At 42.6% G+C, this 72,089-nt stretch overlaps 2 protein-coding genes across 20 annotated transcripts; one reads left to right on the top strand and one right to left on the bottom strand.

Annotated features, from left to right (window-relative positions):
* Nucleotides 1-17,415: 17,415 nt before the first annotated feature.
* On the bottom strand, nucleotides 17,416-22,555 carry LOC127913933 (EF-hand calcium-binding domain-containing protein 9-like). Its single transcript, XM_052487849.1, has 3 exons — nucleotides 21,325-22,555; nucleotides 20,544-20,720; nucleotides 17,416-18,590 (listed from the first exon to the last, which is right to left on the bottom strand). Exons 1-3 carry the CDS (start codon nucleotides 21,409-21,411, stop codon nucleotides 18,570-18,572), a joined length of 285 nt encoding a protein of 94 aa, XP_052343809.1. The 5' UTR covers nucleotides 21,412-22,555; the 3' UTR covers nucleotides 17,416-18,569.
* Nucleotides 22,556-32,956: 10,401 nt separating this feature from the next.
* Nucleotides 32,957-49,044, top strand: LOC118380892 (interleukin-12 subunit beta-like). 19 transcript variants are annotated; one of them, XM_052487833.1, is made up of 10 exons: nucleotides 32,957-33,060; nucleotides 33,263-33,377; nucleotides 35,032-35,349; nucleotides 37,637-37,739; nucleotides 44,849-45,096; nucleotides 46,790-46,959; nucleotides 47,244-47,353; nucleotides 47,767-48,001; nucleotides 48,082-48,321; nucleotides 48,362-49,044. In XM_052487833.1, exons 1-8 carry the CDS (start codon nucleotides 33,040-33,042, stop codon nucleotides 47,864-47,866), a joined length of 1,185 nt encoding a protein of 394 aa, XP_052343793.1. In that variant the 5' UTR covers nucleotides 32,957-33,039; the 3' UTR covers nucleotides 47,867-48,001; nucleotides 48,082-48,321; nucleotides 48,362-49,044. The 19 variants fall into 19 exon arrangements, with proteins under 19 accessions (XP_052343793.1, XP_052343803.1, XP_052343796.1 ...); XM_052487843.1 differs by having other exon boundaries at nucleotides 47,767-48,201; nucleotides 48,362-48,441; nucleotides 48,482-49,044; XM_052487836.1 differs by having other exon boundaries at nucleotides 47,767-48,201; nucleotides 48,282-48,321.
* Nucleotides 49,045-72,089: the final 23,045 nt, after the last annotated feature.

Here is a 72,089-nt window from a genome sequence, read left to right as displayed (position 1 = left end):
AATACAAATGGGAATAACATGTGTAATCTCCATCTCTCCCAGGGTTATAGGGGTGTTATTGGTCATATAGAGAATACAAATGAGAATGACATGTGTAATCTCCATCTCTCCCAGGGTTATAGGGGTGTTATTGGTCATATAGAGAATACAAATGGGAATAACATGTGTAATCTCCATCTCTCCTAGGGTTATAGGGGTGTTATTGGTCATATAGAGAATACAAATGGGAATAACATGTGTAATCTCTATCTCTCCCAGGGTTATAGGGGTGTTATTGGTCATATAGAGAATACAAATGGGAATAACATGTGTAATCTCCATCTCTCCCAGGGTTATAGGGTGTTATTGGTCATATAGAGAATACAAATGGGAATAACATGTGTAATCTCCATCTCTCCCAGGGTTATAGGGGTGTTATTGGTCATATAGAGAATACAAATGGGAATAACATGTGTAATCTCCATCTCTCCCAGGGTTATAGGGGTGTTATTGGTCATATAGAGAATACAAATGGGAATAACATGTGTAATCTCCATCTCTCCCAGGGTTATAGGGGTGTTATTGGTCATATAAATCAGTAGATCACAGACAGTTGCCATTTAAAAATGGAGACAGACTGATTATCTTCGATGAAGACCACAGATCAAATGTTGACTTTAAGAAACCTTTACACTTCAGTCAACATTAATGCTTGATTTACACAAAAGTTTTACAAGTATAAAACAATTGAAGAGACAGGTTTCTCAAGCCTCTGGGGATTTGCCTGATGTTTCGTCAGACAGATTATATGAAAGTAGAGACAGTGTTCCTTAGCCCTTTTCCTCAGGTCACATTGACCTGACAGTATGTTGAGTCAAGCAATCAAAAATCAATCAACCAATCAAAAAATCTATAAATCAATCAACCAACAATCAAACTTGATCATGATCTCAAAACCATCTCATCCAAAGCATTGCAAAATCTGAGCACATGTTTTTGCTCAGATGACCACATACACACACACAGTAGTACAGCCAGCCGCCTTCTTCCATCTGTGGCAACATGAGAGAAGAGACTCATGAGATTTCCAGGTGTAATTCATTGAGTTTGACCCCAACGTGCCTGTGGTAATAAACCATCAGATCTATCTTGTACCTACCTCAGATCCATTCATTATAGTCTGGGGGCCTGTTGGTGTAGACTTACACTGTAAAGTATTAGCATCGCAGAATAGACTGGCATATCAGGGTCTTTCTATAAACGAGGGGTACCTGTGAGGATTTCCTACACTGGACAATTTGCTACAGCTGTTGATAAAACATTGATAATAATCTGCAATTTTTTTCAGGTCATTAGATTAAGATATAAGGAGGGATGGGAACATATCTATATTCAATACAATTCGCAAGTTAACCTTGATTTATAACCATTTATCAGTACTGTCATTTCGTATTCATTTTTTAAATTCACCTTTATTTAACCAGGTAGGCCAGTTGAGAACAAGATCTCATTTACAACTGCAAGGCAGTGCAACACTGTCACGATCGTCGTAAGGAGCGGACCAAAATGCAGTGTGGTATATGTTCATGATGATTTGTTTTTATTAAAGAAAGCACTGAACAATGAATACAAACTATACTAAACAATAAACTAATAATGACCGTGAAGCTATAATGAGAACTGTGCTGACACAAGCAATGTACATAAACAATCACCCACAAACAAACAGTGAAACCCAGGCTACCTAAGTATGATTCTCAATCAGAGACAACTAATGATACCTGCCTCTGATTGAGAACCATACTAGGCCGAAACATACAAATCCCAAAATCATAGAAAAACAAACATAGACTGCCCACCCCAACTCACGCCCTGACCATACTAAATAACGACAAAACAAAGGAAATAAAGGTCAGAACGTGACAAACACAAACAACAACACAGAGTTACACATGGGATAAACAAACGTACAGTCAATACCACAATAGAAAAATCTGTATACAGTGTGTGCAAATGAAGTAAGGAGGTAAGGCAATAAATAGACCAATAGTGGCGAAGCATTTACAGTTTAGCAATTTACACTGGAGTGATATACAGTGGGGCAAAAAAGTATTTAGTCAACCACCAATTGTGCAAGTTCTCCGACTTAAAAGATGAGAGAGGCCTGTAATTTTCATCATAGGTACACTTCAACTATGAGAGACAAAATGAGGAAAATAAATCCAGAAAATCACAATGTAGGATTTTTAATGAATTTATTTGCAAATTATGGTGGAAAATAAGTATTTACAGATGGGCTGTGTACAGCTCCAGCGATCAGTAAGCTGCTCAGATAGCTGACGCTTAAAGTTAGTGAGGGAGATATAAGCCTCCAACTTCAGTGATTTTTGCAATTCGTTCCAGTCATTGACAGCAGAGAACTGGAAGGAAAGGCGGCCAAAGTATGTGTTGGCTTTGGGGATGACCAGTGAAATACACCTGCTGGAGCACGTGCTACGGGTGGGTGTTGCTATCATAATCAGTGAGCTGAGATAAGGCGGGGCTTTACCAAGCAAAGACTTATAGATGACCTGGAGCCAGTGGGTTTGGCGACGAATATGTAGCGAGTACCAGCAAACGAGAGCATACAGGTCACAGTGGTGGGTAGTATATGGTTAGACTGCATCCAATTTGCTGAGTAGAGTGTTGGAGGCTATTTTGTAAATGACATCGCCGAAGTAAAGGATCGGTAGGATAGTCAGTTTTACGGGGGTATGTTTGGCAGCATGAGTGAAGGAGAGTTTGTTGCGAAATAGGAAGCCGATTCTAGAATTAACTTTGGAGATGCTCAATGTGAGTCGAAGGAGAGTTTAGGTATTTATAGTTGTCCACATCATTGATGTATACAGTATAAAGAACCCTGTGGCACCCCCATAGAGACTGCCAGAGGTCAGGACAACAGGCCCTCTGATTTGACACACTGAAGTCTATCTGAAAAGTAGTTAGTGAACCAGGCAAGGCAGTCATTAGAGAAACCAAGGCTGTTGAGTCTGCCGATAACAATACCGTGATTGACAGGTCGATGAAGACGGCTGCACAGTGCTGTCTTTTATCGATGGCGGTTATGATATGGTTTAGGACCTTGAGCTTTAACTAGCTGACAGTTAGCTAAATGTAGGTAGCTAACATGAGCTGCTGGCTTACTTACACTGAGGTAACGTTAGTCTACACACCAAGCCATATCCTTGCATTTTTATTGGAATCGGTGAGTTCAATGTTAAACAAGCACCAGACAACTGAGACAGCCAGCTGAGTAACGTTACCTGTTATATAGCTAGCTAGCTAACCTTAGCTACAATAAATACAGAAGTGGTTTGGCTTGAATGTTTATCCTATCTAAGATTTTGGTCGTTAACTTCCTATGGCTGCAGGGGCAGTATTGAGTAGCTTGGATGAAAAGGTGCCCATTGTAAACGGCCAGCTCCTCCGTCTCAGTTGCTAATATATGCATATTAGTAGTAGTATTGGATAGAAAACACTCTACATTTTCCATAACTGTCAAAATATTCTCTATGAGTATAACAGAACTGGTATTGCAGGCGAAACCCTGAGGAAATTGAAAACAGGAAGTGGTTTCTATTTTGAGAACTCCATGTTCCATAGCCTCCCTTTGCTGGATTTAAAGAGATATGAATCAGATTCCTTTTCCTATCGCTTCCTCAAGGTGTCAACAGTCTTCAGACATAGTTTCAGGCTTTTTATTTTTTTAAATTAGCCAGAACGATAACATTGCGTCAAGTGGTCACATGAGTTTTGCTCGTGCAATAGAATTTGGATAGGTATTCCTTTTCCCTCTACCACAGGGAAAGATGTTTGTGGTTGATATATTATCGATTATAAATTTTAAAAACATGTTTCTGTGGACATTATGGAAACTATTTGGAACTTCTGTCTGCGTTGTGGCGCTATGCTATTCAGCGGTTGTTGATGACACTTATCCCGATAGGGGAATGCAGGCATAACAAGTTAATGTTAGATAATACAGTAATCTACTAACTTCTTAATTAGGAAATCCATTACCCTGTTGTGTTTACGCTTATTTCCCTCCAGGGACCTAGCTAGCTAGATCATTATTTTCTTCAATCAAAACCTAGTCAATCGCACTGCAGTGTGGGATTGGGTCAGTCAGAGGCAAATCTGTTGCTAACACGTCACTAGCCTGTTCGGCCAGCCTTTTCCTGTAGTCAATGATCTGTCTTGCTCAAATCAGTATGTTGTTGAAGCACCTTCGGCAGCGATTACAGCCTTGAGTCTTTTTCAGTATGACGCTATAAGCTTGGCACAACAGTATTTGGGGAGTTTCTCCAATATTTCTTTGCAGATCCTCTCAAGCTCTGTCAGGTTGGATGGGAAGCGTCACTGCACAGCTATTTTCAGGTCTCTTCAGAGATGTTAGATTGGGTTCATGTCCGGGCTCTGGCTGGGCCACTCAAGGACATTCAGAGACTTCTGCATCATCTTGGCTGTGTGTTTAGAGTCATCGTTGTATTGTTGGAAGGTGAACCTTCACCCCAGTCTGAGTTTCTGAGCACTCTGGAGTAGGTTTTCATCAAGGATCTCTGCTTTGCTCCATTCATCTTTCCCTCGATCCTGACTAGACTCCCAGTCCCTACTACTAAATAACATACCTACTGTAATGAATTTCCTCCTCTTCTTCCGAAGAGGAGAGGCGAAACGGATCAGAGGACCAATACGCGGCGTGGTAATTGTCCAAGGTACTTTTTAATACATTAAGGTACGCATGAACCAACTAACAAAAACAAGAAATGTGAAAACTCAAAAACAGTCCTATCTGGTGCACACACAGAGACAGGAACAATCACCCACAAACACACAGTGAAACCCAGGCCACCTAAGTATGATTCTCAATCAGAGACAACTAATGACACCTGCCTCTGATTGAGAACCATACTCGGCCGAAACATAGAAATAACCAAAACATAGAAAAACAAACATAGACTGCCCACCCAACTCACACCCTGACCATACTAACTAAATACAAAAACACAGGAAATAAAGGTCAGAACGTGACAGTACCCCCAAAGGTGCGGACTCCGGCCGCAAAACCTTGACCTATAGGGGAGGGTCTGGGTGGCGTCTGTCCGTGGTGGCGGTTCTGGCGCGGGACGCGGACCCCACTTCACCATTGTCTTAGTCCGCTTTATTGTCCGCCTCCGTGGCTTTCTCACCATGGCAACCCCTCTCAATGACCCCACTGGACAGAGGGGCAGCTCGGGACAGAGGGACAGAAGCTCTGGACAGAGGGGCAGGGGCTCTGGCGCCTCTGGGCTGAGGGGCTCTGGCGCCTCTGGGCTGAGGGGCTCTGGCGCCTCTGGGCTGAGGGGCTCTGGCGCCTCTGGGCTGAGGGGCTCTGGCGCCTCTGGGCTGAGGGGCTCCGGCAGTGGCGCCGGACAGGCGGGACGCTCCGGCAGCGGCGCCGGACAGGCGGGAGGCTCCGGCAGCGGCGCCGGACAGGCGGGACGCTCCGGCAGCGGCGCAGGACAGGCGGGACGCTCCGGCAGCGGCGCCGGACAGGCGGGACGCTCCGGCAGCGGCGCCGGACAGGCGGGAGCACCTGCAGGGAGGAGACTGAGAGACAGCCTGGTGCGTGGGGCTGCCACAGGAACCACCAGGCTGGGGAGACTTTCAGGAGGCTTGGTGTTAGGAGGAGCCTGAAAGACCGGGCTGTGGGGAGCACTGGAGCTCTGGTGCGCAACCTTGGCACCACTTCCCCAGGCTGGACAACTACTCGAGCCCGGACTCTCCAGAGTGCAGGCACAGGTTGAACCGGGCTGTGGGTAAGCACGGGAGATCTAGTGCTTACTACACGCACCTCTCCCCTAGGCTCCACTCCCACAGTTGCCCGGTACGAGCGGAGCGCAGGCAGAGGACGCACTGCACCCTCCCAGCGCCCGGAGACACAGCACGCAGAGCCGGCGCAGGATAACCTGGACCAAGACTGCGTACCGGCGACCAGACCCGCTGAGCAGGCACCATTCGCCCTGGCTCAATGCCCAGACTCGCATGGCACTCTCGGGGCTGCCCTATAGCGCACCGGGCTATGGACACGCACTGGCGACACCGTGCGCTCAACCGCATAACACGGTGCCTGACCAGTAATGCGCTGCTTATCATAAGCACGAGGAGTGAGCTCAGGTCTGCTACCTGGCTTAGTACCACACCTCGTGTGCCCCCCCCCAAAAAATTTTGGGGCTGCCTCTCGTACCTGTCGCACTGCCGTGCTGGCTTCGCCAACCTCATTCTCCTGTAACCTTCCTTGCATTGCTCCATCGAATCCCAGGCGGGCTCCGGCACTCTCCCTGGGTCGACCGCCCACCTATCTATCTCCTCCCAAGTTGTGTAGTCCAGATTCTGCTCTGATGCTGGCCGCTGTTGTTGCTGCTGCTGCTGCTGCTGCTGTCGTCTCTGTCCTTTACCACGCCGCTTGGTCCGATTTTGGTGGGTGATTCTGTAATGAATTTCCTCCTCTTCTTCCGAAGAGGAGAGGCGAAACGGATCAGAGGACCAATACGCGGCGTGGTAATTGTCCATGGTACTTTTTAATACATTAAGGTACGCATGAACCAACTAACAAAAACAAGAAATGTGAAAACTCAAAAACAGTCCTATCTGGTGCACACACAGAGACAGGAACAATCACCCACAAACACACAGTGAAACCCAGGCCACCTAAGTATGATTCTCAATCAGAGACAACTAATGACACCTGCCTCTGATTGAGAACCATACTAGGCCGAAACATAGAAATAACCAAAACATAGAAAAACAAACATAGACTGCCCACCCAACTCACGCCCTGACCATACTAACTAAATACAAAAACACAGGAAATAAAGGTCAGAACGTGACACCTACAGCATGATGCTGCCAGCGCCATTCTTCACCGTAGGGATGGTGCTAGGTTTCCTCCAGACGTGACGCTTGGCATTCAGGCTAAAGAGTTCAATCTTGGTTTCATCATACCAGAAAAGCTTGTTTCTTATGGTCTGGGAGTCCTTTAGGTGCCTTTTAGCAAACTCCAATCGAGCTGTCATGTGACTTTTACTGAGGAGTGGCGTCCATCTAGATGCTTGATTGGTGGAATGTTGCAGAGATGGGATAACATTTCAGAAGGACAACCATCTCCACAGAGGAACTCTGGACCTCAGTCAGAGTGACCATCGGGTTCTTGGTCACCTCCCTAACCAAGGCCCTTCTCACTTGATTGCTCAGTTCGGACAGGCGGCCAGCTCTAGGAAGAGTCTTGGTGGTTCCAAACTTCTTCCATTTAACTTTGGGCTAGGCGTGCCTCAAGCGACCCACCTCAACAACATCCGGTGAATTTGTAGAGCGCCAAATTCAAATGACAGAAATCGTAATATTAAACTTTCATGAAAATACAAGTGTCATACATCATTTAAAAGATAAACTTCTTGTTAATCCAGCTGTGTTGTCAGATTTCAAAAAGGCTCTACAGTGAAAGCACACCATGCAATCATCTGAGGACAGCGCCCCGTATACAAAAGCATTAAAAACATTTTCCAACCAAGCAGATGCATCACAAAAGTCAAAAATCCGGATAAAATAAATCCCTTACCTTTGAATATCTTCATCTGGTTGCAATCACAGGCGTCTCTGTTTCATAACAAATTATCCTTTTGTTCAAATAAAGTTTATATCCCAAAAAAGTATGTTTATTTGGCACGCTTCATTCAATAATCAAACGGTTTCCCCTCATTCAAAATGCATACAAAATTAATCCCAAATGTTACCAATAAACTTGGTCCAAATATGTCAAACAACGTTCCTAATCAATCCTCAGGTACCCTAATATGTAAATAAACTATCAAATTTAAGAAAATAGTATATTCAATAACGGAGATAAATAACCAAGTGTGCGCCCTCACCGGAGCACATCACAATCATTTTCCAACCAAGCAGATGCATCACGAAAGTCAGAAATAGCGATAAAATATATTGATTACCTTTGAAGGTCTTCATCTTTTTGTAATCCCAAATGTTCCAGTTACACAATGAATGGTTGTTTTGTTCGATAAAGTCCTTCTTTATATCCCAAAAATGTCAGTTTATTTGGCACGTTTGATTCAGAAATACACCTGTTCCAACTCGCCCAACATGCCTACAAAGTAATGTAAAAAGTAACCTGTAAACTTGGTCCAAACATTTCAAACAACGTTTGTAATCCAACCTCAGGTACCCTAAAATGTAAATAATCGATCAAATTTAAGACGGAATAAACTGTTTCCAATACCGAAGAAAAACAAAGAGGGGAGCGCTCATTCACACGCACCAAAATACTAGAGTCCTTCTGAATGACACTTAGAAAGAATATGAATTCTTCTTCATTTTTCAAAAATAAAACATTGAACAATTTCTAAAGACTGTTGACATCTAGTGGAAGCCATAGGAACTCCAATCTGGGTCCTAATAATTCGGCTTTCCCATAGAAGTCGAATGACCCCCCCAAAAAACACCTGGATGGATTGTCCTCGGGGTTTCGCCTGCCAAATCAGTTCTGTTATACTCTCAGACATTATTGTAACTGTTTTAGAAACTTTAAAGTGTTTTGTATCCAATACTACCATACATATGCATATCCTAGCTTCCCGGACCGAGTAACAGGCAGTTTACTTTGGCCACCTCAGTCATCCAAACTTCCGAATTCTGCCCCCTATCCCTACATTTTTTAAAGAATGATGGAGGCCACTGTGTTGTTGGGGACCTTCAATGCTGCAGAAATGTTTTGGTACCCTTCCCCAGACATAATCCTGTCTCGGAGCTCTATGGACAATTCCTTCAACCTCGTGGCTTGGTTTTTGCTCTGACATGCACTGTCAACCGTGGAACCTTATATAGACAGGTGTGTACCTTTCCAAATCATGTCCAATCAATAGAATTTACCACAGGTGGACTCCAATCAAGTTGTTGAAACAGCTCAAGGATGATCAATGGAAACAGGATGCACCTTTGCTCAATTTTGAGTCTTTTAGCAAAGGGTCTGAAAACATATGTAAATAAGGTATTTCTGTTTTTTCTTTGTCATAAATTTGCAAACTTCTAAAAACCTGTTTTTGCTTTGTCATTATGGGGTATTGTATGTACATTGATGAGGATTTATTTTTGATTAATCCATTTAGAATAAGGTTGTGTGGAAATGTGGAAAAGTCAAGGGGTCGGAATACTTTCTGAATGCATAGTATGTTTACATTTACATTTACATTTAAGTCATTTAGCAGACGCTCTTATCCAGAGCGACTTACAAATTGGTTTACATTGCCAAATCAAGTGAAAAAGATCATCTCTCGCTCTCTCTGTCTCATTCAAGGCTTGGTGTTACCTTGCTGTTATCTGGAGGGCAGTGCTGTGTTGCGTGGTCTGTCTCTCTCTAGATCGCCCCCCCCCCTCTCTCTCAAGGCTGCTGTGATGTCATTGTTCAGTCAGTCAGGCTCAATAATAATTTTTCCGATGCCAGCTGAGTACACAATAGAGCCAATCAATGTCAGACTCATTCAGACTCATTGCCTGGCACACCTGACTGCACATGTGAATACTTCCAATCAATCCCTACCGACATAACCCTCTTCTTTCACTTCTTTCCCTCTATTAAAACAATCTGTTCGTTTTGTTAAAGCATAATCTTCTGTGCCAAAAATCACAAAACGTTTGTGTGCTTTGTGGCAAATTCAATGCATATTATATAGCAGGTTTGTTAGATGGAACAAAAGTCCAAAGACACTGTGGCCCTCCAGAGTTGACAACCACTGTCCTAGTTGAACCTTCTAAGATATCATGTGCAACCCTGTGTGCTATTCCCTCCAGAGTTGACAACCACTGTCCTAGTTGAACCTTCTAAGATATCATGTGCAACCCTGTGTGCTATTCCCTACAAAGCACACTACTTTTGACCTGTAGGCCCTGGTGATAAGTATTCCACTGTTACATCCATTGCATGTTTGCCGAAAGGCTGATGCCACGGAGGTTCTTGTACGTTCTTGTGCACACATGTGCACACACATGGACACACACACATACACTCAAGAAAATAGTGCCATACATGCCCTAAAACTTATTCAGTTGGCCTTCCTGTTATGATTTTTGTTGTCCTTAATATCTTTTGTTTTCTGTTTTCCTTCGTCTTTGTCTTTGTCTTTTTTCTCTTTTCTCTTTTGTTTTTTTTGTTGGTTGTTGGCACATTGAGGGAGATTACATGTTTTAAGATTACATTTTTTAAAAAGCGCAAACAACTCGCCAACAACCAACAAAAAGAACAAAAGGGACAACAAAAATCTTTATATATACAGTGGGGCAAAAAACGTATTTAGTCAACCAATTGTGCAAGTTCTTCCACTTAAAAAGATGAGAGAGGCCTGTAATTTTCATCATAGGTACACTTCAACTATGACAGACAAAATTAGCATTTTGTTTTACAGAAAATCACATTGTAGGATTTTTAATTAATTTATTTGCAAATTATGGTGGAAAATAAGTATTACACAGGTCAGAAACCTTTGATGATCTTCATATGTTTGCACTCAGAACACATTCATTTACTCAATATATTTTCCTTTTGTTCGATAAAGTCTCTTTATATCCAAAAACCTCAGTTTAGTTAATGCGTTTTCTTCAGTAATCCACAGGCTCAAACGCAGTCAAAGCAGGCAGACAAAAAATCCAAATTGTATCCATAAAGTTCATAGAAACATGTCAAATGATGTTTATATTCAATCCTCAGATTGTTTTTAGCCTAAATTATCTATAATATTTAAACCGGACAATAACGTTGTCAATATAAAAGGTAAACAAGAAAGACACTCTCTCGGGATTGTACATGAAAAAGCTCTGTGACACGTCAGGGTCCACTCATTCAGACTGCTCTTACTCCCTCATTTATCAGAATACATGGCTGAAACCATTTCTAAAGACTGTTGATATCTAGTGGAAGGCATAGGAACTGCAGTTTGAGTCCTAAGTCAATGGATACTGTAATAGCATTGAAAACTACAAAACTACAAAACCACCAAAAAAAACGATTTCCTGAATGGATTTTTCTCAGGTTTTCGCCTACCAAATCAGTTATGTTATACTCACAGACACTATTTTAACAGTTTTGGAAACTTTAGAGTTTTCAAATGTTTTCTATCCAAATCTGCCAGTTATATGCATATCATATCTTCTGGGCCCGAGTAGCAGGCCGTTTAATTTGGGCATGCTTTTCATCCAAAATTCTGAATGCTGCCCCCTACCCTAGAGAAGTTAACAAGAAATTTGTGGAGTTGTTGAAAAACGAGTTTTAGTGACTACAACCTAAGTGCATGTAAACTTCCGACTTCAACTGTATTTGCAATAGAGAGCTTATCGCACTATATTCCATATGGCATTGGTTATGGTCCCAAATGGCACCCTATTCCCTTTAGAGTGCACTACTTTTGACCAGGGCTCATTATAGTGACTAGGGAACATTATAGTGCACTACTTTTGACTAGGACACATTATATTGGTCTACTTTTGACTAGGGCTCATTAGGCTCTGGTCAAAAGTAGTGCACTATGTAATCAATAGTGTGCCATTTGGGATGCAGGCATTGTGCTACATTTTCACTTTGTCAACCACTTTGAAAAGAATGTTGACGACATCTGCTCCTCATTCCCTGAGCCTATTGAGTCCATTGGTTCCACTCACACAGAACTAGCCTACGCCTTGACCTCTTTCTCCCCTCTCTCTCCAGATGAAATCTTGCAACTGGTGAGGTCCAGCTTCTCGACAACCTGCTCACTCAACCACATTCCCTCCTCCCTTGTCCAGACCATCTCTGGAGACCTTCTCCCATTCCTCACTCACCTCATAAAATCATCCCTGACCACTGGTTGAGTTCCCCCTGACTTCAAAATGGCTAGAGTCGCTCCCCTCCTCAAGAAACCAACACTCAACCCATCTGACATCAAAAACTACAGATCCCTTCTATCTTTTATTTTCAAAACACTTCAGCGTGTTGTCTCTGACCAACTCTCTCCCTACCTCTCTTCAAACAATCTTCTTGAACCTAACCAGTCAGGCTTCAAGACGGGTCACTCAAATGAGACTCCTCTTCTCTGTGTCACGGATGCTCTCTGCACTGCCAAAGCCGACCCTCTGTTCTCATCATCCTGCCTCCGTGAACCAGCAGATCCTCCTCTCCACCCTCTCAGGGCTGGGAGTCTCAGGCTCTGCCTCCTCTCCACCCTCTCAGGGCTGGGCGTCTCAGGCTCTGCCTCCTCACCACCCCCTCAGGGCTGGGCGTCTCAGGCTCTGCCTCCTCTCCACCCTCTCAGGGCTGGGAGTCTCAGGCTCTGCCTCCTCTCCACCCCCTCAGGGCTGGGCGTCTCAGGCTCTGCCTCCTCTCCACCCTCTCAGGGCTGGGCGTCTCAGGCTCTGCCTCCTCACCACCCTCTCAGGGCTGGGAGTCTCAGGCTCTGCCTCCTCACCACCCTCTCAGGGCTGGGCGTCTCAGGCTCTGCCTCCTCTCCACCCTCTCAGGGCTGGGAGTCTCAGGCTCTGCCTCCTCTCCACCCTCTCAGGGCTGGGCGTCTCAGGCTCTGCCTCCTCACCACCCTCTCAGGGCTGGGAGTCTCAGGCTCTGCCTCCTCACCACCCTCTCAGGGCTGGGCGTCTCAGGCTCTGCCTCCTCTCCACCCTCTCAGGGCTGGGAGTCTCAGGCTCTGCCTCCTCTCCACCCTCTCAGGGCTGGGCGTCTCAGGCTCTGCCTCCTCACCACCCTCTCAGGGCTGGGAGTCTCAGGCTCTGCCTCCTCACCACCCTCTCAGGGCTGGGAGTCTCAGGCTCTGCCTCCTCTCCACCCTCTCAGGGCTGGGAGTCTCAGGCTCTGCCTCCTCACCACCCTCTCAGGGCTGGGAGTCTCAGGCTCTGCCTCCTCTCCACCCTCTCAGGGCTGGGAGTCTCAGGCTCTGCCTCCTCTCCACCCTCTCAGGGCTGGGAGTCTCAGGCTCTGCCTCCTCTCCACCCTCTCAGGGCTGGGAGTCTCAGGCTCTGCCTCCTCTCCACCCTCTCAGGGCTGGGAGTCTCAGGCTCTGCCTCCTCTCCACCCTCTCAGGGCTGGGAGTCTCAGGCTCTGCCTCCTCTCCACCCTCTCAGGGCTGGGAGTCTCAGGCTCTGCCTCCTCTCCACCCTCTCAGGGCTGGGCGTCTCAGGCTCTGCCTCCTCACCACCCCCTCAGGGCTGGGCGTCTCAGGCTCTGCCTCCTCTCCACCCTCTCAGGGCTGGGAGTCTCAGGCTCTGCCTCCTCTCCACCCTCTCAGGGCTGGGAGTCTCAGGCTCTGCCTCCTCTCCACCCTCTCAGGGCTGGGCGTCTCAGGCTCTGCCTCCTCACCACCCCCTCAGGGCTGGGCGTCTCAGGCTCTGCCTCCTCTCCACCCTCTCAGGGCTGGGCGTCTCAGGCTCTGCCTCCTCTCCACCCTCTCAGGGCTGGGCGTCTCAGGCTCTGCCTCCTCTCCACCCTCTCAGGGCTGGGCGTCTCAGGCTCTGCCTCCTCTCCACCCTCTCAGGGCTGGGAGTCTCAGGCTCTGCCTCCTCTCCACCCTCTCAGGGCTGGGAGTCTCAGGCTCTGCCTCCTCTCCACCCCCTCAGGGCTGGGCGTCTCAGGCTCTGCCTCCTCTCCACCCTCTCAGGGCTGAATGTCACATGGTCTCTCCTATTATTGCTATGCGGATGACACTCAACTACTTTTCTCTTCTGACACCCATGTGGCAGATATCTCAGCTTGGATGTCGGCCCACCACTTTAAGCTCAAACTTGACAAGATGGAGCCTCTCTGCCTCCCAGGGAAGGCCTGCCTGCTGCAAGACCTCTCCATCACAGTTGAAGACTCCATGGTGTCCCCCTCCCAGAGTGCAAAGAACCTTGTCGTAACCCTGGACAATACCCTGTCGTTCTCTGCAAACATTAAAGCAGTGCATCTCTCCTGCAGGTTCATGCTCTGCAACATTCGTAGAGTACGACCCTACCTCACACAGGAAGCGGCGCAGGTCCTAATCCGGGCACTTGTCATCTCCCGTATGGACTAGTGCAATTTGCTGTGGGCTGGGCTCCCCAATTGTGCCATCAAACCCCAGCAATTTATCTAGAATGCTACAACCTGCCTGGGGTTCAACCTTCCCAGCTTCTCCCATGTCACCACGCTCCTCCACACACTCCACTGGCTTCCAGTCAAAAATCACTACAAGACCATGGTGCTTGCCCACAGAACAGCACGAGGAACTGTACCTCCCTACTTTCAGACTATGCTGAAACCCTACACCCCATCCCGAGCACTCCATTCTGCCACCTCTGGTCTCTTTGCCTCCACACCCCAATGGGAAAGCAGCTCCCAGTCCAAGCTCTTCTCTGGCCTGGCACCCCAATGGTGGAACCGGCTTCCCGCTGAAGCTAGGACAGCATCTTCAGAAAACATCTTCAGAAAACATCTGAAACCCTACCTCTTCAATAGTATCTTAAATAATCCCACAGCTACCCCCCGCGCAACCTCTCCTCACGACGACCCCTTCTCACACCCATTGTCCCACTTAGGTATCTTAAGATGAATGCACTAACTGCAAGTCTCTCTGGATAAGTGTCTAGTAAATATACCCCCAACTGCATCTGGAATACAGAGCCCGCTTCACAATCTGGTCACTGGAGTACAGAACTAATTCAACAATCATGAGCTTCGGCCTCTCAGAAGGACCACAAGACCACACACTAAAAGCTTTTCAACTCCACATAACTTCACATCCACAACTCACAAGATAATGAAACAACACAAGCCTTATTTGAACATGTTTACTAAGAATCCTAAATCAAGCCAGGTCTAAATAAGGACACTGAAATGTCTCATACCCGAATAGCTTGAAGTTTGTTTGATACCTTCACATACTCAGACTGTAAAGTGAAGAATATTTGCTCAAACATCCCTAAGCTACTGCCACCATCTAGTGGTGAAATATAAGTGTTGCAGGTGCTCTATCTCACAACTGCTGGCAGCAGTCTTGGGGAACCTATGTCAGAGACGGAAGCGAAAGAGAGGCATTTAATTGGTTCCTTTTGTCTGGAAGATATATAGTCAATAAACTAAGAAGACCAGACCCAGTTTCTATCGCATTGGTGCCTATGTTAAGTCAGTGGTGGACAACTCCAGTCCTCGTAGGCCTGATTGGTGTCACACCGTTTCTCCATCCCTAGCAAACACAGCTGATTAATCACATTGCGTTCTGAACTGAACATCATGATTAGGTGATTATTGGAGTCAGGTGTGTTAGATTGGGCTGGGGCAAAAATGTGGCACTTATCATGCCCTCGAGGGCTGGAATTGCCCACTCCTGCCTAAAGTGGACAGTAACTGTGATGCATTTAATGGTAAACAGCCTTTACTGGATATCTTAATTTATCCACCATCTTTGGATTGTGTGATCTGGGGCCACGGTGACATAAAATACACACAATCACAGGTCTGTAGTTTTATTAGCTGTTAAGGGGAAGTGGAATTAGAAGATGTGGGCCTCTTCTTTTTTTTAACACAATAGTTACTTCCTGTCAGACAGGGATTAGACTGACTGGCACGGGAGTAATAGTTTCACTGTTGCACATGTTTATCCCCAAGACTTTCACTCCTACTCTCATTTCCACTTTTTTTACTCACACAGATAGTGAACCATTCATGTAAGCTGGTGAGATCAGGGTGGCTGGCGAGGCTAGGTAGATAGATACAGTCTGCATGTTTTCTCTGGCCTGCAAAAACGACCATATGACACATTTTAATCTTTAGATTGTGTTGGGTTCTGATTTCAAACATGAGCAGGTGTGTTCTTCAGATACACTCCATGACCAGCATTATGTGAACATCTACTCGTCCAACATCTCATTCAAAAATCATGGGCATTAATATGGAGTTGATCCCCCCCTTGCTTCTGTAACAGCCTCCACTCTTCTGGGAAGGCTTTTCACTAGATGTTGGAACATTGCTGCGGGGATCTGCTTACATCTAGCCACATGAGCATTAGTAAAGTCGGGCACTGATGTTGGGAAATTAGGCATAGCTCGCAGTTGGCGTTCCAAGTTATCCCAAAGGTGCTCGATGGGGTTGAGGTTAGAGCTATGCGCATGTCAGTCAAGTTCTTCTACACCGATCTCGACAAACCATTTCTGTATGGACTTCGCTTTGTGCAAGGGGGCATAGTCATTCTGAAACAGGAAGGGGCCTTCACCAAACTGTTGCCACAAAGTTGGAAATATAGAATCATCAAGAATGTAATTGTATGCTGTAGCGTTAAGATTTCTCTTCGCTGGAACTAAGGGGCCAACCCCGAACGATAAAAAATAGCCCTAGACCATTATTCCTCCTCCACCAAAATGTACAGCTGAGACTATGCAATGGGGCAGGTAGCGTTCTCCTGGCTTCTGTCAACCCCAGATTAGTCTACTACTCCAGCCGACGCTTGGCATTGCGCATGATGATCTTAGGCTTGTGTGCAACTGCTCAGCCATGGAAACCCACTTCTTGAAGCTTCCGGCGAACATTTCTTGTCGTTGCTTCCAGAGGCAGTTTGGAACTCGGTAGTGAGTGTTGCAACTGAAGACAGAAGATTTTTACGTGCTACGCGCTTCAGCACTCAGTGGTGCCATTCTGTGAACTTGTGTGGTCTACCACATACAGTTGAGCTGAGCAGTTCTAGCAGGGCAGAAATTTGACGAAGTGACTTGTTGGAAGGTGGAGCTAATGTGATGGTGCCACATTGAAAGTAATTGAGCTCTTCAGTAAGACCATTCTACTGCCAATGTTTGTCCATGGAGATTACATGGCTGTGTGCTCTATTTTATACACCTGTCTGCAATGGGTGTGGCTGAAATAGACAAATCTATTAATTTGAAGGGGTGTCCACATACTTTTGTATATATAGTGTGTCTTTCCAGCTGATCCTGAACTGTGTGTCACAGCTGTGCAGATGGTCAAACCTGGAACGCCTGAATACAGAGAGGAAGGAGCCTCAGCCTTGCAACGCTGCCGCACGCAAAGGACAGACAGAGGACAGACACACACACAGGGATGCAAATGACACAGTGACAAAGCTGTGCAATGGGCCTCTATTGTCCTCCTATTGCCTCATGACTACAATCTGAGAATGAGGCAGTGTTCAACTAATGAGCAGGTTACGTGGAGGAAGGCTTTGTTGGCTAAGTGGTACGGTATACACAGGTAGGTAGGGAGGTCACCAGGATGAACTCTGGGCGATCTATAGGGCCCAAGGATCATGAACTGGCCATGGCATTTAAACTCAATAGGGAGGAAGGGAGAGAGAGATGGAGGTGTGAAAGACTGAGACAGACAACAGTGACATTCTGGGGAAAACCTGTGATGAAACATTTTATCTCGGGAAGAGACAGCTTTGAAAATGTTAATCTTGTTTTAGTGTCATAAATAATCTTTGGTTCCTGCCTGTGCTTGGTAAAGACATGAGGGGGTGCAACATGACCCCCTCCTTAGGACCTGTCAGAACGCCCAGAATATGTCCTATAAGTTTAGACAGGAGACGATGCCAGACACATATCAGAACCAATCCTATGAACCTATGTAACGTTTCTGGAGCCAGTTGACACTGCATTTGGGAAGTATTCAGAGCCCTGGACTTTTTCCATGTTTTGTTACATTACAGCCTTTTTCTAAAATGGATTCATTTGTTTTTTTCCCCTCATCAATCTACACACAATACCCCATAATGACAAAGCAAAAGCAGGTTTTTATAAATGTTTGCTAATTTTTATTTTTCATACATTTGCAAACATTTCTTAAAACTTGTTTTCACTTTGTCATTATGGGTTATTGTGTATAGATTGCTGGGGATTTTTTTTATATGGACATTTTAGAATAAGGCTGTAATGTCACAAAATGTGGAAAAAGTTAAGGGGACTGAATACTTTCCGAATGCACTCTATAAGAGATATAACAGGACTGCCCCTTGAAAGCTCCTGACAGACGTTCACTATGGCGCATCAAACTGTCGATCCTCCAATGGGCAGAGATATATACTTGCATTACATCATAATATTTGTTATTTTCGCTCTCTCTGATGAAAGTGTGGATGATGTCATACCTCTGTGTCAGGCAGCACACTTCATTCTGAGTGGGTGTGTATGTGAAGGACCAGAGAGTCTGACAAGAGTGGTATCGGAGTGAAAGGTTAGTGAGACTACAGCTTCTTAGAAGCTACTTTGTTTTTGTCTGCCCAGAGTCATCCAGAAATACCTGGCCACAACATAGTCAGAGGCACAGAGGAGTTATAGGAACCTGAAAGAGACTCATGGTAGCAATAAACCTCATAGGATCACCCAATGAGAGTCCTGGAACTGAAAGGGAAATATTTTGAGGATTAGGAGTAGATTCAGCTGCATAGCATGGTACTGTAACCTAAAAGGGAGATAGACTTCTCAGACTAAATCCTTACTTCTGCATCTTCTTGGGCTCCTCTCCTGCATGTCCATACAGGCGATCGGTGGCAGCCTGTCATTCAGGGCAGGTGGGGCCGCACCTGTTTTGAGCACCATACTTTTTTTGTTATTTTGGCATTAATACGTGTCACAGATCAGTTTGCAAACAATGTAAAAACAAGAAATGTTTAAAAAAAAGAAAGTAATTGAGTTAAATACAAACATGGTCTCCTTTTTGCTTTTTTTGAGTAAGGTAGCTCCAAAATGCAGGTGTTTTCTGTGGTGGGGCTAGCCATTGGCTCAGTTTTCTGTCAGGATTGGCTCAGTTTTCCGTCACTCATGGGACAGTACGTCATCCCCAATTCCAAGGTCAAAGCTCGAAAATGTTTGACCCTTGGGTTCTGCCATAGAGTTATATTAGAAGTGCCCATCCAAGAAGGCTCAAGGTCATTGGCCACGGATTGAGTGACACCAAATCACCTCATATCTACAGTAGCTTTGATTGGACTGATCATGTCAACGTCTTACTTTCAAAGTCTTAGCTAGCAGTCATCATCAGTTGACATCAAGTCAACAATCTACTGGCAAATCCTTTTCAGTCCCTGTCATATGAAGAGAAATAATGAAGAGAAATTATAGATAAAACATATTGGTGCTCATTGGTCCATTGCACATAGAGATTACACAACAAGTTGTAAATTCCACAATGAGTGGTTTGGAAGGAATCAGTAGCTAACTGCAAGCATTGCAAAGAAACCAATGATGTTGGCCTGCTATGCAATGGAGTGGCTGTGTTTTTTAAAATCCAGAGATTACCAGACTTTGATGACAAGGTCTGATGACCAAATGTTCCAACTCAGTACCGCTGCGCCACCTTCACAAGGTGAGTCCAAGAATGTCTTGTATGCTGCTGCATAAATGATGTGATATGTAGCTAATATAGTAATGCTAAGTGTATGTTGTTTAGTAAGCTGCTAGTAGCCGATGTGCCTCACCCCAATAATTTGGTCTCTTTTCACCAACGTGGTATTGTAAATACATTGTTCATGGTCTGTTGTGTGCTTGTTGGACTACTTTTTGTACAGCTTTGACAGTGCTACTGATAGTGGTGGCGCTTGGCTTGCACGTGCAAATTCAGAACACACAACATTCTATAATATAATTGTGTTATTTGACGTGTCAAATTAAAAGCTTATTTAATGAGTCAAATAGTGTTATATGACGTGTATTTATTTTTATACGCAAAGATCCAAACGTCGTTCTATGTGCCTCACCCTAATAATTTGGTCTATTTTCACCTCTTAATTTCATCTACTGTTCTAACTTGGTGGTGCACAAATAGTCTACCTGTTTTAGAGAAAATGTCATCATTGAATATTGTAAGAGCTTTCATTATCTGTTTATATGCCCCCTTTGTTTATCCTATGGTTCTGACTTGGTATACAGGGAGAACACTGTAATAAGGGCCCATGTTCTGAATTCTGTCGCTGCACATTTCAAAAGTACTGAACAAATAGTTATATTGACTACGTCCGTCATCGCTTGTTCATTAACGATTTAATCGAAATTATGGATTGCCTGTTATCCACTTGTCATCCCCTTATGCCATAGTTTGCCATCCCCTTATGCTATAGTCAACCTCTTATGCCAGCAATTGCCAGAAGAAACCCCATTTATTGAAGCAAGTCTGCCATATCAACTATGTTTTTATGTGTATTGGCTTTGCTGGCATGCATCCCACTTTTTATTTTTTGCCCCACCAAGATTGACATGCAAAAATCCCCAATGGAGGCGATAGTGAACATCTTCAACTCTTTGTAGCTCAGGTGCTAAGGTAGACAGAGGTGTAGAGTACACTATGTAGAAACACATAGATGACAGCCTTAAGCTGGACAGGAGAGACAGTGCTGTCTCTGGAGACGTCTCTAACAAGAGACATCAAACTAGAAGATCTTGTTGGCAAAAAGATCCCTGGGCCCTTGTCAAAGGTAGTGCACTATACACTATATTAAATAGGGTGCCATTTCAAACCCCGGGAGAGAGAGTCAGTGTACCTCGTCTCTGGAGACATTGAGCTCGTAGAAGATCTTATCGAGGGCATGTCGCTTGAGGTTGAACAGGAAGCCAGAGGCCTGGAACTCGGCGGGGCTGATGGTGCGACCTCCATCAATGTCCAGCAACTCAAACACCAGCCTGGAGTGACGGAAGAGGATGTTCTTCTCCATGTGGTGCTGGAAGAGGTTGAAAACACACACACACACACAACACACACACACACACACACACACACGATGCATTCACACACATGAAGATAAGATACACTGTGTCAGAAGGTTCTGTAACGTACGTTACCCTGTGCGTGTCTCATTACTGTTCCAGCTATGATTTATTACATTTCTATGAAACCTCTGTTTTCTGGTCAACTTTGAATCATGGCAGTGAAAAGCCTTTTGTTGTCTCTGTAAACATGACAGCAATGTTTTCATGAGATGAAAAATGAATTAGGAAGTGGGTTGTGTTCAAGGGGTTTTCATCTCTTTGTCAAACAGCCAGATATGAGAAGTGGTTTTCTCATGATACACAAGATTAACAGATAATGGCCTTCAGTTTGACCGAACGGTACTGATATATAAGCTCTATTCTCCAGACCTCATGGTTCTGATATACAAGCTCTATTCTCCAGACCTCATGGTTCTGATATACAAGCTCTATTCTCCAGACCGAAAGGTTCTGACATACAAGCACTCACACACACACACACACACACACACACACACACACACACACACACACACACACACACACACAGAGAGAGGGAGAGAGAGGAACACTAACTCGCTGCAGAGCAGGATGCAGACCAGCATGTAGAACTGAGCCGATCTCTCCACTGGTGTTCCAGTCTAGCAGGTCAAAGGTCATCATGATCTCCTGTCACATGGTGTCACATGGTGCATGAAGTGGTAGAACTGGATGTCTGCAAGAAGAAGAGACATGGGAAAATAGACTACTGTTTGCTGCTTCCGACACTGATCTTTAAGGAAGTTTGCGGGAAAATGTTTTAAAAACCAACATGAGCTACACCCAGACACGTACAGGAGGACACAAATGGCCTGGATGTCTATGACTACACTGACAAACCTATCTACCTTTTCACCAATGCTGTTCTGTCAGGTTACTGCCTCCACATTACCCACACACTTCTAAGTACACGAATGAACTTGGGAATACTTAGACATAAATCCACAATCTACCATTCAAAGTGTTCCTGTTGAGGACATCCAGTAGTCTGAAGTAATCTGACGGTGTTTAGGCGTTGCGCAGGGAGAGACGATGGTAGACACTGTCAAAGTCCAGATCATTTACAGTTGTTTCCAATTGCTAACATGCGTTGGTCAAAACTGAAGTCACGTTGTCAAAACTCTTCACACAGTCAGCGAAACAGAAGTGTATGTGAACCAAACTGGGAATCATTTTTCATTGCTTTCACACAAAATGCATCAATGACCACATTCTCCAAAATCCATCAACTCTTTTCTCATTCATACTCCACCACCTGCTAAATTATATTTTTGCAGCACGTTTTCAAACGCTAACACACTGTTTATAAAATTGTTAAACACATTCAAAACAGAATGATGGCAAATGTTGTGCATTTCTGCAGTAACCAGATTGAAATAAAAAGAAAATCAGCAGAATATTGAATCATTCTAAACACAGGTGAATGCAATTTCAGCTGAAAGACGACCCAAGTGTCCTGTTTTTAGTCTCGTTACCAAACAGACAAAAAAGGACAGCTTCGGGAATGATTTAGTTTGGAAACTTGGATCAAGGAAGACAGGTTGGTGGGGAAAAAAGAGTGGCAGGGTTGGATTAGACATCCCAGAAGATACATCACCAGAGAAGACATGAGATGTGATGTTGATGGGAATGTGTGAATAAATGCAGGAGAGAGAGAGAACGAGAACCCTCACAGTACTGCACAGTATGAATGATTATACTATACATGTTGATGAGAACTAGAACCCTCACAGTTCTGTACAGTATGAGTGATTATACTATACATGTTGATGAGAACGAGAACCCTCACAGTACTGCACAGTATGAGTGATTATACTATACATGTTGATGAGAACGAGAACCCTCACAGTACTGCACAGTATGAATGATTATACATGTTGATGAGAACTAGAATCCTCACAGTTCTGTACAGTATGAGTGATTATACTATACATGTTGATGAGAACTAGAACCCTCACAGTACTGCACAGTATGAATGATTATACATGTTGATGAGAACTAGAATCCTCACAGTACTGTACAGTATGAATGATTATACTATACATGTTGATGAGAACGAGAACCCTCACAGTACTGCACAGTATGAATGATTATACTATACATGTTGATGAGAACTAGAACCCTCACAGTTCTGTACAGTATGAGTGATTATACTATACATGTTGATGAGAACGAGAACCCTCACAGTACTGCACAGTATGAGTGTTATACTATACATGTTGATGAGAACTAGATTCCTCACAGTTCTGTACAGTATGAGTGATTATACTATACATGTTGATGAGAACGAGAACCCTCACAGTACTGCACAGTATGAATGATTATACTATACATGTTGATGAGAACTAGAACCCTCACAGTACTGTACAGTATGAGTGTTATACTATACATGTTGATGAGAACTAGAACCCTCACAGTACTGTACAGTATGAGTGTTATACTATACATGTTGATGAGAACTAGAACCCTCACAGTACTGTACAGTATGAGTGTTATACTATACATGTTGATGAGAACTAGAACCCTCACAGTACTGTACAGTATGAGTGTTATACTATACATGTTGATGAGAACTAGAACCCTCACAGTACTGTACAGTATGAGTGTTATACTATACATGTTGATGAGAACTAGAACCCTCACAGTACTGTACAGTATGAGTGTTATACTATACATGTTGATGAGAACTAGAACCCTCACAGTACTGCACAGTATGAGTGATTATACTATACATGTTGATGAGAACTAGAACCCTCACAGTACTGTACAGTATGAGTGTTATACTATACATGTTGATGAGAACTAGAACCCTCACAGTACTGCACAGTATGAGTGTTATACTATACCTGTTGATGAGAACTAGAACCCTCAAAGTACTGTACAGTATGAGTGTTATACTATACATGTTGATGAGAACTAGAACCCTCACAGTACTGTACAGTATGAGTGTTATACTATACATGTTGATGAGAACTAGAACCCTCACAGTACTGTACAGTATGAGTGTTATACTATACATGTTGATGAGAACTAGAACCCTCACAGTACTGCACAGTATGAGTGATTATACTATACATGTTGATGAGAACTAGAACCCTCACAGTACTGCACAGTATGAGTGATTATACTATACATGTTGATGAGAACTAGAACCCTCATAGTACTGCACAGTATGAGTGATTATACTATACATGTTGATGAGAACTAGAACCCTCACAGTACTGTACAGTGTGAGTGTTATACTATACATGTTGATGAGAACTAGAACCCTCACAGTTCTGTACAGTATGAGGGTTATACTATACATGTTGCTGAGAACTAGAACCCTCACAGTACTGTACAGTATGAGTGTTATACTATACATGTTGATGAGTACTAGAACCCTCACAGTACTGTACAGTATGAGTGTTATACTATACATGATGAGAACTAGAACCCTCACAGTACTGTACAGTATGAGTGTTATACTATACATGTTGATGAGAACTAGAACCCTCACAGTACTGTACAGTATGAGTGTTATACTATACATGTTGATGAGAACTAGAACCCTCACAGTACTGTACAGTATGAGTGTTATACTATACATGTTGATGAGAACTAGAACCCTCACAGTACTGGACAGTATGAGTGTTATACTATACATGTTGATGAGAACTAGAACCCTCACAGTACTGTACAGTATGAGTGTTATACTACACATGTTGATGAGAACTAGAACCCTCACAGTACTGTACAGTATGAGTGATAATACTATACATGTTGATGAGAACTAGAACCCTCACAGTACTGTACTGTATGAGTGTTATACTATACATGTTGATGAGAACTAGAACCCTCACAGTACTGTACAGTATGAGTGTTATACTATACATGTTGATGAGAACTAGAACCCTCACAGTACTGTACAGTATGAGTGTTATACTATACATGTTGATGAGAACTAGAACCCTCACAGTACTGTACAGTATCAGTGTTATACTATACATGTTGATGAGAACTAGAACCCTCACAGTACTGTACAGTATGAGTGTTATACTATACATGTTGATGAGAACTAGAACCCTCACAGTACTGTACAGTATGAGTGTTATACTATACATGTTGATGAGAACTAGAACCCTCACAGTACTGTACAGTATGAGTGTTATACTATACATGTTGATGAGAACTAGAACCCTCACAGTACTGGACAGTATGAGTGTTATACTATACATGTTGATGAGAACTAGAACCCTCACAGTACTGTACAGTATCAGTGTTATACTATACATGTTGATGAGAACTAGAACCCTCACAGTACTGTACAGTATCAGTGTTATACTACACATGTTGATGAGAACTAGAACCCTCACAGTACTGTACAGTATCAGTGTTATACTATACATGTTGATGAGAACTAGAACCCTCACAGTACTGTACAGTATCAGTGTTATACTATACATGTTGATGAGAACTAGAACCCTCACAGTACTGTACAGTATCAGTGTTATACTACACATGTTGATGAGAACTAGAACCCTCACAGTACTGTACAGTATCAGTGTTATACTATACATGTTGATGAGAACTAGAACCCTCACAGTACTGTACAGTATGAGTGTTATACTATACATGTTGATGAGAACTAGAACCCTCACAGTACTGGACAGTATGAGTGTTATACTATACATGTTGATGAGAACTAGAACCCTCACAGTACTGTACAGTATCAGTGTTATACTATACATGTTGATGAGAACTAGAACCCTCACAGTACTGGACAGTATGAGTGTTATACTACACATGTTGATGAGAACTAGAACCCTCACAGTACTGGACAGTATGAGTGTTATACTATACATGTTGATGAGAACTAGAACCCTCACAGTACTGGACAGTATGAGTGTTATACTACACATGTTGTCGATGTTTTTTTTGTCATTTTTATTGCAGCCCTGGAATTATCTTTTTGTTGCAACTTTTATTTTTCACAAGTAAATTACTATATGCAAAGTAAAGAAAAAAAAGCGTATTGAAGCAAATTGCTGCAGTTCTGGTTCATTCTTGTTCCATATACTTTAGTACAGTCAATAAAGTGAAAAGGTGTTATTATTTTTCTATAATGAAATACTGATTTGTGAAAAGTTAATAATTTATGTAATGTTCCCTATAGGTCAGTGTGTTATGAGAGACAATGTATGCTTTCTGAGTGAGAATTGTTGCCAGTGTTATGGTCAAACAAGCTTACTTTGAAACATGTATGAATTGTTTTGGTGGTTTGAGTGAGTTTTTGGAGGTGAGATTAACTGTTTGGCCAAGATGCATGTTGGTAATGCAGACTGTGTGAAGGGTTTTGAAAAAAGTGACTTCAGTTGACCAATGCTTTGTAGCAATTGAAAAAAAACTGTAAAACAGCTCCTTTCTTTAGCTTCATCTTGGCTCACTCACTGACCACTGCAGAACTGCTGTCCTACTCAGCTCTACCTGACACTCACTGACCACTGCAGAACTGCTGTCCTACTCAGCTGTACCTGACACTCACTGACCACTGCAGAACTGCTGTCCTACTCAGCTCTACCTGACACTGACTGACCACTGCAGAACTGCTGTCCTACTCAGCTCTACCTGACACTGACTGACCACTGCAGAACTGCTGTCCTACTCAGCTCTACCTGACACTGACTGACCACTGCAGAACTGCTGTCCTACTCAGCTGTACCTGACACTGACTGACCACTGCAGAACTGCTGTCCTACTCAGCTCTACCTGACACTGACTGACCACTGCAGAACTGCTGTCCTACTCAGCTGTACCTGACACTGACTGACCACTGCAGAACTGCTGTCCTACTCAGCTCTACCTGACACTGACTGACCACTGCAGAACTGCTGTCCTTCTCAGCTGTACCTGACACTGACTGACCACTGCAGAACGGCTGTCCTTCTCAGCTGTACCTGACACTGACTGACCACTGCAGAACTGCTGTCCTTCTCAGCTGTACCTGACACTCACTGACCACTGCAGAACTGCTGTCCTACTCAGCTCTACCTGACACTGACTGACCACTGCAGAACTGCTGTCCTTCTCAGCTGTACCTGACACTGACTGACCACTGCAGAACTGCTGTCCTACTCAGCTCTACCTGACACTGACTGTCCACTGCAGAACTGCTGTCCTTCTCAGCTCTACCTGACACTGACTGTCCACTGCAGAACTGCTGTCCTACTCAGCTCTACCTGACACTGACTGTCCACTGCAGAACTGCTGTCCTACTCAGCTGTACCTGACACTGACTGACCACTGCAGAACTGCTGTCCTACTCAGCTGTACCTGACACTGACTGACCACTGCAGAACTACTGTCCTACTCAGCTCTACCTGACACTGACTGACCACTGCAGAACTGCTGTCCTACTCAGCTGTACCTGACACTGACCACTGCAGAACTGCTGTCCTACTCAGCTCTACCTGACACTGACTGACCACTGCAGAACTGCTGTCCTACTCAGCTCTACCTGACACTGACTGACCACTGCAGAACTGCTGTCCTTCTCAGCTGTACCTGACACTGACTGACCACTGCAGAACTGCTGTCCTACTCAGCTCTACCTGACACTGACTGACCACTGCAGAACTGCTGTCCTACTCAGCTCTACCTGACACTGACTGACCACTGCAGAACTACTGTCCTACTCAGCTCTACCTGACACTGACTGACCACTGCAGAACTGCTGTCCTACTCAGCTCTACCTGACACTGACTGACCACTGCAGAACTGCTGTCCTACTCAGCTGTACCTGACACTGACTGACCACTGCAGAACTGCTGTCCTACTCAGCTCTACCTGACACTGACTGACCACTGCAGAACTGCTGTCCTACTCAGCTGTACCTGACACTGACTACTGCAGAACTGCTGTCCTTCTCAGCTGTACCTGACACTGACTGACCACTGCAGAACTGCTGTCCTTCTCAGCTGTACCTGACACTGACTGACCACTGCAGAACTGCTGTCCTACTCAGCTCTACCTGACACTGACTGTCCACTGCAGAACTGCTGTCCTTCTCAGCTGTACCTGACACTGACTGACCACTGCAGAACTGCTGTCCTACTCAGCTGTACCTGACACTGACTGACCACTGCAGAACTACTGTCCTACCTGACACTGACTGACCACTGCAGAACTACTGTCCTACTCAGCTCTACCTGACACTGACTGACCACTGCAGAACTGCTGTCCTTCTCAGCTCTACCTGACACTGACTGACCACTGCAGAACTGCTGTCCTTCTCAGCTGTACCTGACACTGACTGACCACTGCAGAACTGCTGTCCTACTCAGCTGTACCTGACACTGACTGACCACTGCAGAACTGCTGTCCTTCTCAGCTGTACCTGACACTGACTGACCACTGCAGAACTGCTGTCCTTCTCAGCTGTACCTAACACTGACTGACCACTGCAGAACTGCTGTCCTTCTCAGCTTTACCTGACACTGACTGACCACTGCAGAACTACTGTCCTTCTCAGCTGTACCTGACACTGACTGACCACTGCAGAACTGCTGTCCTTCTCAGCTGTACCTGACACTGACTGTCCACTGCAGAACTGCTGTCCTACTCAGCTGTACCTGACACTGACTGACCACTGCAGAACTGCTGTCCTACTCAGCTCTACCTGACACTGACTGTCCACTGCAGAACTGCTGTCCTACTCAGCTCTACCTGACACTGACTGTCCACTGCAGAACTGCTGTCCTACTCAGCTGTACCTGACACTGACTGACCACTGCAGAACTGCTGTCCTACTCAGCTCTACCTGACACTGACTGTCCACTGCAGAACTGCTGTCCTACTCAGCTGTACCTGACACTGACTGACCACTGCAGAACTGCTGTCCTACTCAGCTCTACCTGACACTGACTGTCCACTGCAGAACTGCTGTCCTACTCAGCTCTACCTGACACTGACTGTCCACTGCAGAACTGCTGTCCTACTCAGCTGTACCTGACACTGACTGACCACTGCAGAACTGCTGTCCTACTCAGCTGTACCTGACACTGACTGACCACTGCAGAACTGCTGTCCTACTCAGCTCTACCTGACACTGACTGTCCACTGCAGAACTGCTGTCCTACTCAGCTGTACCTGACACTGACTGACCACTGCAGAACTGCTGTCCTTCTCAGCTGTACCTGACACTGACTGACCACTGCAGAACTGCTGTCCTTCTCAGCTGTACCTGACACTGACTGACCACTGCAGAACTGCTGTCCTACTCAGCTCTACCTGACACTGACTGACCACTGCAGAACTGCTGTCCTTCTCAGCTGTACCTGACACTGACTGACCACTGCAGAACTGCTGTCCTACTCAGCTCTACCTGACACTGACTGTCCACTGCAGAACTGCTGTCCTACTCAGCTCTACCTGACACTGACTGTCCACTGCAGAACTGCTGTCCTACTCAGCTGTACCTGACACTGACTGACCACTGCAGAACTGCTGTCCTACTCAGCTGTACCTGACACTGACTGACCACTGCAGAACTGCTGTCCTACTCAGCTCTACCTGACACTGACTGACCACTGCAGAACTGCTGTCCTACTCAGCTGTACCTGACACTGACTGACCACTGCAGAACTGCTGTCCTACTCAGCTCTACCTGACACTGACTGACCACTGCAGAACTGCTGTCCTACTCAGCTGTACCTGACACTGACCACTGCAGAACGGCTGTCCTTCTCAGCTGTACCTGACACTCACTGACCACTGCAGAACTGCTGTCCTACTCAGCTCTACCTGACACTGACTGACCACTGCAGAACTGCTGTCCTACTCAGCTGTACCTGACACTGACTGACCACTGCAGAACTGCTGTCCTACTCAGCTCTACCTGACACTGACTGACCACAGCAGAACTGCTGTCCTACTCAGCTCTACCTGACACTGACTGACCACTGCAGAACTACTGTCCTACTCAGCTCTACCTGACACTGACTGACCACTGCAGAACTGCTGTCCTTCTCAGCTCTACCTGACACTGACTGACCACTGCAGAACGGCTGTCCTTCTCAGCTGTACCTGACACTGACTGACCACTGCAGAACGGCTGTCCTTCTCAGCTGTACCTGACACTGACTGACCACTGCAGAACTGCTGTCCTTCTCAGCTGTACCTGACACTGACTGACCACTGCAGAACTGCTGTCCTTCTCAGCTCTACCTGACACTGACTGACCACTGCAGAACTGCTGTCCTACTCAGCTCTACCTGACACTGACTGTCCACTGCAGAACTACTGTCCTTCTCAGCTGTACCTGACACTGACTGACCGCTGCAGAACTGCTGTCCTACTCAGCTGTACCTGACACTGACTGACCACTGCAGAACTGCTGTCCTACTCAGCTCTACCTGACACTGACTGTCCACTGCAGAACTGCTGTCCTACTCAGCTGTACCTGACACTGACTGACCACTGCAGAACTGCTGTCCTACTCAGCTCTACCTGACACTGACTGTCCACTGCAGAACTGCTGTCCTACTCAGCTGTACCTGACACTGACTGTCCACTGCAGAACTGCTGTCCTACTCAGCTGTACCTGACACTGACTACTGCAGAACTGCTGTCCTTCTCAGCTCTACCTGACACTGACTACTGCAGAACTGCTGTCCTTCTCAGCTCTACCTGACACTGACTGACCACTGCAGAACTGCTGTCCTACTCAGCTCTACCTGACACTGACTGACCACTGCAGAACTGCTGTCCTACTCAGCTCTACCTGACACTGACTGTCCACTGCAGAACTGCTGTCCTACTCAGCTGTACCTGACACTGTCTGACTACTGCAGAACTGCTGTCCTTCTCAGCTCTACCTGACACTGACATCACAATGGTTCACCATGCGTGTTCCTTTACAGTTTCTACATTCTAACTAATTTAGTAGCGTTTTAATTGAGTGATCATAACATACTATGTTGACAGTATATGACAACTAACCAGTCTTTTCCATAAAACCTGTGCATTTATGTCACTACACTGAAAAGACAGCAATTCACTTGACTAATTCATAGGTCTAAAACTGTTCTGCACACTGTCGGGGAATTCCAATATTAGCTACATTACCTCATTACCTCACTACCTTTCACATACCTGCAAAGGTCCATCATCACAGACAAACACGTCTGAAAGGAGGTGAAAGTGAAAGACGTGTTTCTGCGTTACATCACTTCATTTCCTCAGTCCCTACTCGATCACATCATCTGTAGCCCATTGCCCAAGTATTGCAGAATAGTAACATAAAACTGGTAAAGACTTATATGAAACCATTTTAATTTCACTGCTGTTTACTGTGCAATTACATACCATGTTTACATGAATAACTTTATGGATAAGAAGGATAATAATGCTATCAAAGTGAAGAGATTGATTTTGAAAGGGGATGATTGAGGCTACAAGATCCAGATTACATTAAGAAATACTGTTGGCAACTAATAAAAACCTTTCAAAGAATACATGAAAGTCTTGGGATGTGTACACAACATATGGAAGTAAGAAAAATAAAGCTAGGCCATGCCTGAACAGTCCTCTATGGCCATGCCTGAACAGTCCTCTATGGCCATGCCTGAACAGTCCTCTATGACCATGCCTGAACAGTCCTCTATGGCCATGCCTGAACAGTCCTCTATGGCCATGCCTGAACAGTCCTCTATGGCCATGCCTGAACAGTCCTCTATGGCCATGCCTGAACAGTCCTCTATGGCCATGCCTGAACAGTCCTCTATGGCCATGCCTGAACAGTCCTCTATGGCCATGCCTGAAGAGTCCTCTATGGCCATGCCTGAACAGTCCTCTATGGCCATGCCTGAACAGTCCCCTATGGCCATGCCTGAACAGTCCTCTATGACCATGCCTGAAGAGTCCTCTATGACCATGCCTGAAGAGTCCCCTATGGCCATGCCTGAAGAGTCCCCTATGACCATGCCTGAACAGTCCCCTATGGCCATGCCTGAACAGTCCTCTATGACCATGCCTGAACAGTCCACCATGACCATGCCTGAACAGTCCTCTATGACCATGCCTGAACAGTCCTCTATGACCATGCCTGAACAGTCCTCTATGGCCATGCCTGAACAGTCCTCTATGGCCATGCCTGAACAGTCCTCTATGGCCATGCCTGAACAGTCCTCTATGGCCATGCCTGAACAGTCCTCTATGGCCATGCCTGAACAGTCCTCTATGGCCATGCCTGAACAGTCCTCTATGGCCATGCCTGAACAGTCCTCTATGGCCATGCCTGAACAGTCCTCTATGGCCATGCCTGAACAGTCCTCTATGGCCATGCCTGAACAGTCCTCTATGGCCATGCCTGAACAGTCCTCTATGGCCATGCCTGAACAGTCCTCTATGACCATGCCTGAACAGTCCTCTATGGCCATGCCTGAACAGTCCTCTATGACCATGCCTGAACAGTCCTCTATGGCCATGCCTGAACAGTCCTCTATGGCCATGCCTGAACAGTCCTCTATGGCCATGCCTGAACAGTCCTCTATGGCCATGCCTGAACAGTCCTCTATGACCATGCCTGAACAGACCACCATGACCATGCCTGAACAGTCCTCTATGCCCATGCCTGAACAGTCCTCTATGCCCATGCCTGAACAGTCCTCTATGGCCATGCCTGAACAGTCCTCTATGGCCATGCCTGTACAGTCCTCTATGACCATGCCTGAACAGTCCTCTATGGCCATGCCTGAACAGTCCTCTATGGCCATGCCTGAACAGTCCTCTATGGCCATGCCTGAACAGTCCTCTATGGCCATGCCTGAACAGTCCTCTATGGCCATGCCTGAACAGTCCTCTATGGCCATGCCTGAACAGTCCTCTATGGCCATGCCTGAACAGTCCTCTATGGCCATGCCTGTACAGTCCTCTATGGCCATGCCTAAACAGTCCTCTATGACCATGCCTGAACAGACCACCATGACCATGCCTGAACAGTCCTCTATGCCCATGCCTGAACAGTCCTCTATGCCCATGCCTGAACAGTCCTCTATGGCCATGCCTGAACAGTCCTCTATGGCCATGCCTGTACAGTCCTCTATGACCATGCCTTATTTAGGTTAGATTAGAAAGTGGTTGAGTTCCTCGTTCTGTCTGTCTGTACTTTTCTCAACGGGGGAATTCTATTGGATGCTAAATGTCATTGTCATTGACACATATTAAAAAGCCACTGTTGAGACTTCAGCGTTATTCAGAGGACGTGTTGATCAGATGTTTGATTGCTGTCTAAAGGTATGAACAATTTACGTTTAAATTAACTTGTTGGCCTATGAATGTATTATGCAGATCAATTATTCATTGTGTACATCATATTCTATTCATCATGAACACTTTTATGGGTAGAATCTTAGATTTGTATATTTAAATTGATTTGACTATACGTGATTCTCTCTCTCACTCTCTCTCCCTGCCTCATACTCTGTCTCCCACGTAGATGAGGTTTACTTTACTAAGCATCCTGCCTACTTTACTAGGCATTCTATTCCTACACTGGGCAAAAAGCCAAAGCCCCAAGTTCACTCAGAGCAGCTGGAATCTTCTACCCAATGGTAGGAAATCATCATCTCTGATCAGTACATGTATATTACTGTCATCTGTTAGATCAGTACAGTGTCACAATAATGTCAGCCTGTACACTTGTCCTTATGTTGTCATCTCATTATTAAGCGACGTATATGCGTTTCCACTCTGGTATAGTGCTTTCAGAAAGTATTCATACCCCTTGACTGATTCCACACACACAATACCACATATTATACAGAAGTATTCACACCTTGAGTCAATACTTGTTATAATCACCTTTGGAAAGGATTACCTTTGGTAAGTCTAAGAGTTTTACACACCTGGATTGTACAATATTTGCACATTATTAAGCTCTGTCAAGTTGGTTGTTGATCACTGTTAGACAGCCATTTTCAAGTCTTTCCATAGATTTTCAAGCCGATTTAATTCAAAACTGTAACTAGGCCACTCAGGAACATTCAATATAATCTTGGTAGGCAACTCCTGCTGAAAGGTCAATTTGTCACCCAGTGTCCTTTGAAAAGCAGAATGAATCAGGTTTTCCGCTAGTATTTTGCTTAGCTCACTTCCGTTTCTTTATTTAGGCTTGCCATAACAAAGGGATTGAATACTTATTGACCCAAGACATTTCAGCTTTTCAATTTTAATTCAGTTGTAAAATGTTCTAAAAACAAAATTCTAGTTTTATATTATAGGGTATTGTGTGTAGGCCAGTTACACAAAATCTCAATTTAATCCGTTTTAAATTCAGACTAACACAAGAAAATGTGTAAAATGTCAAGGGGTGTTCATACTTCTGAAGGCACTGTCTATAAAGATCACTTACTGTAGTTATATTTTGGTTTTCCCAGTCCGGAGTGTAAAGCTGTGTATGTCAGTTCATTATAAGGCTATATACAGTTGAGGTACTTTATATGTTTGTGTTGATGAGCTACAGTCAGATCCAAAATTATCGGCACCCTTGAAAAAGATGAGCAAAAAATAATGTATAAAATACATAATACAAATGCTGAACTACTGTATCTTATACGCTCAAACAGATGGAGTAATTATATTATTTTATACCAATACAATTAGTCAGAGAAAGAGAATTTGTTCAACAAATGTTCTCTAAAAGCTATTGATCAAAATTATTGGCACCCGTGTTAACAGGATAACTAACGGGCACTGAGCTTTTTTCTAAAATGTTTTGAGATTGGAAAACACATTGGAAAGGATACTAGACCTTTCCATTCCTCCATACAGAAACTGTCCAGATCCTTGATAACCTTTGTCTGCTCTTATGGGCTGGCCTCTTCAATTCAAACCACAGGTTTCTGATGGGGTTCAAGTCAGAAGAATGAGAAGCCCATTGCAAAGTCTTGATTTTGTGGTCAATTTAGAAAGAGGCTCAGTGCCATTATCCTTGAAAGGGGAGGTATTGAAAGGTATTGACAACAGGGTTCCCAATCATTTTAACAATCTTAAAAAAAATAAAATTATGCTTGTTACACAAGATCTCTGAGCAATTGTATTAGTTTAAAATAATATGATTCTCAAAAGAATTTGAGCATACAATATAGTTCAGTAATTTTATGATATATTTTAAACAGTATTTTTTGCTCATATTTATCAAGTGTGGCAATACTGTTTGACCTGACTCTATATGTTGGTGTTGATTGAAATGTGTGTTGTCACCAGTTGTTGTGGTGAATGTAGACGGCTCACTGGTTCAGCATCCTCTAACCTGCCTGGGTTCCTTCAACCGAGAGGAGGAGGGTTGGAGGAGAGACAATGACTGGGTGTGGCGGAGAGATGGAGAGGAGGATGAGGAGATCATATGGATGATGGATGAAGAGGAGAAGAAGGGGAACAGCTTCCTTGTCAACCTGGAAGAGAGAACTGGAGGGGGGATCTTTACATGTCACAGCCTGGATAAAACCCTCCTGAAGAATACTACGGTGCTGGTCAAACACTTGGACGAAGAGAAACGCATTCTAGAAGGATCCACCAGAACAGGTATACAGGATGTCTGTCTGTGTAATGGTTTTCTTCATCTGAACGAGAGGCGGACCAAAGCGCAGCGTGGTTGTTTTGATTCATGCTTTAATAAATCACTTCACATGAACAAACTAACAAAAAACAAGAAATGTGAAAACTCAAAACAGTCCTATCTGGTGCAAACACAGAGACAAGAACAATCACCCACAAACACACAGTGAAACCCAGGCTACCTAAGTATGATTCTCAATCAGAGACAACTAATGACACCTGCCTCTGATTGAGGACCATACTAGGCCGAAACATAGAAATACCCAAAACCTAGAAAAACAAACAGACTGCCCATCCAACTCACGCCCTGACCATACTAACTAAATACAAAACACAGGAAATAAAGGTCAGAACGTGACAGTACCCCCCCCCCCCAAAGGTGCGGACTCCGGCCGCAAAACCTTGACCTATAGGGGAGGGTCTGGGTGGGCGTCTGTCCGCGGTGGCGGCTCTGGCGCGGGACACGGACCCCACTTCACAATTGTCTTAGTCTGCCTTATAGTCCGCCTCCGTGGCTCTCTAACCATGGCGACCCCTCTCAATGACCCCACTGGACAGAGGGGCAGCTCGGGACAGAGGGGCGGAAGCTCTGGCGCCTCTGGGCTGATGGGCTCCGGCGCCTCTGGGCTGATGGGCTCCGGCGCCTCTGGGCTGATGGGCTCCGGCGCCTCTGGGCTGATGGGCTCCGGCGCCTGGGCTGGGGCTGATGGGCTGGGCCCGGCGCCTCTGGGCTGATGGGCGCGCCTCTGGGCTGATGGGCTCCGGCGCCTCTGGCTGATGGGCTCTGGGCTGATGGGCGCCTCTGATGGGCGCGCTCTGGGCTGATGGGCTCCGGCGCCGGGCTGAGGCGGGAGACTCCGGCAGCAGCGCCGGACAGGCGGGACCACCTGCAGGGAGGAGACAGAGAGACAGCCTGGTGCGTGGGGCTGCCACAGGAACCACCAGGCTGGGGAGACCTTCAGGAGGCTTGGTGTTAGGAGGAGCCTGAAGGACCGGGCTGTGGGGGAGCACTGGAGCGCAACCTTGGCACCACTTCCCCAGGCTGGACAACTACTCTAGCCCGGACCCTCCAGAGTGCAGGCACAGGTTGAACCGGGCTGTGGGTAAGCACGGGAGATCTAGTGCTTACTACACGCACCTCTCCCTTATGCTCCACACCCACATTTGCCCGGCACGAGTGGAGCGCAAGCAGAGGACACACTGCACCCTCCCAGCACCCCGGAGACACAGCACGCAGAGCCGGCGCAGGATAACCTGGACCAAAACTGCGTACCGGCCACCAGACCCGCTGAGCAGGCACCATACGCCCTGGCTCAATGCCCACACTCGCATGGCACTTTCGGGGGGCTGCCCTATAGCGCACCGGGCTATGGGCACGCACTGGCGACACCGTGCGCTTAACCGCATAACACGGTGCCTGACCAGTAATGCGCTGCTTATAATAAGCACGAGGCGTGAGCTCAGGTCTGCTACCTGGCTTAGTACCACACCTCGTCTGCCCCCCCCAAAATAAATTTGGGGCTGCCTCTCGTACCTGTCGCACTGCCGTGCTGCCTCCTCACATCGCCAGCTCCTCTCTCCTAGCTGCCTCCACCTGTTCCCATGGAAGGCGATCCTTTCCCGCCAGGATTTCCTCCCAGGTGTAGCAACCCTTGCCGTCCAATACATCCTCCCATGTCCATTCCTCGTGTAATGCTGGCCGCTGTTGCTGCTGCTGCTGCTGCTGTCGTCGCTGCTGTTTACCACGCCGCTTGGTCCGAGTTGGGTGGGTGATTCTGTAATGGTGTTCTTCATCTGAACGAGAGGCGGACCAAAGCACAGCGTGGTTGTTTTGATGCATGCTTTAATAAATCACTTCACATGAACAAACTAACAAAAAAACAAGAAATGTGAAACCTCAAACCAGTCCTATCTGGTGCAAACACAGAGACAAGAACAATCACCCACAAACACACAGTGAAACCCAGGCTACCTAAGTATGATTCTCAATCAGAGACAACTAATGACACCTGCCTATGATTGAGAACCATACTAGGCCGAAACATAGAAATACCCAAAACCTAGAAAAACAAACATAGACTGCCCACCCAACTCACGCCATGACCATACTAACTAAATACAAAACACAGGAAATAAAGGTCAGAACGTGACATTCTGTCATCAGAAATCAAGTAAAATATTGTTTTTCCATTCATTATCCAATTCTAACATGACATCTTCTCTCTCTCTTCTGTTTGTTTGTTTCTATTCTAAGGCTTTATGAAATGTTCAACACGGAACTACCAAGGAGAGTTCCACTGCTCCTGGAAATTCACCCCTACACGTTTTGGGACTGTTATGTTTGTCAAAGTGGCACGGTACTATCACCACCAACCTTTTCTATGTATTACTACTACACTATTAGAAAGTAGAAGTAGAACCATGGAGGGTTCTTCGATTTGAACCATTTTTGGTTCTGGATAGAACCCTTTGCAGAGGTTTATATCTAAAACCCTATATGTAGAGAACCCCCTGTATAATATACTATGGTTCTACCTACAACCCTCTGAAGGGTTCTGCCAAGAACCGTCTGTAATGGGTTCTACCGATAACCCTTTTATCTATGAAGTGTTCTTCCTAGAACCCTTTATGAATGGTTCCACCAGCCGTTATAATTTTATTATTAAATTACATATATCATAAGGCCTGTCTTTGAGCGCCTAGTTATAGCCTAACAAAGTGGTGTTTGGAAACTCCTGGTTCACAGGCCACATCAGGACTGCAAATCACATTATGCTGGCTTGCAAAGTCTTATTGACTTTAAACTCTTATTGAAATCCAGCCAGAGCTAGAATATCCAACAAGTGGAATATGTTATCACTTGCGACCTGCATTCAGAATAACTGCCAGGGTAGAGAAGATTGAATTCTGAGCCTAGCTCAATCATCTATACTGGAACAACCATCTCGGCAACAGGTGCAATAAATCCAATAACTAACAGATTGGATACGTTTATAAAACTGGATGTTATTTATCTTTATGTAGCATAAAATTAATCAATCAATCAATGTATAGAACATGCAAAAACACAGATATATCAGTAAAACAAACAATTAAGTAAATCTCCCTGCAGCCTCCTGAGTGGCGTAGCGGTCTAAGGCACTGCATCGCAGAGCTAGAGGCGTCACTACAGACCCACGTTTGATCCCGGGCTGTAACACGGCCGGCCGTGATCGGTAGTCACATAAAGCTCCTCCCGAGCCCGTTGGGGACTTGCGGCAATGAGACAAGATCGAAATTGATGCGAAAAGGGTGTCAAATACAAAAAAATATGACTAATTCTCTCCCTGCAAGAGAGCATGCTGGGAAATATTATATATGATTCTATGTAGAATCATTCTTGCCTTCTGAAGAATCATCAAGAAATCCTTTCTTACAAAAATGGTTCTTAGGATGTTCAATGGTCTAGGTAGAACCCTTTGTCTTACAAAGAACTCCTGTCTTCCAAAAAGGGTTCTTCTGATTGAAGTGGTTCTTGGTAGAACCCTCTCCCTCCTCACAGAACCCGTTTGGAAACCTTTTTTCTAAAAGTGTAAACATTCTATGGGTCTGACTATTGTATAGTGCTATAGTGCTGTATAGCCTATAGCATGTGACTATTGTATAGTGCTATAGTGCTGTATAGCCTATAGCATGTGACTATTGTATAGTGCTATAGTGCTGTATAGCCTATAACATGTGACTATTGTATAGTGCTATAGTGCTGTATAGCCTATAACATGTGACTATTGTATAGTGCTATAGTGCTGTGTAGCCTATAACATGTGACTATTGTATAGTGGTATAGTGCTGTATAGCCTATAACATGTGACTATTGTATAGTGGTATAGTGCTGTGTAGCCTATAACATGTGACTATTGTATAGTGCTATAGTGCTGTATTGCCTATAACATGTGACTATTGTATAGTGCTATAGTGCTGTATAGCCTATAACATGTGACTATTGTATAGTGCTATAGTGCTGTATAGCCTATAACATGTGACTATTGTATAGTGCTATAGTGCTGTATAGCCTATAACATGTGACTATTGTATAGTGCTATAGTGCTGTATAGCCTATAGCATGTGACTATTGTATAGTGCTATAGTGCTGTATAGCCTATAACATGTGACTATTGTATAGTGCTATAGTGCTGTATAGCCTATAACATGTGACTATTGTATAGTGCTATAGTGCTGTGTAGCCTATAACATGTGACTATTGTATAGTGCTATAGTGCTGTGTAGCCTATAACATGTGACTATTGTATAGTTGCTATAGTGCAGTATGGCCTATAGCATGTGACTATTGTATAGTGCTATAGTGCTGTATAGCCTATAACATGTGACTATTGTATAGTGCTATAGTGCTGTATAGCCTATAACATGTGACTATTGTATAGTGCTATAGTGCTGTGTAGCCTATAACATGTGACTATTGTATAGTGGTATAGTGCTGTATTGCCTATAACATGTGACTATTGTATAGTGCTGTATAGCCTATAACATGTGACTATTGTATAGTGCTATAGTGCTGTGTAGCCTATAACATGTGACTATTGTATAGTGCTATAGTGCTGTGTAGCCTATAACATGTGACTATTGTATAGTTGCTATAGTGCAGTATGGCCTATAGCATGTGACTATTGTATAGTGCTGTATAGCCTATAACATGTGACTATTGTATAGTGCTATAGTGCAGTATGGCCTATAGCATGTGACTATTGTATAGTGCTGTATAGCCTATAACATGTGACTATTGTATAGTTGCTATAGTGCAGTATGGCCTATAGCATGTGACTATTGTATAGTGCTATAGTGCTGTATAGCCTATAACATGTGACTATTGTATAGTGCTATAGTGCTGTATAGCCTATAACATGTGACTATTGTATAGTGCTATAGTGCTGTGTAGCCTATAACATGTGACTATTGTATAGTTGCTATAGTGCAGTATGGCCTATAGCATGTGACTATTGTATAGTGCTGTATAGCCTATAACATGTGACTATTGTATAGTGCTGTATAGCCTATAACATGTGACTATTGTATAGTTGCTATAGTGCAGTATGGCCTATAGCATGTGACTATTGTATAGTGCTATAGTGCTGTATAGCCTATAACATGTGACTATTGTATAGTGCTATAGTGCTGTATAGCCTATAACATGTGACTATTGTATAGTGCTATAGTGCTGTATAGCCTATAACATGTGACTATTGTATAGTGCTATAGTGCTGTGTAGCCTATAACATGTGACTATTGTATAGTGCTATAGTGCTGTATAGCCTATAACATGTGACTATTGTATAGTGCTGTATAGCCTATAACATGTGACTATTGTATAGTGCTATAGTGCTGTATAGCCTATAGCATGTGACTATTGTATAGTGGTATAGTGCTGTATAGCCTATAACATGTGACTATTGTATAGTGCTATAGTGCTGTATAGCCTATAACATGTGACTATTGTATAGTGCTATAGTGCTGTGTAGCCTATAACATGTGACTATTGTATAGTGCTATAGTGCTGTATAGCCTATAACATGTGACTATTGTATAGTGCTATAGTGCTGTATAGCCTATAGCATGTGACTATTGTATAGTGGTATAGTGCTGTATAGCCTATAACATGTGACTATTGTATAGTGCTATAGTGCTGTATAGCCTATAGCATGTGACTATTGTATAGTGCTATAGTGCTGTATAGCCTATAGCATGTGACTATTGTATAGTGCTATAGTGCTGTATAGCCTATAACATGTGACTATTGTATAGTGCTATAGTGCTGTATAGCCTATAGCATGTGACTATTGTATAGTGCTATAGTGCTGTATTGCCTATAACATGTGACTATTGTATAGTGCTATAGTGCTGTATTGCCTATAACATGTGACTATTGTATAGTGCTATAGTGCTGTATAGCCTATAACATGTGACTATTGTATAGTGCTATAGTGCTGTGTAGCCTATAACATGTGACTATTGTATAGTGCTATAGTGCTGTATAGCCTATAACATGTGACTATTGTATAGTGCTATAGTGCTGTATAGCCTATAGCATGTGACTATTGTATAGTGGTATAGTGCTGTATTGCCTATAACATGTGACTATTGTATAGTGCTATAGTGCTGTATAGCCTATAACATGTGACTATTGTATAGTGCTATAGTGCTGTGTAGCCTATAACATGTGACTATTGTATAGTGCTATAGTGCTGTATTGCCTATAACATGTGACTATTGTATAGTGCTATAGTGCTGTATTGCCTATAACATGTGACTATTGTATAGTGCTATAGTGCTGTATAGCCTATAGCATGTGACTATTGTATAGTGCTATAGTGCTGTATAGCCTATAACATGTGACTATTGTATAGTGCTATAGTGCTGTATTGCCTATAACATGTGACTATTGTATAGTGCTGTATAGCCTATAACATGTGACTATTGTATAGTGCTATAGTGCTGTATAGCCTATAACATGTGACTATTGTATAGTGCTATAGTGCTGTATAGCCTATAACATGTGACTATTGTATAGTGCTATAGTGCTGTATAGCCTATAACATGTGACTATTGTATAGTGCTATAGTGCTGTATAGCCTATAACATGTGACTATTGTATAGTGCTATAGTGCTGTATAGCCTATAACATGTGACTATTGTATAGTGCTATAGTGCTGTATAGCCTATAACATGTGACTATTGTATAGTGCTATAGTGCTGTATAGCCTATAACATGTGACTATTGTATAGTGCTATAGTGCTGTATAGCCTATAACATGTGACTATTGTATAGTGCTATAGTGCTGTATAGCCTATAACATGTGACTATTGTATAGTGCTATAGTGCTGTATAGCCTATAACATGTGACTATTGTATAGTGCTATAGTGCTGTATAGCCTATAACATGTGACTATTGTATAGTGCTATAGTGCTGTATAGCCTATAGCATGTGACTATTGTATAGTGCTATAGTGCTGTATAGCCTATAACATGTGACTATTGTATAGTGCTATAGTGCTGTATAGCCTATAACATGTGACTATTGTATAGTGCTATATAACATGCTGTATAGTGCTATAGCCTATAACATGTGACTATTGTATAGTGCTATAGTGCTGTATAGCCTATAACATGTGACTATTGTATAGTGCTATAGTGCTGTATAGCCTATAACATGTGACTATTGTATAGTGCTATAGTGCTGTATAGCCTATAACATGTGACTATTGTATAGTGCTATAGTGCTGTATAGCCTATAACATGTGACTATTGTATAGTGCTATAGTGCTGTATAGCCTATAACATGTGACTATTGTATAGTGCTGTATAGCCTATAACATGTGACTATTGTATAGTGCTATAGTGCTGTATAGCCTATAACATGTGACTATTGTATAGTGCTATAGTGCTGTATAGCCTATAACATGTGACTATTGTATAGTGCTATAGTGCTGTATAGCCTATAACATGTGACTATTGTATAGTGCTGTATAGCCTATAACATGTGACTATTGTATAGTGCTATAGTGCTGTATAGCCTATAACATGTGACTATTGTATAGTGCTATAGTGCTGTATAGCCTATAACATGTGACTATTGTATAGTGCTATAGTGCTGTATAGCCTATAACATGTGACTATTGTATAGTGCTATAGTGCTGTATAGCCTATAACATGTGACTATTGTATAGTGCTATAGTGCTGTATTGCCTATAACATGTGACTATTGTATAGTGGTATAGTGCTGTATAGCCTATAACATGTGACTATTGTATAGTGCTATAGTGCTGTATAGCCTATAACATGTGACTATTGTATAGTGCTGTATAGCCTATAACATGTGACTATTGTATAGTGGTATAGTGCTGTATTGCCTATAACATGTGACTATTGTATAGTGGTATAGTGCTGTATAGCCTATAGCATGTGACTATTGTATAGTGCTATAGTGCTGTGTAGCCTATAGCATGTGACTATTGTATAGTGCTATAGTGCTGTATTGCCTATAACATGTGACTATTGTATAGTGCTATAGTGCTGTATTGCCTATAACATGTGACTATTGTATAGTGCTATAGTGCTGTATAGCCTATAGCATGTGACTATTGTATAGTGCTATAGTGCTTTATTGCCTATAACATGTGACTATTGTATAGTGCTATAGTGCTGTATTGCCTATAACATGTGACTATTGTATAGTGGTATAGTGCTGTATTGCCTATAACATGTGACTATTGTATAGTGCTGTATAGCCTATAACATGTGACTATTGTATAGTGCTATAGTGCTGTATAGCCTATAACATGTGACTATTGTATAGTGCTGTATAGCCTATAACATGTGACTATTGTATAGTGCTATAGTGCTGTCTAGCCTATAACATGTGACTATTGTATAGTGCTATAGTGCTGTATTGCCTATAACATGTGACTATTGTATAGTGCTGTATAGCCTATAACATGTGACTATTGTATAGTGCTATAGTGCTGTATTGCCTATAACATGTGACTATTGTATAGTGCTATAGTGCTGTATTGCCTATAACATGTGACTATTGTATAGTGCTATAGTGCTGTATAGCCTATAGCATGTGACTATTGTATAGTGCTATAGTGCTGTATAGCCTATAACATGTGACTATTGTATAGTGCTATAGTGCAGTATGGCCTATAGCATGTGACTATTGTATAGTGCTATAGTGCTGTGTAGCCTATAACATGTGACTATTGTATAGTTGCTATAGTGCAGTATGGCCTATAACATGTGACTATTGTATAGTGCTATAGTGCTGTATAGCCTATAACATGTGACTATTGTATAGTGCTATAGTGCTGTATAGCCTATAGCATGTGACTATTGTATAGTGGTATAGTGCTGTATTGCCTATAACATGTGACTATTGTATAGTGCTATAGTGCTGTATAGCCTATAACATGTGACTATTGTATAGTGCTATAGTGCTGTATAGCCTATAACATGTGACTATTGTATAGTGCTATAGTGCTGTGTAGCCTATATCATGTGCATAATAACTTACAGTATTGACTTGACTTCAAATTAAATATTACTGAATGGACTACTGCAATGTCAAATATTACTGAATGGACTACTGCAATGTCAAATATTACTGAATGGACTACTGCAATGTCAAATATTACTGAATGGACTACTGCAATGTCAAATATTACTGAATGGACTACTGCAATGTCAAATATTACTGAATGGACTACTGCAATGTCAAATATTACTGAATGGACTACTGCAATGTCAAATATTACTGGACTACTGCAATGTCAAATATTACTGGACTACTGCAATGTCAAATATTACTGGACTACTGCAATGTCAAATATTACTGGACTACTGCAATGCCAAATATTACTGGACTACTGCAATGTTACTCTACTTTTATTCATCCATTTCTTGGCTTTTCTATAGTGGCCTGTCTGATGCGGAGAACATCAGCTGTTCTGTGGACGCCAGTGGACAGCAGTGGACATGTTCCTCTTTGTCTGGCCAGAGTGACATCATGTGTTCTGTGAACAGTAGTGGACTGGGGGTGTCCTGTGTGGACAGACAGTATTGTCCCTATGCTGAGGAGACTGACCGGATCACCCTGACCATCTACATGAGGACTAACTACCTGCTGGAGGAATACTCCAAATGCTTCTACATATCAGAGATAGGTGAGGACACACACACACACACAGACAGACACACACACACACACACACACACACACACACACACACACACACACACACACACACACACACACACACACACACACACACACACACACACACACACACACACACACAACACTTCTACGTATCAGACATAGGTGAGGACACACACACACAGACACACACACACACACACATAACACTTCTACGTATCAGACATAGGTGAGGACACACACACACAGAGACACACACACACACACACAACACTTCTACGTATCAGACATAGGTGAGGACACACACACACAGAGACACACACACACACACACACACAACACTTCTACTTATCAGACATAGGTGAGGACACACACAGAGACACACACACACACACAACACTTCTACTTATCAGACATAGGTGAGGACACCCACAGAGACACACACACACACACACACACACACACACACACACACACACACACACACACACACACACACACACACACACACACACACACACACACACACACACACACACACACACACACACACACACACACACACACACACACACATCAGAGATAGGTGAGTGTTAAAAGGGGACCTTGTTGCAGTCATAAGGGCAGACATGCTGCAAGAGGCTGGCAGGGTCAGGTGCACAAGTTGTGATTTTAGGCTACTTAAAGGTGACAATAATGGTCTAGGTGTGCACTTCACTATATTTACCAACTAATTAAACAATTAGATTTACAAACTTCACAATGTAAGTGGTCTCTGAAAATAAAAAGCTTTGGAGCTGGTAAACCTGTCAATCCCGTAGCAAACATTTAGAATGCAGAAACAAAGCTCTCTAAAATGGCAGGAGTTTGTAGAGCACTAGTGCAGAGACGCACTACTAAAGTCTCCGTCACCGCCTCTATATACACTGAATAAAATAATAAACGCAACATGTGAAGTGTAAAAATCCCTGAAATTTTCCAGATGCACAAAAAATGTATTTCTCTCAAATTCTGTTCACAAATCTATTTACACCCCTACTGGTGAGCATGTGTCCTTCGCCAAAATAATCCATCCACCTGACAGGTGTGGCATATCAAGAAGCTTATTAAACGGCATGGGCATTACACAGGTGCACCTTGTGCTGGGGGACAATAAAAGGCCACTCTAAAATATGCTGTTTTTTCACACAACACAACGCCACAGATGTCTCAGGTTTTGAGGAAGTGTGCAATTGGCATGCTGCCTGCCGGAATGTCCACAAGAGCTGTTGCCAGAAAATTGAATGGTAATTTGTCTAGCATAAGCTGCCTCCACCGTCGTAGTAGAGAATTTGGCAGTACGTCAAACCTACCTCACAACTGCAGACCATGTGGATGGGCCTGGGTTGTGATTAGGGCCTAATACATTTAATTCAATGGACTGATTTCCTTATATGAATTGTTACTCAGCAAAATCTTGGATATACGTAGGCCTATCAGAAGATTATATGCTGAGAGTTTGTTGGTTTAAGTGCTACTGAAAGTTAGTTTGATAGTGCAGTGTTAGTAGAAGTTATGTTAATATTATCTATCCCACCTCTCTCCCTCTCCTTCCCTCACCCCCCCCCTCTCTCTCTCTCTCTCTCTCTCTCTCTCTCTCTCTCTCTCTCTCTCTCTCTCTCTCTCTTGGGCGCGCACATGCTCTCTCTCCCTCTCTCCAGTGAAGCCAGACAATGTATACATTAAGGAGGTTAACAGCAGTACTATAGAGTGGAGCTATCCTGTCTCCTGGAACAGACCCATCTCCTACTTCCCCCTCTCTTTCCAGGTCAAAGAGATCGAAGGCAGAAAGTGCAAGAATGGGTGCACGTGTGATTCTCCCTACACAGAGGTGAGGACTACTGTCTACATACTGTACATCCTACTAACCCTTGTCTCCAGAGCTTTTTGAGGGCCATTACATCAAGAGATCCAGACCATGTACTAATAGGCTCATACTCTTCAACTAATAGAGGTGGTCACTCTGGTCCCTGGTTCAATTCATTAGAGCACACCTTAGCAAAACGTTTTACAACGAAAAGGAGCATTTCTTATTGGACAAGTTCATGTTGTCCCTGCGTCAGGCCATTTTCCTCCATTTGGTGCTTAATGAATGAAACCTTTGCGTTCCCCCAGGTTCACACCACAGAGAGCAGCCAGTGGTCAGTCAAGGCCAAGGTGACGGTGTGTGTCAGGGCCCAGGATGCCCTATGTGACTCCCCCTGGAGCGACTGGACAGAGTACAGGTCAGTACCACACTCTCTAGTCTACTGTATTCAGCAGAACCTCTCCTCGAGGACCCCCAGCTGTTCCATGTAGTTGAACTATTGAAGAGTTAACACACCTGATTCAATCTGTCAACCAATCATCAAGCCCTTGAATAGTACTGAATCAGGTGTGCTAGTTCAGGGCTACAACAAAATAGTGAAACAGCTCCCCGAGTAGAGGGTTAAAAACCCTGCTGTAGTCTATTGTTTCATTACGGAGACATTGAGCTACATCTATACTACTAGGGTTAGGTTCAATTTGGTTTTCCATTCAGTACATTCAGTAAGTGGATTGAAATTGGAAAATGAGCCTTTGTTTATCAATTCAAGAATGTCATTTCTGAGAAGATGTTGTAGAACAACACGTTTTACAATATGATGTGATTTTTCAGACTCAGCAACAAGGGAAACAAGAGGGGGAGGCGGGAAAAGCAGAAGAAGAAGAAGAAGAAGAAGAAGAAGACGAAGAAGAAGAAGAATGTGTCTCAATAGTATATCTTTACCATACTGATGGCCATCAAATATTAACCTATTAATTCACTCTAGTTTGTAGGCATTCACACTCTAAAACATCCACTATGACAAAGGTGACTTAATTGACACTCTAAAACATCCATTATGACAAAGGTGACTTAATTGACACTCTAAAACATCCATTATGACAAAGGTGACTTCATTTACACTCTAAAACATCCATTATGACAAAGGTGACTTCATTTACACTCTAAAACATCCATTATGACAAAGGTGACTTCATTTACACTCTAAAACATCCATTATGACAAAGGTGACTTCATTTACACTCTAAAACATCCATTATGACAAAGGTGACTTATTTGACACTCTAAAACATCCATTATGACAAAGGTGACTTCATTTACACTCTAAAACATCCATTATGACAAAGGTGACTTCATTTACACTCTAAAACATCCATTATGACAAAGGTGACTTATTTGACACTCTAAAACATCCATTATGACAAAGGTGACTTCATTTACACTCTAAAACATCCATTATGACAAAGGTGACTTCATTTACACTCTAAAACATCCATTATGACAAAGGTGACTTATTTGACACTCTAAAACATCCATTATGACAAAGGTGACTTCATTTACACTCTAAAACATCCATTATGACAAAGATGACTTTGTTGCCAAGATCATTTACTGACACAAACTTCACTTTTACAATCTTTATACTTGTTATGAAATGTATTTAGTGATATTTATGATTATTTATTTATTAATATTGCTTTTTATATCATAGAGTATGACATGACATGCACTAACATAAACTGAAATTACATTTTTGTGACTTTAATACTATAAATCAAAATAAACGTACAGACCTGCTCTTACAGTAGATGTGTTAGAGTTCTTTCCACTAATCTGTGCTCACAATCTTTAATGACTTTCAGGATAAAAAAATAACAACGTGAAATCAAGCATCAATGAAAAGGCAGTAATGTAGGACTAATCTCATTGTTAAATGCAATATAAATACCTACGCTAATACACTTCCTTTGTCTCTGACAAACCACAACAGGATGTCCAGGAAACTGGTTGGAAGGCTTAGACCAATGGCGTGACACTTGAGGGTTCTCGATCACGGTGACTGTTGCTTTTCTCTCTATTTATCCAACTTAGGGTTGTGTGAGGTTGCAGGGATGGAAGTTATTTTGCAAGACTGCATGAGGTGCACTGACTCATTAATCTATATGGTCCATACTTCTTTGAAAACATTTAGACCAATTTATTGAACTTACAGGCAACAAATGATTAAATCATTATGACAGGAGACTACAACACAGTGTTAAATACATCAATGGACAGTTAGGAAATCACTCTACAAACTATCATCACCGTGTCCTTAAGGAAATCACTCTACAAACTATCATCACTGTGTCCTTAAGGAAATCACTTTACAAACTATCATCACCATGTCCTTAAGGAAATCACTCTACAAACTATCATCACCATGTCCTTAAGGAAATCACTCTACAAACTATCATCACCGTGTCCTTAAGGAAATCACTCTACAAACTATCATCACCGTGTCCTTAAGGAAATCACTCTACAAACTATCATCACCGTGCCCTTAAGGAAATCACTCTACAAACTATCATCACCCTAAAACTGTCCTTAAAACTAATCACTCTACAAACTATCTATCATCACGTGTCCTTAAGGAAATCACTCTACAAACTATCATCACCGTGTCCTTAAGGAAATCACTCTACAAACTATCATCACCGTGTCCTTAAGGAAATCACTCTACAAACTATCATCACCGTGTCCTCTACAAAAATCACTCTACAAACTATCATCACCGTGTCCTTAAAACTAATCACTCTAATCAAACTATCATCACCGTGTCCTTAAGGAAATCACTCTACAAACTATCATCACCGTGTCCTTAAGGAAATCACTCTACAAACTATCATCACCGTGTCCTTAAAACTAAATCACTCTACAAACTATCATCACAAACTATCATCACCTGTCCTTAAGGAAATCACTCTACAAACTATCATCACCGTGTCCTTAAGGAAATCACTCTACAAACTATCATCACCGTGCCCTTAAGGAAATCACTCTACAAACTATCATCACCGTGTCCTTAAGGAAATCACTCTACAAACTATCATCACCGTGTCCTTAAGGAAATCACTCTACAAACTATCATCACCGTGCCCTTAAGGAAATCACTCTACAAACTATCATCACCGTGCCCTTAAGGAAATCACTCTACAAACTATCATCACCGTGCCCTTAAGGAAATCACTCTACAAACTATCATCACCGTGCCCTTAAGGAAATCACTCTACAAACTATCATCACCGTGCCCTTAAGGAAATCACTCTACAAACTATCATCACCGTGCCCTTAAGGAAATCACTCTACAAACTATCATCACCGTGCCCTTAAGGAAATCACTCTACAAACTATCATCACCGTGCCCTTAAGGAAATCACTCTACAAACTATCATCACCGTGCCACTTAAAACTATCATCACCGTGCCCTTAAGGAATCACTCTACAAACTATCATCACCGTGCCCTTAAGGAAATCACTCTACAAACTATCATCACCGTGCACTCTACAAACTATCATCACCGTGCCCTTAAATCACTCTACAAACTATCATCACCCTTAAGGAAATCACTCTACAAACTATCATCACCGTGCCCTTAAGGAAATCACTCTACAAACTATCATCACCGTGTCCTTAAGGAAATCACTCTACAAACTATCATCACCGTGCCCTTAAGGAAATCACTCTACAAACTATCATCACCGTGTCCTTAAGGAAATCACTCTACAAACTATCATCACCGTGCCCTTAAGGAAATCACTCTACAAACTATCATCACCGTGCCCTTAAGGAAATCACTCTACAAACTATCATCACCGTGCCCTTAAGGAAATCACTCTACAAACTATCATCACCGTGTCCTTAAGGAAATCACTCTACAAACTATCATCACCGTGCCCTTAAGGAAATCACTCTACAAACTATCATCACCGTGCCCTTAAGGAAATCACTCTACAAACTATCATCACCGTGTCCTTAAGGAAATCACTCTACAAACTATCATCACCGTGTCCTTAAGGAAATCACTCTACAAACTATCATCACCGTGCCCATCACCGTGCTAAGGAAATCACTCTACAAACTATCATCACCGTGTCCTTAAGGAAATCACTCTACAAACTATCATCACCGTGTCCTTAAGGAAATCACTCTACAAACTATCATCACCGTGCCCTTAAGGAAATCACTCTACAAACTATCATCACCGTGCCCTTAAGGAAATCACTCTACAAACTATCATCACCGTGTCCTTAAGGAAATCACTCTACAAACTATCATCACCGTGCCCTTAAGGAAATCACTCTACAAACTATCATCACCGTGCACCTCTACAAACTATCATCACCGTGCCCTTAAGAAATCACTCTACAAACTATCATCACCGTGCCCTTAAGGAAATCACTCTACAAACTATCATCACCGTGGTCACTTACAAACTATCATCACCGTGCCCTTAAGGAAATCACTCTACAAACTATCATCACCGTGTCCTTAAGGAAATCACTCTACAAACTATCATCACCGTGTCCTTAAGGAAATCACTCTACAAACTATCATCACCGTGCCCTTAAGGAAATCACTCTACAAACTATCATCACCGTGTCCTTAAGGAAATCACTCTACAAACTATCATCACCGTGTCATCACCGTGTCCTTAAGGAAATCACTCTACAAACTATCATCACCGTGCCCTTAAGGAAATCACTCTACAAACTATCATCACCGTGTCCTTAAGGAAATCACTCTACAAACTATCATCACCGTGTCCTTAAGGAAATCACTCAAACTATCATCACCGTGTCCTTAAGGAAATCACTCTACAAACTATCATCACCGTGTGGAAATCACTTAAAAATCACTCACTACAAACTATCATCACCCTGTCCTTAAGGAAATCACTCTACAAACTATCATCACCGTGTCCACTTACAAACTATCATCACCCTGTCCCTTAAGGAAATCACTCTACAAACTATCATCACCGTGTCCTTAAGGAAATCACTCTACAAACTATCATCACCGTGTCCTTAAGGAAATCACTCTACAAACTATCATCACCGTGTCCTTAAGGAAATCACTCTACAAACTATCATCACCGTGTCCTTAAGGAAATCACTCTACAAACTATCATCACCGTGTCCTTAAGGAAATCACTCTACAAACTATCATCACCGTGTCCTTAAGGAAATCACTCTACAAACTATCATCACCGTGTCACTCTACAAACTATCATCACCCTGTCCTTAAGGAAATCACTCTACAAACTATCATCACCGTGTCCTTAAGGAAATCACTCTACAAACTATCATCACCGTGTCCTTAAGGAAATCACTCTACAAACTATCATCACCGTGCCCTTAAGGAAATCACTCTACAAACTATCAAACTCACCGTGCCCTTAAGGAAATCACTCTACAAACTATCATCACCGTGTCCTTAAGGAAATCACTCTACAAACTATCATCACCGTGCCCTTAAGGAAATCACTCTACAAACTATCATCACCGTGTCCTTAAGGAAATCACTCTACAAACTATCATCACCGTGCCCTTAAGGAAATCACTCTACAAACTATCATCACCGTGCCCTTAAGGAAATCACTCTACAAACTATCATCACCGTGCCCTTAAGGAAATCACTCTACAAACTATCATCACCGTGTCCTTAAGGAAATCACTCTACAAACTATCATCACCGTGTCCTTAAAAATCACTCTACAAACTATCATCACCGTGCCCTTAAGGTAAATCACTCTACAAACTATCATCACCGTGCCCTTAAGGAAATCACTCTACAAACTATCATCACCGTGTCCTTAAGGAAATCACTCTACAAACTATCATCACCGTGTCCTTAAGGAAATCACTCTACAAACTATCATCACCGTGTCCTTAAGGAAATCACTCTACAAACTATCATCACCGTGCCCTTAAGGAAATCACTCTACAAACTATCATCACCGTGTCCTTAAGGAAATCACTCTACAAACTATCATCACCGTGTCCTTAAGGAAATCACTCTACAAACTATCATCACCGTGTCCTTAAGGAAATCACTCTACAAACTATCATCACCGTGTCCTTAAGGAAATCACTCTACAAACTATCATCACCGTGTCCTTAAGGAAATCACTCTACAAACTATCATCACCGTGTCCTTAAGGAAATCACTCTACAAACTATCATCACCGTGTCCTTAAGGAAATCACTCTACAAACTATCATCACCGTGTCCTTAAGGAAATCACTCTACAAACTATCATCACCCTTGGAAATCACTCTACAAACTAAGGCCCTTAAATCACTCTACAAACTATCATCACCGTGTCCTTAAGGAAATCACTCTACAAACTATCATCACCGTGTCCTTAAGGAAATCACTCTACAAACTATCATCACCGTGTCCTTAAGGAAATCACTCTACAAACTATCATCACCGTGCCCTTAAGGTAATCCTCTAAAAATCACTCTACAAACTATCATCACCGTGTCCTTAAGGAAATCACTCTACAAACTATCATCACCGTGCCCTTAAGGAAATCACTCTACAAACTATCATCACCGTGTCCTTAAGAAATCACCATCACTCTACAAACTATCATCACCGTGTCCACTTACAAACTATCATCACCCTTAAAATCACTCTACAAACTATCATCACCGTGTCCTTAAGGAAATCACTCTACAAACTATCATCACCGTGTCTTAAGGAAATCACTCTACAAACTATCATCACCGTGTCCTTAAGGAAATCACTCTACAAACTATCATCACCGTGTCCTTAAGGAAATCACTCTACAAACTATCATCACCGTGTCCTTAAGGAAATCACTCTACAAACTATCATCACCGTGTCCTTAAGGAAATCACTCTACAAACTATCATCACCGTGTCCTTAAGGAAATCACTCTACAAACTATCATCACCGTGCCCTTAAGGAAATCACTCTACAAACTATCATCACCGTGTCCTTCACTCTAGGAAATCACTGCCTACAAACTATCATCACCGTGTCCTTAAGGAAATCACTCTACAAACTATCATCACCGTGTCCTCTACAAACTAAGGCCCTTAAATCACTCATACAAACTATCATCACCGTGTCCTTAAGGAAATCACTCTACAAACTATCATCACCGTGTCCTTAAGGAAATCACTCTACAAACTATCATCACCGTGTCCTTAAGGAAATCACTCTACAAACTATCATCACCGTGTCCTTAAGGAAATCACTCTACAAACTATCATCACCGTGTCCTTAAGGAAATCACTCTACAAACTATCATCACCGTGTCCTTAAGGAAATCACTCTACAAACTATCATCACCGTGTCCTTAAGGAAATCACTCTACAAACTATCACCGTGTCCTTAAGGAAATCACTGTACAAACTATCATCACCGTGTCCTTAAGGAAATCACTCTACAAACTATCATCACCGTGCCCTTAACCGTGGAAATCACTCTACAAACTATCATCACCGTGTCCTTAAGGAAATCACTCTACAAACTATCATCACCGTGTCCTTAAGGAAATCACTCTACAAACTATCATCACCGTGTCCTTAAGGAAATCACTCTACAAACTATCATCACCCTGTATCATCTTAAGGAAATCACTCTACAAACTATCATCACCGTGCCCTTAAGGAAATCACTCTACAAACTATCATCACCGTGTCCTTAAGGAAATCACTCTACAAACTATCATCACCGTGTCCTTAAGGAAATCCTTACAAACTATCATCACCGTGTCCTTAAGGAAATCACTCTACAAACTATCATCACCGTGTCCTTAAGGAAATCACTGTACAAACTATCATCACCGTGTCCTTAAGGAAATCACTCTACAAACTATCATCACCGTGTCCTTAAGGAAATCACTCTACAAACTATCATCACCGTGTCCTTAAGGAAATCACTCTACAAACTATCATCACCGTGTCCTTAAGGAAATCACTCTACAAACTATCATCACCGTGCCCTTAAGGAAATCACTCTACAAACTATCATCACCGTGTCCTTAAGGAAATCACTCTACAAACTATCATCACCGTGCCCTTAAGGAAATCACTCTACAAACTATCATCACCGTGTCCTTAAGGAAATCACTCTACAAACTATCATCACCGTGCCCTTAAGGAAATCACTCTACAAACTATCATCACCGTGCCCTTAAGGAAATCACTCTACAAACTATCATCACCGTGTCCTTAAGGAAATCACTCTACAAACTATCATCACCGTGCCCTTAAGGAAATCACTTAAGGAAATCACTACAAACTATCATCACCGTGCCCTTAAGGAAATCACTCTACAAACTATCATCACCGTGTCCTTAAGGAAATCACTCTACAAACTATCATCACCGTGTCCTTAAGGAAATCACTCTACAAACTATCATCACCGTGTCCTTAAAACTAATCACTCTACAAACTATCATCACCGTGCCCTTAAGGAAATCACTCTACAAACTATCATCACCGTGTCCTTAAGGAAATCACTCTACAAACTATCATCACCGTGTCCTTAAGGAAATCACTCTACAAACTATCATCACCGTGCCCTTAAGGAAATCACTCTACAAACTATCATCACCGTGTCCTTAAGGAAATCACTCTACAAACTATCATCACCGTGTCCTTAAGGAAATCACTCTACAAACTATCATCACCGTGTCCTTAAGGAAATCACTCTACAAACTATCATCACCGTGCCCTTAAGGAAATCACTGTACAAACTATCATCACCGTGTCCTTAAGGAAATCACTCTACAAACTATCATCACCGTGTCATCACCGTTAAGGAAATCACTCTACAAACTATCATCACCGTGTCCTTAAGGAAATCACTCTACAAACTATCATCACCCTGCCTTAAGGAAATCACTCTACAAACTATCATCACCGTGCCCTTAAGGAAATCACTCTACAAACTATCATCACCGTGTCCTTAAGGAAATCACTCTACAAACTATCATCACCGTGCCCTTAAGGAAATCACTCTACAAACTATCATCACCGTGCCCTTAAGGAAATCACTCTACAAACTATCATCACCGTGTCCTTACAAACTATCATCACCGTGAAAATCACTCTACAAACTATCATCACCGTGTCCTTAAGGAAATCACTCTACAAACTATCATCACCGTGTCCTTAAGGAAATCACTCTACAAACTATCATCACCGTGTCCTTAAGGAAATCACTCTACAAACTATCATCACCGTGTCCTTAAGGAAATCACTCTACAAACTATCATCACCGTGCCCTTAAGGAAATCACTCTACAAACTATCATCACCGTGCCCTTAAGGAAATCACTCTACAAACTATCATCACCGTGTCCTTAAGGAAATCACTCTACAAACTATCATCACCGTGCCCTTAAGGAAATCACTCTACAAACTATCATCACCGTGTCCTTAAGGAAATCACTCTACAAACTATCATCACCGTGCCCTTAAGGAAATCACTCTACAAACTATCATCACCGTGTCCTTAAGGAAATCACTCTACAAACTATCATCACCGTGTCCTTAAGGAAATCACTCTACAAACTATCATCACCGTGCCCTTAAGGAAATCACTCTACAAACTATCATCACCGTGTCCTTAAGGAAATCACTCTACAAACTATCATCACCGTGTCCTTAAAAATCACTCTACAAACTAAATCACTCACAAACTATCATCACCTTAAGGAAATCACTCTACAAACTATCATCACCGTGTCCTTAAGGAAATCACTCTACAAACTATCATCACCGTGTCCTTAAGGAAATCACTCTACAAACTATCATCACCGTGCCCTTAAGGAAATCACTCTACAAACTATCATCACCGTGCCCTTAAGGAAATCACTCTACAAACTATCATCACCGTGCCCTTAAGGAAATCACTCTACAAACTATCATCACCGTGTCCTTAAGGAAATCACTCTACAAACTATCATCACCGTGTCCTTAAGGAAATCACTCTACAAACTATCATCACCGTGTCCTTAAGGAAATCACTCTACAAACTATCATCACCGTGTCCTTAAGGAAATCACTCTACAAACTATCATCACCGTGTCCTTAAGGAAATCACTCTACAAACTATCATCACCGTGTCCTTAAGGAAATCACTGTACAAACTATCATCACCGTGGAAATCACTCTTAAAAATCACTCTACAAAAACTATCATCACCGTGGAAATCACTCTAAAACTATCAATCACTCTACAAACTATCATCACCGTGTCCTTAAGGAAATCACTCTACAAACTATCATCACCGTGTCCTTACAAACTAAATCACTCTACAAACTATCATCACCGTGCCCTTAAGGAAATCACTGTACAAACTATCATCACCGTGTCCTTAAGGAAATCACTCTACAAACTATCATCACCGTGTCCTTAAGGAAATCACTCTACAAACTATCATCACCGTGTCCTTAAGGAAATCACTCTACAAACTATCATCACCGTGTCCTTAAGGAAATCACTCTACAAACTATCATCACCGTGTCCTTAAGGAAATCACTCTACAAACTATCATCACCGTGTCCTTAAGGAAATCACTCTACAAACTATCATCACCGTGTCCTTAAGGAAATCACTCTACAAACTATCATCACCGTGTCCTTAAGGAAATCACTCTACAAACTATCATCACCGTGTCCTTAAGGAAATCACTCTACAAACTATCATCACCGTGTCACTTACAAACTATCATCACCGTGCCCTTAAGGAAATCACTCTACAAACTATCATCACCGTGTCCTTAAGGAAATCACTCTACAAACTATCATCACCGTGTCCAAACTATCATAAGGAAATCACTCTACAAACTATCATCACCGTGTCCTTAAGGAAATCACTCTACAAACTATCATCACCGTGCCCTTAAGGAAATCACTCTACAAACTATCATCACCGTGTCCTTAAGGAAATCACTCTACAAACTATCATCACCGTGTCCTTAAGGAAATCACTCTACAAACTATCATCACCGTGTCCTTAAGGAAATCACTCTACAAACTATCATCACCGTGTCCTTAAAACTATCATCACCGGAAAAATCACTCTACAAACTATCATCACCGTGTCCTTAAGGAAATCACTCTACAAACTATCATCACCCTTAAGTGTCCTTAAGGAAATCACTCTACAAACTATCATCACCGTGTCCTTAAGGAAATCACTCTACAAACTATCATCACCGTGTCCTTAAGGAAATCACTCTACAAACTATCATCACCGTGTCCTTAAGGAAATCACTCTACAAACTATCATCACCGTGTCCTTAAGGAAATCACTCTACAAACTATCATCACCGTGCCCTTAAGGAAATCACTCACAAACTCTCACCGTGTCCTTACAAAAACTATCATCACCGTGTCCTTAAGGAAATCACTCTACAAACTATCATCACCGGAAATCACTACAAACTATCAAGTGTGCCCTTAAGGAAATCACTCTACAAACTATCATCACCGTGCCCTTAAGGAAATCACTCTACAAACTATCATCACCATCACCGTGTGTCACTTAAAACTAAATCACTCTACAAACTATCATCACCGTGCCCTTAAGGTAATCACTCTACAAACTATCATCACCGTGCCCTTAAAAATCACTCTACAAACTATCATCACCGTGCCCTTAAGGAAATCACTCTACAAACTATCATCACCGTGTCCTTAAGGAAATCACTCTACAAACTATCATCACCGTGTCCTTAAGGAAATCACTCTACAAACTATCATCACCGTGTCCTTAAGGAAATCACTCTACAAACTATCATCACCGTGTCCTTAAGGAAATCACTCTACAAACTATCATCACCGTGTCCTTAAGGAAATCACTCTACAAACTATCATCACCGTGTCCTTAAGGAAATCACTCTACAAACTATCATCACCGTGTCCTTAAGGAAATCACTGTACAAACTATCATCACCGTGTCCTTAAGGAAATCACTCTACAAACTATCATCACCGTGTCCTTAAGGAAATCACTGTACAAACTATCATCACCGTGTCCTTAAGGAAATCACTCTACAAACTATCATCACCGTGTCCTTAAGGAAATCACTGTACAAACTATCATCACCGTGTCCTTAAGGAAATCACTCTACAAACTATCATCACCGTGTCCTTAAGGAAATCACTCTACAAACTATCATCACCGTGTCCTTAAGGAAATCACTCTACAAACTATCATCACCGTGCCCTTAAGGAAATCACTCTACAAACTATCATCACCGTGCCCTTAAGGAAATCAAACTCTCACAAACTAATCATCACAAACTATCATCACCGTGTCCTTAAGGAAATCACTCTACAAACTATCATCACCCTTAAGGAAATCACTCTACAAACTATCATCACTCTAAGGAAAAACAAACTATCATCACCGTGCCCTTAAGGAAATCACTCTACAAACTATCATCACCGTGCCCTTAAGGAAATCACTCTACAAACTATCATCACCGTGTCCTTAAGGAAATCACTCTACAAACTATCATCACTGTGTCCTTAAGGAAATCACTCTACAAACTATCATCACTGTGTCCTTAAGGAAATCACTCTACAAACTATCATCACCGTGTCCTTAAAACTATCATCACCATGGAAATCACTCTACAAACTATCATCACCGTGTCCTTAAGGAAATCACTCTACAAACTATCATCACCGTGTCCTTAAGGAAATCACTCTACAAACTATCATCACCGTGTCCTTAAGGAAATCACTCTACAAACTATCATCACCGTGCCCTTAAGGAAATCACTCTACAAACTATCATCACCGTGCCCTTAAGGAAATCACTCTACAAACTATCATCACCGTGTCCTTAAGGAAATCACTCTACAAACTATCATCACCGTGTCTTAAGGAAATCACTCTACAAACTATCATCACCGTGTCTTAAGGAAATCACTCTACAAACTATCATCACCGTGTCCTTAAGGAAATCACTCTACAAACTATCATCACACGTGCCCTTAGGAAATCACTCTACAAACTATCATCACCGTGCCCTTAAGGAAATCACTCTACAAACTATCATCACCGTGTCCTTAAGGAAATCACTCTACAAACTATCATCACCGTGCCCTTAAGGAAATCACTCTACAAACTATCATCACCGTGTCCTTAAGGAAATCACTCTACAAACTATCATCACCGTGCCCTTAAGGAAATCACTCTACAAACTATCATCACCGTGCCCTTAAGGAAATCACTCTACAAACTATCATCACCGTGCCCTTAAGGAAATCACTCTACAAACTATCATCACCGTGTCCTTAAGGAAATCACTGTACAAACTATCATCACCGTGTCCTTAGGGAAATCACTCTACAAACTATCATCACCGTGTCCTTAAGGAAATCACAAATATTATGGACACATTAGAAATTGTGGATATTTGGAGACTAAAAAACCCAGACCTAGTGAGATATACATGGAGGAGACTTCATCAAGCTAGTCGTCTTGCCTACTTTCTTGTCTCTTTCTCTCTTGCATCAAAGATTTTAAAAGTTTGAATAGGAGACAATGCGATCGGATCATCATCAAATTGGCCTTCACATAACTTATAGATTTCCATGTGGACGGGATATTGGAAATGTAATCACAGTTTACTGGAGGACAAATTATTTTTAACTGAAACAAAATAGTTTATACCTGAATTATTCCAGTAATAATATACATTCAGCAAATCCCCTTATTGTTTGGGAGACCTTAAAATGTACCTTCAGAGGTCATTCAGTTCAATATTCATCAATAATAAAACAATGTTTCTGGCTAGAGACAAGATTAACAAGGGAAATCCATGAACTAATAGTACAGGTAGATAGCAATATAAACGATACTACAGAGATACAAGATAAGTTAAGAGGAAAAACAAAAAGAACTTGAGGAACTTATTCAAGAATGATCTAATGTAATCTATTACAAAAATAAAGCAAACTGGATGGAATATGGAGAAAAATGCACAAAATTATTCCTGAATCTCCAATACGGGAATACTAACAAAAACAATTTGCAGAAACTCGGAGTCATCTATGATTCTCTGAATGACATTTTAAAAGAGGAAGCTAATTATTTTAGGCAGATGTTCTCTTTTCCGTCTCATCCTCTCCCACTGAATGAAGATTTCGGTAAGGAATTCTTTCCAAATACTACAGTATAAAAAATACAAAATTAACAAATGCACAGAAAGATCAGTGCGAAGGACAAATTACAAAGGAAGAACTTTTTGAAGCTATTAAATCATTTCATTCTGGAAAAACCCCAGGGCTTGATGGCCTACAAGTAGAGGCATATCAAGCGTTTTTTGATATCCTAAAAGCTCCATTGTTAGATTGTTTTAAATACTCCTATAGAAATGACAGTCTGTCAGGTACTCAGCAGGAATGTCTGATTTCTCTATTATTAAAACAAGACCCAGATGGCAAATATAAAGACCCAGTCTATCTAAAATACTGGAGGCCCCTAACACTTCAATGTTGTGATGCAATAATTCTAGCGAAATCCAACACTCAGAATTATAAGGGTTTTACCAGGTATTGTTCATCCTAATCAGACAGGTTTTTTTACATGGACGATACATTGGAGATAATATACGACAACTACTAGAAATAATAGAACATCATGAAACACATAAGAAGCCAGGCCTGGTGTTTATAGCGAATTTTGAATAAAGTAAGTCTGGATTTTATTTATAAATGCCTAGATTTTTAAAATTTCAGTAATTCTCTTAAGTGTAAAAATAATGTATAGTAACCCCAGATGTAAAATAGTAAATAATGTATAGTAACCCCAGATGTAAAATAGTAAATAATGTATAGTAACCCCAGATGTAAAATAGTAAATAATGTATAGTAACCCCAGATGTAAAATAGTAAATAATGTATAGTAACCCCAGATGTAAAATAGTAAATAATGTATAGTAACCCCAGATGTAAAATAGTAAATCATGTATAGTAACCCCAGATGTAAAATAGTAAATCATGTATAGTAACCCCAGATGTAAAATAGTAAATAATGTATAGTAACCCCAGATGTAAAATAGTAAATAATGTATAGTAACCCCAGATGTAAAATAGTAAATAATGTACAGTAACCCCAGATGTAAAATAGTAAATAATGTATAGTAACCCCAGATGTAAAATAGTAAATAATGTACAGTAACCCCAGATGTAAAATAGTAAATAATGTATAGTAACCCCAGATGTAAAATAGTAAATAATGTACAGTAACCCCAGATGTAAAATAGTAAATAATGTATAGTAACCCCAGATGTAAAATAGTAAATAATGTACAGTAACCCCAGATGTAAAATAGTAAATAATGTATAGTAACCCCAGATGTAAAATAGTAAATAATGTATAGTAACCCCAGATGTAAAATAGTAAATAATGTATAGTAACCCCAGATGTAAAATAGTAAATAATGTATAGTAACCCCAGATGTAAAATAGTAAATAATGTATAGTAACCCCAGATGTAAAATAGTAAATAATGTATAGTAACCCCAGATGTAAAATAGTAAATAATGTATAGTAACCCCAGATGTAAAATAGTAAATAATGTACAGCAACCCCAGGTGTAAAATAGTAAATAATGGCTACTTCTCAGAGAGTTTTGAATTGTCAAGAGGAGTTAAACAAGGGTGTCCGCCGTCACCATATCTATGCGTTACGGCCATCGAAATGCTAGCTATTAAAATCAGATCCAATAACATCATTAGAGGAATAGAAATCCAAGGCTTAAAAACAATAATGTCCATGTGAGCCGATGACTCAAGTTTTATATTAAGTCCTCAAGCTAGATCCCTGCAATGTCTCACATAACTTTTCTGGACTCTCTGGACTAAAACCTAATTATGATAAGTGTACAATATTACGTATTGGATACTTAAAAAATGCAACTTTTACATTACCCTGCAGCTTACCTATAAAATGGGCTGATGGTTAAGTAGACATACTCAGTATTCACATCAAAAAATATATAAATACGCTCTCCACAATGAATTTCAATAGAAAACTTGTAAAAATAGACAAATTCCTGCAACCCTGGAGAGGTAAATACCTGTCTATTTAAAGTTTATATATCTCAGTTTACTTACTTATGGTGCTGCCTACTGCTGATGATTCGTTTTTCAAATCATATGAGCAAAAAATATTACGCTTTATCTGGGAAGCTAAACCAGACAAAATTAAACATGCCTATCTATATAGTGAATATGAATTGGGAGGTGGGTTGAGATTATTAAATATAAAAGCACTAAACCTCTCTCTAAAAGCTTCACTTATTCAAAAGTTTTACTTGAACCTAAATAGTTATCAAGTACATTACTAAGAAAATCTCATCCATTGTTTAAAAATTGCCTTTTTACATTTGTGCAGATTGCCACGTCTCATTTTCAATTAATTTTTTATCTTTATTTAACTAGGCAAGTCAGTTAAGAACAAATTCTTATTTTCAATGACGGAACAGTGGAACAGTGGGTTAACTGCCTGTTCAGGGGTAGAACAACAGATTTATACCTTGTCAGTTCGGGGGTTTGAACTTGCAACCTTCCGGTTACTAGTCCAACGCTCCAACGCTCTAACCACTACGCTACCCTGATACATTGAAAAAATATCTGTCTTTTTCAAACAAGCATTGCAGAGCTGGCTACAATTTCAATTTCCTCTCCCTGAAAAGATAGAACAAATATTATGGCTAAACTCAAATGTGCTGGTTGATAAAATACCTGTATTTATGGGAAAGATGTTTGAAAAGGGTATTTTGTTCTTAAATTATATTGTAAATTGGAATGGTAGAGTTATGTTCTTCATGAAGTTATCAGAATTGTACGGGAAGGTCTGCTCAATCCAATTGATTACAGCATTACCCCAAAACTGGAGGAGGCAGGTGGCAGTGGGAGGAGGCAGTGAAATGGTCTGTCTGCCCAATATAAAGGATCAAAATTGGAGGAGGCAGGTGGCAGCGGGAGGAGGCAGATGGCAGTGGGAGGAGGCAGGTGGCAGTGGGAGGAGGCAGGGAACTGGTCTGTCTGCCCAATATAAAGGATCAAAACTGGAGGAGGCAGGTGGCAGCGGGAGGAGGCAGATGGCAGTGGGAGGAGGCAGGTGGCAGTGGGAGGAGGCTGGTCTGTCTGCCCAATATAAAGGATCAAAACTGGAGGAGGCAGGTGGCAGCGGGAGGAGGCAGGGAACTGGTCTGTCTGCCCAATATAAAGGATCAAAACTGGAGGAGGCAGGTGGTAGCGGGAGGAGGCAGGTGGCAGCGGGAGGAGGCAGGTGGCAGCGGGAGGAGGTAGGTGGCAGCGGGAGGAGGTAGGTGGCAGCGGGAGGAGGTAGGGAACTGGTCTGTCTGCCCAATATAAAGAATCAAAACTGACGGAGGAATAAAAATAGCATAATTAGGAAAGTAAACCAGTTTAATTTGAGGACCAGGATGTTGACAACTGTGCCATACAGATTGCAAAATAGTTGGGAAGAGATTTTTTATGTACCGATTCCATGGTACGATGATTCCATGGTATGAGTTGATATATAAAACAACGCAAGATTCAAGACTTTGTGCTTTTCAGCTAAAATTATTATATAGAATTCTTAATATATGCCACCAACAAAATGTTGAATATTTGGGGCATAAAATCATCAATAGACCATTTATTTTGGTATTGCCCTCGGGTAGCCTGTCTCTGGTCTCAGGTTCAGGAATGGCTGAAAATGAAAAGCATTGATCTAAAATTGACCCTAGAAATATTACTGTTAGGAGATCTGGAGAGACCGGGTCAGTCAATTACTAATATACTAAAACTCTTAATAAAAGTATTTATCTTCAACTCGCAATCTGTGAATCCTATTCGAATAGATAGATTGAAATGGTAAGTTAAACATCACAGCATAGTTGAAAGATATATGTTGCATAGAAGTCTGAAGAGGTTGGCCAGCAGAGATAGATGGGATGGGCTGAGGGTGGCCAGCAGAGATAGATGGGATGGGCTGAGGGTGACCAGCAGAGATAGATGGGATGGGCTGAGGGTGGCCAGCAGAGATAGATGGGATGGGCTGAGGGAAGTTGAGGGATGGGATGGGCTGAGGGTGACCAGCAGAGATAGATGGGATGGGCTGAGGGTGGCCAGCAGAGAAAGATGGGATGGGCTGAGGGAAGCTGAGGGTTGGGATGGGCTGAGGGAAGCTGAGGGATGGGATGGGCTGAGGGTGGCCAACAGAGATAGATGGGATGGGCTGAGGGTGACCAGCAGAGATAGATGGGATGGGCTGAGGGTGACCAGCAGAGATAGATGGGATGGGCCGAGGGTGGCCGGCAGCGATAGGTGGGATGGGCTGAGGGAAGCTGAGGGTTGGGATGGGCTGGGTTGGGATGGGCTGAGGGAAGCTCATCGCGCCGACAGAAACAAACATCTTTCTGGTAAGAAGAGGGGCGGGGACGTATGCTTTATGGTTAACGTGACGTGGTGTGGCCACAACAACATACAGGAACTCAAGTCCTTCTCTTCACCTGATTTAGAATTCCTCACAATCAAATGTAGACCGCATTATCTACCAAGGGAATTCTCTTCGATTATAATCACAGCCGTATATATTCCCCCCCAAGCAGACACATCGATGGCTCTGAACGAACTTTATTTGACTCTTTGCAAACTGGAATCCATATATCCGGAGGCTGCATTCATTGTAGCTGGGGATTTTAACAAGGCTAATCTGAAAACAAGACTCTCTAAATTTTATCAGCATATCGATTGCGCAACCAGGGCGGGAAAAACCTTGGATCATTGCTATTCCAACTTCCGCGACGCATATAAGGCCCTGCCCCGCCCTCCTTTCGGAAAAGCTGACCACGACTCCATTTTGTTGATCCCTGCCTACAGACAGAAACTAAAACAAGAAGCTCCCGCGCTGAGGTCTGTTCAACGCTGGTCCGACCAATCTGATTCCACACTCCAAGACTGCTTCCATCACGTGGACTGGGATATGTTCCGTATTGCGTCAGACGACAACATTGACGAATACGCTGATTCGGTGTGCGAGTTCATTAGAACGTGCGTTGAAGATGTCGTTCCCATAGCAACGATTAAAACATTCCCAAACCAGAAACCGTGGATTGATGGCAGCATTCGCGTGAAACTGAAAGCGCGAACCACTGCTTTTAATCAGGGCAAGTAGACTGGTAACATGACCGAATACAAACAGTGTAACTATTTCCTTCGCAAGGCTATCAAACAAGCTAAGCGTCAGTATAGAGATAAAGTAGAATCTCAATTCAACGGCTCAGACACAAGAGGTATGTGGCAGGGTCTACAGTCAATCACGGATAACAAAAAGAAAACCAGCACTGTCACGGACCAGGATGTCTTGCTCCCAGGCAGACTAAATCACTTTTTTGCCCGCTTTGAGGACAATACAGTGTCACTGACACTGCCCGCAACTAAAACATGCGGACTCTCCTTCACTGCAGCCGGCGTGAGGAAAACATTTAAACGTGTCAACCCTCGCAAGGCTGTAGGCCCAGACGGCATCCCCAGCCGCGCCCTCAGAGCATGCGCAGACCAGCTGGCTGGTGTGTTTACGGACATATTCAATCAATCCCTATCCCAGTCTGTTGTTCCCACATGCTTCAAGAGGGCCACCATTGTTCCTGTTCCCAAGAAAGCTAAGGTAACTGAGCTAAACGACTACCGCCCCGTAGCACTCACTTCCGTCATCATGAAGTGCTTTGAGAGACTAGTCAAGGACCATATCACCTCCACCCTACCTGACACCCTAGACCCACTCCAATTTGCTTACCGCCCATATAGGTCCACAGACGATGCAATCTCAACCACACTGCACACTGCCCTAACCCATCTGGACAAGAGCAATACCTATGTGAGAATGCTGTTCATCGACTACAGCTCGGCATTTAACACCATAGTGCCCTCCAAGCTCGTCATCAAGCTCGAGACCCTGGGTCTCGACCCCGCCCTGTGCAACTGGGTACTGGACTTCCTGACGGGCCGACCCCGGGTGGTGAGGGTAGGCAACAACATCTCCACCCCGCTGATCCTCAACACTGGGGCCTCACAAGGGTGCGTTCTGAGCCCTCTCCTGTACTCCCTGTTCACCCACGACTGCGTGGCCACGCACGCCTCCAACTCAATCATCAAGTTTGCGGACGACACAACAGTGGTAGGCTTCAGTACCAACAACGACGAGACGGCCTACATGGAGGAGGTGAGGGCCCTCGGAGTGTGGTGTCAGGAAAATAACCTCACACTCAACGTCAACAAAACTAAGGAGATGATTGTGGACTTCAGGAAACAGCAGAGGGAACACCCCCCTATCCACATCGATGGAACAATAGTGGAGAGGGTAGTAAGTTTTAAGTTCCTCGGCGTACACATCACAGACAAACTGAATTGGTCCACCCACACAGACAGCATCGTGAAGAAGGCGCAGCAGGGCCTCTTCAACCTCAGGAGGCTGAAGAAATTTGGCTTGTCACCAAAAGCACTCACAAACTTTTACAGATCGAGAGCATCCTGTCGGGCTATATCACCGCCTGGTACGGCAACTGCTCCGCCCACAACCATAAGGCTCTCCAGAGGGTAGTGAGGTCTGCACAACGCATCACCGGGGGCAAACTACCTGCCCTCCAGGACACCTACACCACCCGATGTCACAGGAAGGCCATAAAGATCATCAAGGACAGCAACCACCCGAGCCACTGCCTGTTCACCCCGCTATCATCCAGAAGGCGAGGTCAGTACAGGTGCATCAAAACTGGGACCGAAGGACTGAAAAACAGCTTCTATCTCAAGACCATCAGACTGTTAAACAGCCACCACTAACATTGAGTGGCTGCTGCCAACACACTGACTCAACTCCAGCCACTTTAATAATGGGAATTGATGGGAAATTATGTAAAATATATCACTAGCCACTTTAAACAATGCTACCTAATATAATGTTTACATACCCTACATTATTCATCTCATATGTATACGTATATACTGTACTCTATATCATCTACTGCATCCTTATGTAATACATGTATCACTAGCCACTTTAACTATGCCACTTTGTTTACATACTCATCTCATATGTATATACTGCACTCAATGCCATCTACTGTATCTTGCCTATGCCGCTCTGTACCATCACTCATTCATATATCTTTATGTACATATTCTTTATCCCCTTACACTTGTGTCTATAAGGTAGTAGTTTTGGAATTGTTAGCTAGATTACTTGTTGGTTATTACTGCATTGTCGGAACTAGAAGCACAAGCATTTCGCTACACTCGCACTAACATCTGCTAACCATGTGTATGTGACAAATAAAACTTGATTTGATTTGATTTGATTTTGGGATGGGCTGAAGGAAGCTGAGGGTTGGGATGTGGAAGTGGAGACATGTGGGAGTGGAGTTGCTGTTCGGGAGATAGAATGATGGTCAAATATAAAAGTAAAACATCATGTGAAAATAAAACATAATAAAACGTATGTTTGAATGACACTGAGGGACAGTGTTTGTACAGCTAATGCTGGTTTGTCTGAGGCTGATGCCGTGCAGGTGTTTGTACACATATACACAGACTCTCAATCCAATAAACACAAACAAGAACACACACATACATGTAATAGTGCCAGACATGCACACAAACATATGCAGTTGGCATTGCTGTTATGATTTCAGTTGTCTTTGATGTCCTTTGTTTCAAAAAAAAATATATATATATATATATATATATATATATATATATACATATAGAGTTGAAGTCAGAAGTTTACATACACTTAGGTCAGAGTCATTAAAACTAGTTTTTCAACAGTTTTGGCCAGTCTGTTAGGACATCTACTTTGTGCATGACACAAGTCATTTTTCCAACAATTGTTTACAGATTATTTCACTTATAATTCACTGTATCACAATTCCAGTGGGACAGAAGTTTACATACATGAAGTTGATTGTGCCTTTAAACAGCTTGGTAAATTCCAGAAAATTATGTCATGCCTTTAGAAGCTTCTGATATGCTAATTTACATAATTTGAGTCAATTGGAGGTGTACCTGTGTATGTATTTCAAGGCCTCCCTTCAAACTCAGTGCCTCTTTGCTTGACATCTTGGGGAAATCAAAAGAAATCAGCCAAGACCTCAGAAAAATAATTGTAGACCTCCACAAGTTTGGATCATCCTTGAGAGCAATTTCCAAACACCTGAAGGTACCACATCCATTTGTACAAACAATAGTACACAAGTATAAACACCATTGGACCATGCAGCCGTCATACCGCTCAGGAAGGAGAGGCGTTCTGTGTCCTAGAGATTAACATATTTTGGTTCGAAAAGTGAAAATCAATCCCAGAACAACAGCAGAGGACCCTGTGAAGATGCTGGAGGAAACAGGTACAAAAGTATCTATATCCACAGTAAAACGAGTCCTATAACGACATAACTTGAAAGGCCACTCAGCAAGGATGAAGCCACTGCTCTAAAACTGCCATAAAAAAGCCAAACAGTTTGGAACTGCACATGAGGACAAAGATCATACTTTTGGGAGGAATGTCCACTGGCCTGATGAAACAATACTAGATCGTTTTTGCCAACAATGACCATTGTTATGTTTGGAGGAAAAAGGGGAAGGCTTGCAAGCCGAAGAACACCATCCCATCCGTGAATCACGGGGGTGGCAGCAATTTGTGGGGGAGCTTTGCTGCAGGAGGGACTGGTGCACTTCACAAAATAGTTGGCATCATGAGGGAGAAAAACTATGTGGATATATTGAACAACATCTCAATACATCAGTCAGGAAGTTAAAGCTTGGTTGCAAATGGATCTTTCAAATGGACAATGACCCCATGCATTCTTTCAAGGTGGTGGCAAAATGGCTTAAGGACAACTAAGTCAAGGTAATTGGAGAGGCCATCACAAAGCCCTGACCTAAATCCCACCGAAGATTTGTGGGCAGAACTGAAGAAGTGTGTGCGAGCAAGGAGGCCTACAAACCTGATTCAGTTACCCCAGCTCTGTCAAAACTGAGTTTAAATGTATTTGGCTAAGGTGTATGTAAACTTCTGGCTTCAACTGTATTGGACACACCTTCAAGGGGTTTTCTTTATTTTCACTATTTTCTACATTGTAGAATAATAATATTGAAGACATCAAAACTATAAAATAACACAAATGGAATTATGTAGTAAGCAAAAAATTGTTAAACAAATCAAAATATATATTTATATTTGAGATTCTTCAAAGTAGCCACCCTTTGCCTTGATGACAGCTTTGCACACTCTTGACATTCTCTCAACCAGCTTCATGAGGTGTGCCTTGTTAAAAGTTTATTTGTGGAATTTATTTTCTTCTAAATACATTGGAGCCAATGAAACTGACTCTCATGAGGACCACCATAGGAAAGGAAGACCCAGAGTTAACGCTACTGTAGAGGATAAATTCATTAGAGTAAACTGCACCTCAGATTGCAGCACAAATAAATAAAATAAATAAATAACAGACACATCTCAACATCAACTGTTCAGAGAATACTGCGTGAATCAGACCTTCATGGTTGAATTGCTGCAAAGAAGCCATTGCTAACAGACTCCAATAATAAGAAGAGACTTGCTTGGGCCAATTAGCACAGCAATGGACAATAGACCGGTGGAAACCTGTCCTTTGGTTGGATGAGTCCAAATTTGAGATTTTTGTTTACAACTGCTGTGTCTTTGTGAGACGCAGAGTAGGTGAACGGATTATTTCTGCATGTGTGGTTCCTACCCTGAAGCATAGAGGAGGAGGTGTGATGGTGTGGGGGTGCTTTGCTGGTGACACTGTCTGTGATTTATTTAGAATTTAAAGCACACTTAACCAGCATGGCTACCACAGCATTCTGCAGCGATACGCCATCCCATATTGTTTGCGCTTAGTGGGAATATAATTTGTTTTTCAACAGGGAAATGACCCAAAACACGTCCAGGCTGTTTAAGGGCTATTTGACCAAGAAGGAGAGTGATGGAGTGCTGCCTCAGATGACCTGGCCTCCACAATCACCCGGCCTCAATCCAATTGAGATGGTTTGGGATGTGTTGGACCGCAGAGTGAAGGAAAAGCAGCCAACAAGTGCACAGCATATGTGGGAACTCCTTCAAGACTGTTTGAAAAGCATTCCAGGTGAAGCTGGTTGAGAGAATGCAAAGAGTGTGCAAAGCTGTCATGAAGGGAAAGAGTAGCTACTTTGAAGAATCTCAAATATAACATTTCTTTTGATTTGTTTAAAACTTTTTGTGGTTACTACATGATTCCATGTGTCATTTCATAGTTTTAACGTCTTCACTATTACTCTACAATGTCGAAAATAGTCAAAAATAATGTCTAAACTTTTGACTGGTACTGTTCATATATTATATAATTCATGGATTATTTTTTAATGCTTATAAAAGTGTGGTAAATGTGAACCTGTTCCTGTTTAAAAAAGATATTGTTCAAAACGAGCTGTTCAGTTACTCACTACTCTGCCAGGAGCAGCACTCCGCCACCGAAGGCACATAGGCTGAGTGAACATAGCTAGCAAAACAATCAAAGCAATTTGCTATGAGGGGGAACTGCCAAAATGAAATCATAGCATGAATTACAACAGATTATAGATTAAATATAGATTAAATTACAACAGCACGAAGTAAATGGACCATCCTGGGTGCGCTCAAATGTACGTTCAGTCAGAACTTCTGGATCTGCCCTACTCTCCCTCCCAATGAGTCTCTCGCACCAGGCGGCTTACTTCCGCACATGAGACTAGATTTGCTCTATATAGATGGCGCTAAAGCAAATTTGTATATAAGTTGTTGAATCACTTGCCTTTGATGATCTTCATATGGTTGCACTCACAAGACTCCCAGTTACACAGTAAATGTTTGTTTTGTTCAATGACTGATTGCTGTTCTCATTTGCGATCTGATATGCTTCAGCCATTCTTCCCACCCACTCATCTGCATATCTATTGTGTGTGACTGGGTCTCTCTCTCCCAACAAGCCAAACAACAAGTCCACTGGAAGGTGTGAATGATGACCATAGAGCAGAGGGTAGGGTAAGTAACCAGTGGACTCATGT

This window comes from Oncorhynchus keta, chromosome 30 (assembly GCF_023373465.1).
Source record: "Oncorhynchus keta strain PuntledgeMale-10-30-2019 chromosome 30, Oket_V2, whole genome shotgun sequence".
In the NCBI taxonomy this organism is placed as follows: domain Eukaryota; kingdom Metazoa; phylum Chordata; class Actinopteri; order Salmoniformes; family Salmonidae; genus Oncorhynchus; species Oncorhynchus keta.
This window is presented reverse-complemented; position numbering and strand designations above follow the sequence as displayed.

Excerpts from the sequence above, each read along its gene's own strand:
- LOC127913933 (XM_052487849.1), bottom strand. The coding sequence starts at position 21,411 with ATGATGACCTTTGACCTGCTAGACTGGAACACCAGTGGAGAGATCGGC. Across the intron at positions 20,721-21,324 it reads TGCATCCTGCTCTGCAGCGA|CACCACATGGAGAAGAACAT; the intron begins GTTAGTGTTCCT and ends AACCTCTTCCAG. Across the intron at positions 18,591-20,543 it reads TCAATGTCTCCAGAGACGAG|GTGCGGCCCCACCTGCCCTG; the intron begins GTACACTGACTC and ends TGCTCAAAACAG.
- LOC118380892 (XM_052487833.1), top strand. The coding sequence starts at position 33,040 with ATGTTTGATTGCTGTCTAAAG. Across the intron at positions 35,350-37,636 it reads AGAAGGATCCACCAGAACAG|GCTTTATGAAATGTTCAACA; the intron begins GTATACAGGATG and ends TTCTATTCTAAG. Across the intron at positions 46,960-47,243 it reads GTGATTCTCCCTACACAGAG|GTTCACACCACAGAGAGCAG; the intron begins GTGAGGACTACT and ends GCGTTCCCCCAG.